Source organism: Chiloscyllium plagiosum, unplaced genomic scaffold (assembly GCF_037043375.1).
Source record: "Chiloscyllium plagiosum isolate Xiang-an unplaced genomic scaffold, Cpla_swu_hap1 HiC_scaffold_51, whole genome shotgun sequence".
Lineage (NCBI taxonomy): Eukaryota > Metazoa > Chordata > Chondrichthyes > Orectolobiformes > Hemiscylliidae > Chiloscyllium > Chiloscyllium plagiosum.
This window is the reverse complement of record NW_028270189.1, coordinates 20,950,825-21,022,913: the sequence shown is the minus strand read 5'-3', so window position 1 is coordinate 21,022,913 and position 72,089 is coordinate 20,950,825.

Genomic DNA, 72,089 nt, shown 5'->3' with positions numbered 1-72,089 from the left:
AGTTTAGTGAGTTGCTGCAGTGCATCGGAAAGTGCACATAGCTCTCCCTGTTTATTGATGAAGGGAGTGAATGTATAGGGGTTGGTGAATGGGGTGTTGGTCAAGCAGGTTGCTACATCCTATCTGGTGTTGTGTTTCTTAGCCATGTACTGGAGAGACAGGAAGTGAGATACTTAGTGAAGAATTTTCAGCCTCTGACCTGTTTTTGTTGAAATGATGTTGTATAGCCGATCCGGTTCAGTTTCAGGTTGAGGTTAACTCTACTGTGTTAATCGTGAGGGAATCGGTGATGATAATACCACTTAATATCAAAAAGATTGCAAGAGATGGTCATTGCTTGGTATGTATGGTTTGCATGCCAACCATGCTGCCATGATACTGTAGTCACATATGCCAGACGAGCTGTGGGCAGAAGATTTGCTTCTGCAAAGACCATCCATGAATTAGTTGAATTTTTATGACTGCTTAACATCTTTGTGGACACTTTTACTGACACCAACTCTTTATTTCCAGATTTTCTTTTAAAGTACCCTTTTTAATTTTGTGAGCATAACCAATATCGAGTTGAAATAATTTTCTCCAAATTGAGTATGACAAGCATATAGGGGCATTAAAGTTATAAAATTTCGTGAAGACTTTGCTGTTTAACAAAATCTTAAACCGTGATCATTCTCTTTCTGGTTTAGTTGCTAATTCAGCTGTGGTGAAAATGTGCGATCTCCTTGGTCAGATTTACCCAAGTTTGTCTGTAAATTAGAGCATCATTATACCATGTGTAGGGAGCCGTGGTTTAATATAGAATTTGAATCTTTTGTCAAGAGGAATCAAAGGCTTATGTTAGGGAGGGATGTGAAGCTCAGTTAGGACTCTTGAGAGTTAGAAGTTAACCAGGAAAGACCTAAAGAGAGAGCTAAGAAGGGCCAGGAGGATACTTGAGAAGTATTTGGCAGATTGGATCAAGGAAAACCCTAAAGCTTTCTATAGATCTATCAGGAATAAAAGAATGATGAGGTAAAGATAAGTGCCAATTAAGGATAGTTTAGGGAAGTTGAGCGTGGAGTCCGAGGAGATGGGAAAGCACTAAATGATTTTTTTTTGTCAGCATTCAGACTGGAAAAAGGCAGTGTTGTCGAGGAGAATACTGCGATGCAGGCTACTAGACTAGACTGGATTGAGGTTCATGGGGATGTGTTAGCAATTCTGGAAAGTGTGATTGGATTAATCCTGGGATTCCCTGGGAAGCCAGGGAGCAGATTGCCCAGCCTTTGGCTTTGATCTTAATATCGTCATTGTCTACAGGAACAGTACCAGAAGAATTGAGGATAGTGAATGTTGATTCCTTGTTCAAGAAGGGAAGTAGAGACAACCCTGCTAATGATAGACCAATGAGCCTTACTTCAGTTGTGGGAAAAGTGTTTGAAAAGGTTATAAGAGATAGGATTTCTAATCATCCAGAAAGGAATAAGTTGTGTAGCAATAGTTAACACAGTTTTGTGAAGGTTAGGTCAAGCCTCACAAACCGTATTGAGTTATTTTGATAAAGTCACCAAACAGGTGGATGAGGTTAAAGAAGTTGATGTGGTGTCTGTGGATTTCAGTAAGGCATTTGATAAGCATACCCTTGGAGTCTATTCCATAAAATACGGAGGCGGGTGATTGTGTGTGATTTAGTGGTTTGGATCGGTAATTGGCTAGCTGAAAGAAGACAGAGGCTAGTGGCTGATGGGGAATGTTCCTGCTGGAGTCCAGTAACGAGTGATGTACCAGAAGGATCTGGTTTGGGTCCACTGCTGTTTGTCATTTTTATAACTGACCTAGATGAGGGCATCGAAGGGTGAGTAAATTTGCAGATGACATTAAGGTTGGTGGAGTCGTGGAGAGTGCTGAAAGATGTTTCAGGTTACATAGGGATATAGATAAGCTGCAGAGCTGGACTGAGAGGTGGCAAACAGAGTTTAATGCAGAAAAGGATGAGGTGATTTACTTAGGGAGGAGCAACATGAATAAAGAGTACTGGGCTAATGGTAAGATTCTTGGCAATTAGATGAGCAGAGAGATCTCGGTGTCCATATACATCGATCTTTTAAAGTTGGCACCTAGGTTGTGAGGATTGTTAAGAAGGCATACAATGTGTTATCTTTTATTGGTAGAGAGATTGAGTTTCAGAGTTATGGGGTCATGTTGCAGCTGTAGAAAATCCTTGTGCGGCCGCATTTGGAGTATTGGGTACAGTCCTAGTCACTGCATTATAGAAAGGATGTGGAAGCTTTAGAAATGGTGCAGAGGAGATTTACTAGGATGTAAACTGGTTTGGAGGGAAGCTCTTATGAGGAAAGGCTGAGGGACTTGAGGCTGTTGTTATTGGCAAGAAGAAGGTTGAGAGTTGACTGAATTGTGACATATAAGAAAGTCGGAGGTTTAAATTGGGTGGACAGAGCTCTCTCTCAAATGGAGATGGCTGGCATGAGGAGACACCGCTTTAGATTGAGGGGTGATAGATATAGGACAGATGTCAGGCGTAGTTTATTTACTCGGAGTTGAAGGGGTATGGAATTCTGCCTGTAACAGTGGTGGACTCACCAACTTTAAGGGCATTTAAATGGTCATTGGATAAACAGATGGTTGATAATGGAATAATGTAGGTTAGATGGGCTTTAGATTGTTTTCACAGGTCAGTGTAACATCGAGGGCCAAAGGGCATGTACTGTGCTATATTGTTCTATGTAAGTAGGGTTAATGTTCAAAGAAGATTGAGCTTACATTGTATATATTAGTTTGATTTCCTTATACTTCATAAGTCTTCTGTTAAAGCTCTGTGAATTTATGCTTGCTGTCAGCAAAGTTTCTAGTCTACATTGTCATTACAATATAATTCTTTTTAGTATTTTACAGAAAGGATATAAGAATGGTTTGTCTGCTAGTGGGAAACATCAACTTGAGACTCATACTGTTATTAAGTTGATAATATGTGCACATGTTTATTTATGTAGAGGTCAACTCTCTGCAACCTAATCCTGTATATGCAGGAATACCTGCTGCTGCTGAGAATACCATCCTTTGTATTCATAGGTATCACGTTTTATTCTGCATTCTGTAGAAATGGCAGCACAAGACATGGAGCTTTCAGCCGGATGAATCTGCGCTCCTGTTCTTTCGCTCCCTCTAATCTGGCACATATCTGGTATCAGAATATCCTACAAAGGGGTCACAACATCTTTGCACTTGATCATGTGCATAGGAATGGGACTAGGTTGTGGAGTCACTCATCTATTTGCATTTAGCAATCATACTTTCTTTTATAGTGATAATAATTATTTTATAATTGATCTACATCTCCCTGCCTTAGTCTGTTTCCCTGAATAATCATTCCCAAGAATCAAAAACAATCAGTCTCACCTTCGAACCTTTCAATTTATTCAAAGCTTAGCATTTATTTTGAATGGCCCAAAGCAGGGAGGTGTAAGAAAGGGTAAATATTGGGATTCGCACAACCCTATGTTTGACAGATCTGTCCTGAATGGTTTAGCATTGGTTTTAAAATTATGATCCCTTGTTCTGGTCTGCCACACCAGAAAAACCTCACTGCGACTGCTCTCCAAGTAGTGCAGAGTTTTTCTTACCATCACCTTTTATATTTGCTCCCATTGCCCTGGAATAACAGCCTCAGAATTGAACTGCAATGTGAAAATGTCCACTCGTGCCAAGCTTGCTTTGCCTTTCAGAAGTTGTGGTGGGAAACTGGAGTTCCATGCAAATTTTGCAGTAATTGTTTTTCCTGGTGGAATTATCAGCTTTACATCATTGTGTAAGCTTTTTTTTAACGCTACGAAGAAGATTGTATAAACGATACAGGATGCAAGCAGGCCTTATTAAGGTGGCACCGTGCTCAATGGTCTCAAAGTACCAAGAACCCAGCACCATGCCTCACAATGCCAGTAACCCAAGTTCGATTCCACCCTCAGGTGACTGTCTGTGTGAAGTTTGTACATTCTCCTTGTGTCTGCGTGGGGCTCCTGCTACAGTCCACAAATATGCAGGTGAGGTGGATTGGCCATGCTAAATTGACCATAGTGCCTAGGGATGCAGGCTATGTGAATTAGCCATGGGAAATGCAGAGTTACAGGGAAAGCGTAGGAGGGTGAGTCTGGGTGGGATGCTTTTCGAAGGGACATTGAAGACTCAATGGGCTAAATGGACTGTTCCAACACTGTAGGGATTCCATGATTTGTTCGAATTATTTCACATCAGTGTTACTGCTCTACTTGAGTCTCCTGTCACCTTTGCTCATCTACTACTCTAGCCCTCTAATCTTGTCTATCTTCCACTTAAACACATGTATGAGATTGGATTCAACCACTCCCTGTGCTTCATTTTTGTAATCCTATTCTGCAGAACTTCCTATATCTACCTGTTGGATTCCTTGGTGATGACTTTGTGACTTCAGGGTATGCTATTCCATTTGAAAAGAAACATTCTGTCTGTATCCAGTCTGTTAAATCCTCTCATCATTTTAAAGACCTCTATCACGTCCCTTGTTGCCCTCCTTTCTGACAAAAAAGACGCAGCCTGTCAACCCTTTGCTGACATGTAAGCCTACACATTTCTGTGATCCACCTTGTCAATCTTTTCTGTGTATCTACTTCGGTTTCTCTTTTTCTATTTATTGTATGGCGGTCAGCCTGCACACAGTATCCAAGTGTGGTTTAAGCAAGGTTTGATTCAGGTTTAGCATATTTAATACATTATTAGATGGGGATGATGTGCTAAACTACTGGTGTTTTCTTCTGATCTCATTAATTTCGATAAATGTGAGGTACTGCATTTTGGTAAGGCAGATCAGGCAGGACTCAATGGTAAGATCCTGGTCAGTGTTGCTGAAGAAAGAGACCTTGGGATTCAGGTTCATACTTCCTTGAATGCAGAGTTTCAGTCAGATAGGGTGGTGAGGAAGCCGTTTGGTATACTTGCCTTTATTGGTCAGTGCATTGAGTGTAGGAGTTGGGATGTCATGTTGTGGCTGTACAGGATATTGGTGAGGCCACTTTTGGAAGAATGCATACAGTGCTGGTGTGTTGTGAAACTTGAAAGGGTTTGGAAAAGTTTTACACGAATGTTGCTCAGGTTGAAGGTTTTGAGCTATCGAGAGAGGCTGAAGGATAATCTTCAAAGTTTATAAAATCAGAAGAGGCATGGATAGGGTTATTGGTCAAGGTCTTTTCCCCAAGATAGGGGAGTCGAAAACTAGACAGCAGAGGTGAGTGCGGAAAGATTTAAAAGAGACCTAAGAGGCAACTTTTTCACGCATGTATGGAATGAGCTGCCAGAGGTGGTGGTGGAGGCAGCTATAATTGCAACATTAAACAAGCATCAGGATGGGTATATCAATGGGAAGGGTTTAAAGGGATATGAGCCAAATCTGGCAAATGAGACTAGATTAATTTAGAGCATCTGGTCAGCATGGATAAATTGGACCAAAGAGCCTGTCTCCAATTTGTACATCTGAGTCTAACTGACTATCTGTTTTTTTGAGAATCATCATTTTCTTTCAGCTTGTTGGTTGATGCTCCAAATCCTTGCTTGGTGAAACCCTTTTTCTCTCCCATGGTGTTGCACATGTGGCAATAAAGGTTGTTTGACTCAGTTGGCTGGATTGGTGATTTGCAATGCTGTGATGCCAACAACGCAGACTCAATTCCTGCATTGGCTGAGGTTACCATGAAGGCTTCACCTTTTCAAACTTGTCCCTCATCCGTTGTGCGGTGACCCTCAGGTTAAACCACCTGTCATGACAGAGCAGCCCTACTGCTTTCCAAGGCTATGGTGACTTTGCTTTTACTCAGTAATAAGTGATTAGAATTTTTATATTCTTTATTTTTTAGTATATTTCCTTTTGGTGACTTTGGTAGGTGCAGGGAAGGAAAATGTCTGATCATTAAAAGTGGGGATAAAGTAGGTTTGCAGGGAGGAGAAAGTAAGGACTGCACATGCTGGAGACCAGAGTCAAGAGTGTAGTGCTGGAAAACACCGCAGGTCAGGCAGCATCCGAGTAGCAGGATAATTGAAGTTTCGGGCATTAGCCCTTCATCAGGAATGAGGCTTGTGGGTCGGGGCTGAGAGATAAATGGGAGGGGGTGAGGTTTGGGGGAAGATAGCTGGGAAAGCAATAGGTCGATGAAAGTAAGCGACAAGGTGATCAGTCAGAGTGGGAAGTGATGGACAGGTCCGGAGGGCGGTGCCCAGCTGCCACGGCAGGAAGTGCAAAAACCTGCGTCCACACCACTCCTCTCACCTCTGTCCAAGGACCCAAGGGAACCTTCAACATCCATCAGAAATTTACCTGCACCTCTATCAATGTCATCTATTGCGTCCGTTGCACGCGGTCTGGTCTCCTCTATATCGGATAGACGGGACGCTTTCTTGTGAATCATTTCAGAGAACGTCTCTGGGACACCTGCACCCACCAACCCCACAGCCCCGTGGTTGAACACTTCAACACCCCCATCTAATCCATCAAGGACATGCAAGTCCTGCGCCTCATTCACCTCCAAACCGTTGCAAACCAACACCTGGAAGAGAAAAGCCTGATATTCTGCCTTGGGACCCTGCCACCACATGTGATAAATGTGGAGTTCAACAGCTTCCTCATTTTCCCTTATCCCTTATTATCCCAGTCCCAATCCACTAACTCAGCACCGCCCTCTGGACCTGTTCATCACTCCCCCTCTGACTGATCACCTTCTCCCCAACTTTCATCCACCTATCACTTTCCAAGGTACCTTACTCCCTCCCATTTATCTCTCAGCCCCACGACCAACAAGCCTCATTCCTGATAAGGTCTTATGCCAAAAACATCAATTCTTCTGCTCCTCAGCTGCTGCCTGAACTTCTGTGATTTTCCAGCATTACACTCTCAACATTTGCCTTCACAGCAAAATGCTACGAGTTAACTGTCAGTTTCTTAGATAATTGTGGAATTGATTTTGTTAATTGAGAAATTTGGGCTACTCGACCATCAATGAAAACAGACCTTAAGGTGAACAGTTCTTACAGGAAAAGTAGCACTTTAGAGTCATGATGCTAAATGGGACAAACCTTTGTGCCAATTTACGAACTTGAGACTGGGCATCCATGAGAAACTGTGGGCCATCATTGGCAGCAGAATTGTACTCCTCAATCTGTAGTCTCATGGTTTGGCATATCACACACTCAACCATTAGCATCAAAGCAGGAAATCAGCCCTGGTTCAATGGAGAGTGCAGGGGGGCATCCCTGAAGCAGCATCAGACGGACCTAAACATGAACGGCCAAACTGGTGAAGCTATCAACGGGACTACCTGTGCACCAAACAACATAAACATCAAGTGATCGGCAGAGCTAAGCAATCCCACAACCAGTGAATTAGATCTACATTCTGTAGTCCTGTCACATCCAGTCGTGAATGATGGTGGAAAATCTTTTTTTTCTCAAAAATAGCTTGCTTGAGAAGACTCTCAAGTATCCCTATAGCCAATAATGGAAAAGCCCAACACATTAGTGCAAACGTTAAGGCTGAACCAATTGCAGAAATCTTCAGTCAGGCGTAGATAATCCATCTTGGCATTCTCCAGTGGTCCCCAACATTGTAAATCCCAGTCTTTAATGAATTTGATTCTTTCCACATGATATCAAGGAACGGTTAGAAGCATTGGATACTGCAAAGACTATGGGCCTGACAACATTCTGGCATCAACCTGATATTACAGAAAGTTGCCCAGATATGTCATGCACACAAGCAGAACAAATCCAACCTGGCCATTTACCGCCCTATTACTGTCGCTCATCAGGAAAGTGATGGAAGGGGTCATCAACAATGCTAACAAGCAGCACCCGCTCAGCAATAACCTGCTCAGCGATGTCGAGTTTGGGCTCTGCCAGAGCCTCTCAGCTCTTGATCACATTACAGCCTTGGTTCAAAAATGTACAAAAGAGCTGAATTCCAGAGGTGAGGTGAGGTGACAGGTCTGGACTTCAGAGCCTCACTCGTGGCATCAAGGAGGCTGAGCAAAATTGGAAACATTGGGTATTGGGGGCAAATTCTCCACTGGTGTCATACCTGGGAAGTAGGAAGATGAGTGTAGTTGTAGGACGTCAGTCACTTCAGCTCCAGGACAAATCTGCAGGAGTTCCTCAGGGTAATGTCCTAGTTCCACTCATCTTCAGCCATTTCGTCAATGACATTCCCTCCATTATAATGTCAAAATGTGCACTCATTGCTGAACATCCGCAATCTTCAGTACTGTCTGTAACTCTTCAGATACTGAAGCAAACTCTGTTTAAATGCAGCAAGGGCTGATCAATATACAGGCTTGTGGCAAGAAATATTTATACAACCCCAGTAAAAGACCACCTGCAATAAGAGACAATCTAACAAACATCCCTTGACTTAAATTTCCATCACTGAATTTCCCTCTATTAAAACCCTGAGGGTTACCTTTGTCTAGAAACTCAACAGGACATAACACACAAACATAGTGTGGCTCCTAGAGCAGGTCAGAGGCTAGGAATACAGTGGCGAGCAACTCACCTCCTGACTCCCAAAAGTATGTTCACCATCTCCAAGACACAAGCCAAAATGGTGATGGTATGCTCGCCGCTTGGCTGGAACGGTGAAGTTCTAACAACACAAGAAGCTTGACACCATCCAGGACATGCTAGCAGTTTGATTGGCACCACATCCACATGCACTCACTCCCTCCACCGCTAAATGCTCAGTAACAGCAGTATATAAGATCTAAAGAAGAATTGCAGAGTTTCACCAAATATCCTACAGCAGCAACTTATAAACTCACAACCACTTAGATCTCGAACGACAAGGCCAGCAGATCCATAGCAATTTATTCTCATGTGGTCATCCCATAACAGGAATTAGTTGCATATAAGACAGTATATTTTTAACTACCAACTTGCAAAATTCAGTGTTACTAATTCAAATAAAGTGCCTTCAGATAACGAGTGGACCATTGTGATATTTCTGCAGTGTTGTGTCCTTGCTGACATAACATCCATATAACTGGAACCTGCCATATCTACCCTAAAACATCTGTTTTCATCTTGTATCTGGCACAATAAATGTTAACCGATGATTTATGTGCAATGGTAGAATAAAATCTGGACTAGAAATTCTAAATATCAATTTCTAAAATATTCAGTGATGGTTTCTGAATTGATTGTTTCACACCGCACTGCAAAAGAGTGCAATAGAGTGTTGAAACCAGACCTATAATTCCTCACCTGATAACTCGTAATTTATGATAGTCAAGTGATATTTGAAGATCTGTACTTCACTTGTAAAGATAAAGAACCAAAGGCCTAAATCCGATTGGTTAAATTAAACTGAAAACACACGAGGTGAATTGCTGTAAAACCTCCTCTTAAATTTGAGATGAATTTATGACGTGAAGGGGCGGGGAAATACATTGTGTCAAGTGGATCAGAAGTTTCAGTTATGATTTTCTGTAGGTGTTTACAAAATGTGGGGCGAGTCCCTGCTTGAGGTCACAATCTGAAATTTTAGTGTCATGAGCTACAAGGTAGCAATGGTCAAACCCTTCCCCACCCAGACATTCTGAGTTTTAATAATTTATAAGCCTTGAAATGGTGTTATGGGGAAAAGGTTTGAGAAACTCTGATCTACTGCATCTTTTAAATCATTGAGTTGTGTTGGGGTTTATATCAAATTCGTCATTGTTTTAATCCTTTTAGACTTGGAAGTGTTGTGGTATCCTTTAATTCCATAAACTCCCATTTGTTTCAGGCCCTGTTTTAGTTTTATAAATTAAGAGTCATGTTTATGCAAACCTTACTATGTGAGCTGAATGCCACTGTTCCAACAACGAAAGAGTGAAAGATGGCAATCCACTTGTTGCTCAGTGAACTTCAGTCTTACATCTGTATTGTCAAGTCTCTGCAGCCAGATCAGCAATGATCAGAATCCCTGGGCCATTTAAGGAAAGTTCAGTAATACAGATGTAAGACTAAACTTTGCCAAACATGCTGGTTGGTTGGCGATGAAGTACTCTGTCCTTACTCACACGACTGGTTCGTGTATTCTTAAGGTTGGGTTTGAAGTAGGATAATACGTCACAGTGGTGTGAATTTGGAATATTGATTTAAATCATACTCTTCTATTTCATTTTCCTCACTCCAAGAAAAGATTTGTCAACAGACAAACAGAGTTTAACTTTGCTTGTGAGTGTACCATCAAGAAACATTTTTCATTCTGTATCTCAATGCTGTTGACATGCTCACCCTTTTTCAGAGGGATGTGTAAGCTGTGGTTGGACCATTAGGAAGGTCGTGCTTGAGATTCTCCTACTATCCAAGTCAGAAAGAGAAATGGAGCTGGTGTTGGCTTTACTGAGCTCTGTTGCTATTTGAAGTTAATGAACCTTAGCAGAAGCAGTTGTGTTGAGCCAGAAGGTGTAGGGAGGTTGGATTTTTTTTAGATTACTTACATTGTGGAAACAAGCCCTTCGGCCCAACAAGTCCACACCGCCCCGCCGAAGCGCAACCAACCCATACCCCCTACATTTACCCTTTACCTAACACTACGGGCAATTTAGCATGGCCAATTCACCTGACCTGCACATCTTTGGACTGTGGGAGGAAACCGGAGCACCCGGAGGAAACCCACACGGGGAGAATATGCAAACTCCACACAGTTAGTCGCCTGAGGCGGGAATTGAACCTGGATCTCTGGAGCTGTGAGGCAGCAGTGCTAACCACTGTGCCACCGTGCCGCCCTTATTGTTGTATGGCATACTTGGAATTTTTGGTTAAAATGTGAGGTTTTCTTGAGTATCTAAAAGATAAAGCAGTTTTGGGGTAATACTCACCTGCTGTTTTGTTTCGTTTGCTCCTTTTGTAGGAGACTCTGGGCTCCTGCCCACTGCTTCTTTTCTGTCTTTACGTCTCATCACTGGGCTTCTCTCAGTGTCTGTTTTCCCAACCAGCATCCTGGATTCCAGCTGTACATCTACAACCAGCTGGGCAGGTACTGTGCAACCTCTGCTTCTCACCGTTCGAGCATGCTCTGTTTCATCAGATGCCTGTGGATGATGTGGGGGTCGGTGGAGGCGTAAGGGAACGGAATTGTGTTGAGAAATGTGCATTCCTTTGTCTTAGTTGATGCTTCACATCGATGCAGCAAGCTGCTGGTTGGCAATATACTGCAGACTTTATAATTAATCCAGAACATGCCTTTGAAGGGGCATTACTGTAAAAGAAAGAAGTTGAATTACACAAACAATCTTGAGTTGCTCCTGTAAACAGGATACTATTAAAGATTGACTTGTTTAACATTGAGTTGGAGTTTCGAAAATAGTCTGTCAGAGTTAGCAGCCCACTAATCCTGAAAAATGTAGCTTTACGAAATCTAAAATTTGATTTACAAGATTGAATTTTCCGTTCGCAATGATCCTTCAAGAGTGCAATGTGATTTTGGTGAACATTTGAGGTATTCTGATGAATATGAAAACTTAATTGATACGTAACTGTCACAGTGAACGTGAGGACCTCCAACAACATGTAGCTACGTTTGTTTCAACCAGTCAGTTAAATAGTGCATAAAAAGGACAATTACTTCTCCTCCTTTTTGCTTTGGGATCAGTCGTTTTGCAAGTTGACCATTGGTATTTCTATCTGGAACTGGGTTGTTAATCTACCATTTTCTTCATGTTCAGAGAAAAGGGCATGGCATTGATGGAAGGATAACTTAACTGGGATTGTAACTGGATGAGCCACATAAATACTCTGGCTGCATGAGCAGCTCAGCGGCTGGATATTCTGCAATGAATAACTGTCCAAATCCTGAGAGGCACTTTTTGGGAGTGTGATGGAACAGTCTCTATGTACTTGGATGAGTACTGCTCCAACAGCAAGGAAAAAGCTTGACATTGTCCTGAGCAAAGCAGCCCACTTGGTTGACACCCCACCCAGTGACTTCCTCCTCAACAACACACATTTCCAGCAGCGTGTACAATACGGAAGATGTACTATAGCAACTAACCAAGGCAGTCTTAAGAGCACCTTCCAACCCCATAATATGTGCCATTTTAAGACAATGGTAGCTATTGCTCCCTTACTAATGCTATCACCACCCAGTTCCCTCCAAGCTACATAACATTTTGAATTTGAATCATATCACTGAACCTGGAACACATCCTGACTGCAGTGTGGGTGTACCTTCAAGAGGGCAGCATACCACCACTTATGGGCAATTGGGAATAAGCAACGAATTCTGGTTTCATTGGCAACCCTCCTATTCCATGAAACCATCTTCAATAAAAGCAAGTAACACGAATACACCCTGTGGTTACAGTGCAGCTGTGTGCACAATCTGCAGACACTGTGCTACGAACTTAACCTGTTTTAGATAGTATTTTTGCTAGAACGCTGCATTTAGCTGAACATTTATTCATTAATTAATCATGAGGGGGAAACAGCTTTGCCAATTTGCAGCAAGGACATGGTATTTCATGATAATCCAGTTGAATTGAAGACCTCTTTGTCTTATTCAATGTGATGTGAATGTTTTGATATAATGGCCTTGATTATATGGTAGGCTGTATTACATTCACACAGAATTACTGGAATAATTGAAATATCATGCAGAATTTTAAGTATGAATTATGTTTGTTGTGTGAATGTTGTAATATTGGAAAACTAATAGAAACTAGCACCCTCTCCCAACTTTGTAATAATTGCGTTTATGTAAATCTTTAAAGAAGATGTTAAAAAAGATTTTCTTTTGTGATACAGATAAGCAATTGATACTTTTTAGAAATATTTGAATTTTTAATTCCTGTTTGAAACATAAAAAGCAAGATTAGTAGTGAGCCACTTGAGCCTGCTCTGTCATTCAATATGTTCATGGCTAATCATCCAAATGCCAACCTTGTTCCCACTTTCTCCGCATATTATTTGAACTATTTAGCCTTAAGAACTATATCTAACTCGTAAAAATATTCAATGTTTTGTCCAGAAGTACATTCTGTGACAGGCAATTTCGTTAGTTCATCACTATCTGGATGAATAAATGTCTCCTCATCTCACTTCTGAATAGTCTAATCTTACATCCTTTACACTATGACCATTGGTTCTGGCCTACCCCACTACGAAGGCCAACATACCATTTGCCTTCCGTGCCTGCTGCACCAGCATGCTTACTCTCAGTGACTGATGGACAAAGACACCTTTAGTTGCACCTCCCCCTTTCACATTCTATTCAGATAATTTCCCTTTCGGGAATCTGACACTTATCCAAATTATATTTCATCTGCCGTGCAATTCCCCAATCACTCAACTTATCCAAATCACATGGAAGCATCTCTGCATTGTCCTTACAGTCCATCCTCCTCACAGTTCACCCTTCCACCCAGCTTTGTGTCACCCACAAACCTAGAACCTTTAATAGATCCCTCATCTAAATCATCCATATATATTGTGAATAATTGAGTTTGGACCATTGATCTCTGGAGTACCTCCCTGGTCACTGGCTGCCACTCAGAAAATTACCTGTTTGTTCCAGCTCTTTGTTTCCTGTCTGGCAACCAGCTCGCTGTCCATGCAAATACACTACCCCCAATCGCACATGTTATATGCTAATTTCTTCTGTGGGACATTATCAAAAGCCTTCTGAAGTCGAAGTAATGCCCACTGGTTTCCCCTTATAAACGCTACTAGTTATATCCTCAAACGTTCAGTAGATTTGCTAATTACGATTCCCCTCTTTTAAATCCATGTGGGCTCTGTCCAATCCTGTCACTGTTCAGTAAGAAACGTGATTGTACTCCAATATAGTTTGTAAATGTATCTTTTTTTAAAAATCGATTACTTGTAAATGCTGGACCCACGTAACATCAATGAATTAGTGACTCTGAATTTGGGTTACAATGTTTTTTTTTACCATTAATTCCTTTTCCTGCTGTGTTAAGCAGACAGCACCAAGTGATCACTCTTAATTGTGAGGAACTTTGAAGATAATATATTTAAAAAATTACATCCCAAAATGCTACCTCATTATTGCACAAGGAGGATTTTGCATTCAATGATTTGAGATAAAATTTAACAGATTTTAGCTGCAATTTGGCCAGACTGAAGATTATGCCAAAGTGGCAAACTCTGCTCTCAAATTCTTACCTTGACACTGCCCAAAGCAATACTGATGGGACTTAATTTTGCCATTCTTTTTCAAGAACTTTATTTCCAGGTTTAATCCTATATCATTCTCGAGCTTGTAATTTTAGACAACTTCTCTTTTAGGTACATGTGTAAACATGTAGATATGTTGCACTGAGTGGTACCAAATCTGAAATTAGTCTCTCATCTGATAGTAACATGCTTTGACCCTTCTACATATGTGTTGGCATAAGTCTATGCCAGTTATTTTTCTGAAGCCTGTGATTCCTGATGAAGGGCTTATGCTCGAAACATTGACTCTACTGCTTCTCGGATACTGCCTGACTTGCTGTGCTTTTCGAGCACCACGCTTTTCGACTCTGATGTCCAGCTTCTGCTGTCCTCACAGTCTCCTTTTGAGTAGATTGAATCAAAAATAATTTTTATTGATCAAAGTGCAATAGGAACCAATTCATGAAATTAAAAATCTCACATTTATCTTAACTACGTGAAGGTTAAGACGTTACCAAATTTCTGTCAGTAATTGAAACCACACTGACAAACTCATGCAGTATCAGTGATTCAGTAACCCTGTATTATGCAGATCGCTGAAATAGACATTTTTGCACCCACATTCCCCATCTCCTCCTGTTGATTTGTTGTTCGTTTCAAACTGCATGTAATGCCATTCAAGTATTGTTAGGTTACATAAAGCTGTGCCATGAGGCAGTGCCAATTGGGTCATTATACACCCTTCCAAATTCAACTTTCCTTCTGCTTTGCCTGTATGTTGTACTTAGCGAATACAAGGTCATTGACCAGAAAGAGTAATACTGCCTGACCTTTAGACTGTTTCCAGATATCGTGCAGCTGCATTATTTTGTTTTGTACTCTCATTTAATGTTCTCACTTGTCTCTTTGTGAAAGATTACAAAGTTAACTTGGATGAATGAATTAATGATTTCCTTTCCCAATGTTGGGAGAAAAAATGTCAGTATTTCAAGTGCTGATAAAACAAAATAAATGGATAACCAGTAGGAAGGTTTTAGAGGGATATAGAACAAATGCTGGCTAATGGGAATAGATTAATTTAGGATATATCGTCAGCATGGGCATGTTGGACTGAAGGGTTTCATTGCATGTTGTGACTTCATAATCTCAATTATTCAAGAAGCTGAATACTTCGGGGAGGATATTTGCAGAGAATATACCTGAAATGATGATCGAGGTATATCAAACTCACATTGAAGAATCCAGAGGAAAAGATAATAAAACAATGACCAAACTTGTTCTGTTACCTGAATAACTATGTATCATGTGATTTGTTTCGCACAAAATATTTCGTTAGGATCCAGTGAGCTATCAAGAAGTGCTCATTTTAAAAATTTAGGCAGCTTGATTGTTAAGCGAGAAAAGGTAAGTGTTTTACTCCCACTGAATCATTGCTCTATAAAAGATAAGCTTTTTCTCTGTTCTGGGCTCTGAATATATGGATGTCAATTCTGAAGGAAAACATCCTCGTCGGTAATGATCCCACATGTGGGGAGTAATTGCTTCTGGTCACTCTTCAGGCTATAAAGGCTCGGAAGGAAATGAGTTGGCCAAAGTTGGCAACATCATTTGGATGGACTGTGCTCATTGGGGAAACTTGCAGGATGTGCAGAAGAAATACGTGTTTCAGAGTGTATGCAATAAACCTGAACATTGTTATTTTTTCATAGAGCTTGGGACATGAGTGGAGCAGAAATGAAGTGAGTATTGTTTTTTAAATTTACGAGCTTGCCAAATTATTGTTACTAAATGCAGGTGACATTATCAAAGCACATTTCAGACTCCCCAGCGAGGAATTTGGTCTCAGTTTTGTCAGTCCACCCATTCCTATGGATAAGAGATATTTTAAATGTGAGCACTCCATTTAAATATTTGAATTAATCACTCAAGTATTCAAATCCTCTTGGATTCTTAATTTCAAATTACTCAATGTGATTTTTTTTGTCCCTCCTGGATTTGCCAAGCACTGGACAGTCCTAGAATATTCCAAATATTTACAATAGATGCATTTATGTTATTGTAGGCAACCTAGCAGACTTGAATACCAGAGCTGAAAATGTGTTGCTGGAAAAGCGCAGCAGGTCAGGCAGCATCCAAGGAGCAGGAGAATCGACGTTTCGGGCATCAGCCCTTCTTCAGGATTTGAATACCATTCAGGTAGTCAAAAACAATACTTAAATACTTAAATAAATTTATGAATTGCTTATTGTACACCAACAATGCAAGCCAAGTACTATTGAAACCATCGTCTCCCACGGATTCCCAAATCTAAACAGTGCATTCCAGATATGCTCACTCTCACCATCTGGGAGCAGTCTCCAAAGTGCTCCCAGAATTTAGAAAGCACACACACTGCCTTCCAAAACTAAATCTGCTGTCACAGGCTTCACTCTCATTGCATACAATGACATTTATTGTCCAGTTCTTTAATGTGACAATTGCTTTTACAAAAAAATTATAAAATTATTTAAATCCTGAAGAAATGTGATGTCAGCCCTTTGTAGAAGTGAATGGAAAGTGTGATGTTTGCTTGACCTTTGGCTCTATGTATCAGGCCGAACTGAACCTTTAGCAAGATGTGGGATGGTTCCCACACACTTTGTTTAAAAAAGCAAAGATTATGCTCTGAGATTTAAGTGTTCAATCAAGTTTGATCAAAAAGCCTTCCAAAAATTGAGAGTTTGACTTCAGCTCCTGTAAAGAGACATGCTCTTGGCCTTCAATTTTGTGACATGTGATCATTCTTTGGTAAAGGTGGCCGTGTGCAACACTGCAGGATGTTGTGCTGAAGTGCCTCATTTGGTGGATGTGCTTTATTACTGGTGTAACTTGGCTGATTTTGAGATGGAATGTTACTTTGAGTTAAATTTTGTTTTTAAACTGAGGCATGCTTGTGTAACGCAAGTGTCGACACTATGCTCATGTTTATAATGAACCTTTCACTTTTGGAGATTAATATTTTTCCGATCTGTTTTGTAAATCAAGTTCAATATAGAAAGCACAGTGCTGGAGAACCGCAGGTCCAGCAGCATCTCTGAGGGGAATAAAACATTGTAAGTTCCATGTCCAGTGACCTTTTGTCCGTTCAGACGAAGAGTCACCGAAATTGAAACGTAACATTATTTTTCTTTTCACCGATGCCCTCAGAACTGCTGAGTTTCTCCAGCACTTTGTTTCTGGTTTCAGATCTCCAGAACTTGCAATTTATTGTTTTGTTATAGATCCTATGATTCGACTTGGGGAGCGAGAGGCAGCAACTGTGATCAACTCGGATAAATCTCCCCAACCACGGATAAAAATGTATAGTTCTTTATATTTCGAAAAACACAACTGTAAATAAGAAATGCAAATAAGCTAAATGCAAGAAGACAAATCACCTGCCTTGTCTCAAACTTGCTACTCATCTTTGAGGACGAATCTGTCAGAATTGTGTTTGCTCGCTTCATTCGACGTCACAGTTCACAAAGGTCCCAGTTCCAATTCGTGGGCCGGGCCCAGTTACCACGTTGCAGTGGGGTGGCGAGCTTTGTGTTAGCCTGAAGTTTTTGTTAAGAGCAACATTGCAGGTTGAAGTTGACTGTTTTGACTAATATTGTGTCATCAAACATGGAGGAAATCCTTCCGAATGTATTGATTAACTGGACTGAGCCTGTTTACATGCAGTCCTGTAAGTCGTGCTATAATATTCTAAGTTAAGCATCACACAACGCCAGGTTATAGTCCAACAGGTTTAATTGGAAGCACACTAGCTTTCAGAGAGCCGCACCTTCATCAGGTGACTGTGGAGGGCACAATTGTAAGGCACAGGATTTATAGGAAAATTTACAGTGTGATGTAACTGAAATTGTACATTGCGAGATACCTTGATTGTCTGTTGATTCTTTCATCTGTTCGAGTACCATGATAGTTTCAGTTCTTTCATGTGTGAATCACAAAAGCTTTTTTTAAAAGTTGCATTCCAGATAGTGGCCCACCGTATCACTCACTGTATTAATCACTGCCAGTCTTAACAAAGGAATGAAACTGGATGGACCACATTACATCTACCAATGCACTGGAAAATACAAACACAAAATCAGCCCTCTTGACGCTGCAACGTCTGCCTCACTGTGGACCAACAACAGCAGCAGAACTATACTCTAGCCCAATCTGAAATCTCATGGCCTGATATACCCCCACTCAACCATAACGTCAAGCCAGGGGATCAACTCTGGTTCAATGGAGAGTGCAGGAGGGAATGCCAGGAGCAACACCTGGCATATCTAAAAATGAGGTGCCAACCTGGTGCATCTACCAAACCTGCATGCCAATCAGTGCAAGCAAAACCAAATAGAACTATGTGATCCAACAACCAATGGATCAGATCTGAGCTCTGCAGTTCTGCCACACCTATTAATGGATGGTGATAGACAATTAAACAACTCACTGGAAGAAGCATGACTGTAATCTCCACCCCTACTGACAGAGGGGTCTGACATATCCATGCAACAGATAAGGCAAGAGCAATTATGTGCAGCAATCTTCAGCCAGCAAGTGGATGAGCCATCCCCATTGGTCCCTGACATCACAGATGTGTATCAAATTGGTTGAAAACTCATTTCAAATCAGATCAAGCAATGGACAAGTAGTGTAAAGGCTATGAGCTCTGCCAACATAATGACAATAAGACTGATGGCTCTCCTCCAGAACTTGCTACACACCAAGACAAGTACTGCTCCAGCAATGGTACCTACCGACATTGTGGAACATTGCCCAGGGATGTTCAACACAAAAACACAGGGCAGAGCCAACTCAGCCAATTTCCCTCCATCCGTCCACACCCGCTCAGCAGTGAAGTGATAGAAGGTTCCACCGACTGTGCTGTCAAGCACCTGCTCAGCAATAACCTGCTCAGCGATGCCCAGTTTGTGTTCTGCCAGGGTCACTCAGTTCCTGATCTTGTTACAGACTTGATTCAAAAACTGACAAACAGCTGAATTGCAGAGGTGAGGTGAGGGTGACAGCCCAGTTCCATTCCAAAACCACGATTTCGACTTCAGTGATATCACCTGACCTCACCACAGTCTCAGCTCATTTGCTGAAACTCTCATTTATTCCTTTTGTTTACTCTAGATTTCATTATCTAAACCCACTCCTGGCCAGTATCCCACATTCAACCTCCCTATAATCTCAAGATTATTGAAAACTCTACTGCCCAAGTGCTCACTTGCAACAAAACTTGCTGATCCATCAAAAGACTCCCATTTATAAACAACAACAATTACCTTCGCAACCTTGATTTAATTCCTGGCTGCAATCATTCTTATCTACCTGCACCACACACCCTTTCATATCTCAATAACTCATTTTAGTTCAAACACCCAACGATGTGTTTATTTATGAGTTCATCTGTGTGACTCTTCCAAGACAAATGGTCTGGAATTCCCACCCTAACCTCTAGGGCCTGCTTTCTTCATTTAAGGCATTCCTGAAAAACTGCTTATTTAGCAATGGTTTTGGTCACCGAACATCATATTCTCCATCTGCGGCCTTATGTCAAAAGGTCTCAATAGTATTTTTGTGAAATTAAAAATATGTTGATTTGTACAGATACCATCTACTCTTCACTATCACTGGGTGAATAATCTGTAATGTCTCTTACCCAACCACGTTGTGGGAGGACCTTCACCATACAAACTGTAGCAGGACAAGGAAGTCAAACATCACCCTCTCAACAGGCAAAGGGGCTTTGGTAATGATCACTGGTATCTGTGGAAGGAGAAATACACGAGATGTTTCAGAGAGTGCAATATGAATTACAGGGAATGAAACTGGTGCAGAATTTGACTGTCAGAAATGGATGGAAAATTCACTCGCTTATTGGAAAAAGTAATTCTGACTGTCAAATATATTGTGTAAAAAACTTACCTGATAATGGAGCAGTATACGGTCAGGAGGCGGGCAGCACTGGACAACTTGTTTACAAAAGGTCTGTGAATGTAATAGTAAATTACTAAACAGAGCAAAAATACACTCGTGAGAGACTGAGGAAGCTAGATAATGAACAAGTGGACATCAAGGAGGGTAGAGGTGAATCAGGGCAGTGTTCACTTTTCTGATGCCATAGTCACAGATGACGAGCACAGAAACAGACTCTTCATTCCAACCAGATATTCTTGCCTAAACTATTTCCATTTGCCAGCACTTGGCTGACATCCCTCTGAATCCTTCCTATTGAGATGCCTTTTAAATGTTGCAATTTAGTTGCCCTTCAGGCCACTTTTGAAGTTTCCCCTCTCACGCTAAACCTATATCTGCTAGTTCTGGGCTATGCCAACCCAGGGTAAACATCTTGTCTATTTATGCTATCCATATCCCTCACGATTTTATAAACCTCGATAACATCAACCTCAGCATTTGACATTCTAGAGAAAATGGCCCCAGCCTTTAATGCTTCTCTTTGCACCTGAAATCTTCCAACCTTGGCAACATCCTTGAAAATCAATTCTCAAACCTTCCAATTTCAGTGCCTCCTTCTGATAGGAGTGAGACCAGAATTGCACACAATATTCCAAAAGTGGCCGAAACAATTTTCTGTCCAGCTCCTTTACTCAATGCTCGGAGCAATAAATGGAAGGATACCAAACACAATCGTCACTATCCGATCTACCTGTGACTCAACTTCCAAGGAACTCTGAACCTGCACTCCAAAGTCTTTTGTTCAGCAAGATTCTCCAATACCTTACCATTCTGTATATGATTGCTGCCCTGATTTGCTTTTCTAAAATGCAGAACCTCACGTTAATCGAAATTCAACCCTCTCTGCCACTCCTCAGCCATTGGCCCATCTGATCAATATCCCATTGTACTCTGAGATAACCTCCAATTTTGGTGTCACCTGCAAACTTACTAACTGAACCGCCTCGATTCACATCCAAATCATTTAAATGAATGATGAAACAAATCCAGAAAAAAAAACCCATCAATTTCTCTGGGTTTGAATGTGCTTTGTGTAAATACTGCCCAATGAATCTCTAGCAGGGAAGGCTGCACATACACCCCTCTGAACCTTGCCCCCTACAAAGCTGGCAGCCACGCACCGTGTCTAGTGAATCGTTGCCCCGAATAAAGATGGTGCCGCTTACTCGGACCGAACGCGAGATGAGGCATTTTCCCGTTTGCTACAAAAGCGGGACTGGAAGTTTCAAATTTGTATTTTCCGATATGTAAAACCTCTCAGCCCATACCAACACCGTTTCCCTCCCATTTCCTGCTATTTATTTATCTCCTTACCGACAGCTCTACGCCCACACGTCCGGAACTTCATCACAGGAAGTCGCGCAGAGCTCAGGGACGATCTTGTGATATAGCCGGTCCCGCCCCTCATTTACTCTGGTTGGAGGACCAACTGCCCCGGCAGGTCGTCCACCTCTGCCCTTGCCTTTCCATTGCTCCGCCGCTGACATCAATCACCCGAGATCTATCGTGGTTGGAACATGCGCACTGCTTCTTGTGGCTTTTCTTGCTGTTCATCAGTTCCAAGAGTGAGGGACAAAGTTAAAAAAATCACACAACCACCTGATGAAGAAGCAGCAAAGTTAGTGCTTCCAAATAAACTTGTTGGACTCTAACATGGTGTTCGATGAACTTTAATCAACACCAGCACCTCCATGTTCAGTGAGGGAGGAATGCATAACATTAGGACAAAAGAACTAGGAACAGGAGAAGGCCGTCCTGCCCTTCGATCCTGCTCTGCCATTCAATAAGATCATTTGATCTTATTTATCATTTTGTGGACGCAGGTCCATTTATCCAAGTTCTCACCATATTACTTAATTAATTATTTCGTTTTAAAAAAGGGGGCCTTAGCTTTAAAAACGTTCATTGAACGAACATCAACTACTTCCCTGGGCAATGAATTCCATAGAGGTTAAGAAGTTCCTTCTCAACTCAGTCCTAAATTTGCTGCCTCTAATCTTGAGGTGATGCCCTCTTGTCCTAGCTTCACCTACCCGTGGAAACATCCTCTCTACTTCTATTTTATCCACTCCATTCATTAATTTATATGTTTCCCATTCTTCTGAATTCAATGAATATAATCCCAATCTACTCGGTATATGATAAGCCAATCCCCACAACTCCGGGATCAATCTAGTTAACCTCATCTGCACCCCCTCTAGTGCCGGTACATCCTTTCTCAAGTAAGGAGATAAAAAGTACACGCAGTACTCCATAGTGGTCTCACCAGCATCCAATACAGCTGGAACATAACCTCTGCTTTTAAACACAATCCCTTCAGCAATGAAGGACAAAATTCCATTTGCCTTCTGAAGTGATTGTTGTACCTGGTGACCAACCTTCATGCAGTAGGATGCTCACCAGATGCCTCTACATAGAAAATGATGCAACATTTTAAGATTCAAGTAATAATCTCTTTTTTAATGTTACTCCAACCAAACAGTATGAGTTTACATTTATGGGCATTCTGTTCCAAATGCCAGACCATTGCCCACTCACTCAATGTGAGTATGTTCCTCTGCAAAGTTTCCCAGTCCTCCGCACACTTTATTCTGCTACTCATATGCAAACTTCGACACTTTACATTTGGTCCCCAATTCCAAATCATCCATATCAATTCTAAGTAATCGCAGTCCCAACACTAATTCCTGAGGCACACTACTAGTCACTGATTGCCAGCCAGAATAATACTCATTTATCCCCACACTTTGCTTCCTGTTAGTCAACCAATCTTCTCTCCATGCTAATAATCTACCCCTAATGCCACACACCCTTATATTATGCAACAGCCTTTTGCACAGCACCTTGTTGATGGCCTTTTGGAAATCCAGGTATACCGCATCCACTGAGACCCCGTTGTCCATCTTGCTGGTATTTTTTTCATAGAATTCCAAAAGATTGGTCATGTATGACCTGTCCTTCATGTACCCATGCTGTGTCTGTCCAATGTGACAATTTCTATCGAGATTCCCTGCTATTTCTTCCTTGATATTAGACCCAAGCATCTTTCCCACTACAGAGAATATGCTAACTGGTGTATAATTCTCCATCTTCTATCCACCTCCTTTTTAAAACAGTGGGGTCAATTTTGCTGCTTTACAATCTGCTGGGACTGCCACAGAGTGCAGTGAATTTTGTAAAATTACTTCCAGTGCATCTGCTATTTCTCCTGGCATCTCTTTTAGTGACATGTGATACATTGCATTTGGGTCAGGAGACTTTTCTATCATTAGATCAATTACCTCCAACAGTCCAACACTAGCTGTTCTATAATAATGATAGTTTCCAAATTCTCACCTTGCATTGTCTCTTTGATAATTACTGGCAAGAGATTAGTATCCTCCACTGTGATATCGCATAACTAAATGCTTCTTCTCTTTTTCAAAAGGACCAATATTTACTTTAGCCACTCTTTTCTCATTATGTATGTTTATATCATTTTTTTGCTATCTGCCTTTATAGTCTGTGCTCGTTTATTTTTCTCATGTTCTATCTTACGTTTCTTTGTACCTCTTCTGTGGATTTCTGTTGACCTTTAAAGTTTTCCCAGTTCTAGTTTCATACTGCTTTTGGCCACTTTGTATGCCTTTCAATTTGACTGCTTTCCTTAGATACCCATCACAGAGAATGCCTTTCCTAACAGTCCTTCCATTGCACTGGAATGTGCCTTTGCTGAGTACTTTGTAAAATGTCTTTGAAAATCTTCCACTGTTCATAAATTGTTCCTTATTAAATCTTTGTTTACAGTCTATGTTATCCAGGTTCTCCCTCATTCTATTGTAGTTGCCTGTGTTTAAGCACAGGACCCAGATAATAGATGTTATCTTCACACTCTCCATATGTATTAAATTCAACCATACAGTGATCACTTCTTCCCAGGGGATCCCTTACTCTGAGGTCATTTATTATTCCTGTCTCATTGCACATGACCAGATCTTGGATAGCTTGCTCACTTCCGTTTCATACTGTTCAAAAAACTTCATGAACTCCTCAAGACTACCCTCAGTGAGCTGGTTCGACCAATCTCCATGTAGATTTAAATCACCCATGTTAAAGCCGTACCATTTTTACAGGCATTAGTTATTTCTTTGTTTATTGCCCATCACAATGTGATGTTATTATTTGGTGGCCTACACACGATGCCTATCAGTGACATTCTTGTTAGAAATTTGAATGCATCATTCCAATTGTGGAGTGATGAAGGTGGGGTGAGTTGGAAAGGGAACGTGCAAAGGGGAAATGGAGGAGCACAGTCAGTGCATAAGGTCTTAAGGACAGAAGAAGTTCCAGACTGAGTCGGTCTGTCATAGAGAGTATGGCTGCATCATGGTGTTTGAAGCGCTGCAATGGGTCCATGCATGTCATGATAGTCAAGGATAGTATAGTCAAGGATAGTCAAGGATAGTAGACGGTGGCTGAGAGAACTTTTGATGAGGACTCGTCCACTGAGGTAGTGTGGGCTGAGGTTAGAAACAGCAGAGGAGAGGTCACACTGCTGGGAGTTATTTTTAGGCCTCCGCAGAGTTCCAGGGAGGTGGAAAAGAGATTAGCAAAATTATTCTGGGTAGGAGTGAAAGTAACAGGCTCGTCATTATGGGGGCTTTAACTTTCTCAACATTGACTGGAAATGCTATAACTCTAGTACATCGGATGGATCAGTTTTTGTCCAATGTGTACAGGAGGGTCTCCTGACACAGTATGTCAAAGGACCGACAAGAGGGGAGGACACATTGGTTCTGGTGCTTGGTAATGAACCAGACTAGATGTTTGATTTAGTTGTGGGTGAGCACTTTGGAGAGAGTGATCCTACTTCAGTTAAGTTTAGTTTAGCGATGGAAAGGGATAGGTACATACTACAGGGCAATAGTTATCGATGGGACCAGGGCAATTATACTGCGTGGTTCTGTTCGCCGAGCTGGAAGTATTGTTGCAAACGTTTCATCCCCTGTCTAGGTGACATCCTCTGTGCTTGGGAGCATCCTGTGAAGCGTTTCTGTGGTGTTTCCGCCGGCATTTATAGTGGCCTGTCCCTGCCGCTTCCGGTTGTCAGTTTCAGCTGTCCGCTGTAGTGGCCGGTATATTGGGTCCAGTTCGATGTGTTTGATGCTTCTAGGAATTCCCTGGCTGTTCTTGTTTCGCTTGCCCTAAAATGGTAGCCACACACGCAGACGACAATCAACATGAATTTGACTGGGACAACACTACCATTATAGGGCAAGCGAAACAAAGAACAGCCAGAGAATTCCTAGAAGCATGGCACTCATCCACAAACTCCATCAACAGACACATCGACCTGGACCCAATATACCGGCCACTACAGCGGACAGCTGAAACTAACAACTGGAAGAGGCAGGGACAGGCCACTATAAATGCCGGAGGAAATGCCACAGAAGCGCTTCACATGGGACTCCCAAGCACTGAGGCTGTCATCTAGACAGGGGACGAAACGTTTGCAACAAAAACTTCCAGCTCGGCGAACAGAACCACAGCAACGAGCACCCGAGCTACAAATCTTCTCACAAACTTTGAACAAGTATAATGCGATTAGGCAGGAATTAGGATGCATAGAATAGGGTAGCAAAATGCAGAGGATGCAGACTATTGAAATGTGAAGCTGGTTTAACGAACAGATATTGCGTGTTCATGATAGGTATGTCTCTGTCAGGCGGCGTGGAAGTGATAACGAAAGGGTTTACTACAGAAATTGCATTTCTTATTAAGAAGAAGTAGGAGGATTATGTGTTGATGAGGCAAGATGGTAAAGATGAGACGATGGAGAGTTACAGATCATCTAGGAAGGATTTAATGAGAGAGTTAAGAAGAACAAAGAGAGGGCACGAGCAGGCTTTAGCGAAGAGAATAAAGGAAAACCCTAAAGCTTTCTATAGGTATGTGAGGAATAAGAGGATAGGGTAGGAATAGGGCCAATCAAAGACAGAAGTGGGAAGTAGTCTGTAGACCCTGTGGATATCGGAGAGGTGCTAAAAGAAAATTTCCCATTAGTTTTAATTCAGGAAAAGGAGAATATTGTAGAGGAGAAGAATGAGGTACGAGATATTAGACTAGAAAGTGTCGAGGTTAGATATTAAACAGGTGTTATCAATTCTATAAGGAGTCAAAGTAGACAAATCACTTTGGCAGGATGGGATATATCCGATGATGTTCTGGGAAGGTAGGGAGAAGATAGCAAAGGCTTTGGCTTTGAAATTTGAGTCGTCATTGTCTACAGGTTTGGTACCAGAGGACTACAGGATTGCAAATGTTGTGCCCTTGATCAAGAAAGGCAGTCGAGATGACCCAGGTAATTATAGATCAGTGAGCCTTCCGTCTCTTATAGGAAAGGTTTTGGAAAGTATTATAAGAGATAAGATTTATAATCATCTGGCAAATACCAATTTGATTTCAGATAGTCAACATGGTTTCCTCACGGGCAGGTTGTGTCTCACAAACATCATTGCGTTTTTTGAGAAGGGGAGCAAGCATGTAGATGAGGGTAGAGCAGTTGACGTGGTATGCATGGACTTCAGTAAAGCCTTTGATAAGGTTTCACATGGTAGGCTGTTAGAGAAAATGCTGAGACATGGAATTGAGGGTGATTTAGCAGTTTGAATTAGAAACTGGCTTTCTGAAAGATAGCGAGTGGTGGTTGATGGAAAATATTCAGCCTGGAGTCCGGTTACTAGTGGTGTGCCACAAGGATCTGTTTTGGGGCCACTGATGTTTGTCATTTTTATAAATGATTTAGACAAGGACATATGTGGATGGAATAGTAAATTTGCAGATTACGCTAAAGTTGGTAGAGTAGTGGACAGTGTGGAAGAATGTTACAGGTTGCAGGGGGTCTTGGATAAACTGCAGAATTGGGCTGAGAGGTGGCAAATGGAGTTCAATGCAGCTAAACGTGAACACCTTGTGAAGAATAACAGGGAGGCTGAGTACTGGGTCAATGGAAAGGCTCTTGGTAGTGTGGATGTGCAGAGGGATGTTGGAGTCCATGTACATTGATGTCTGGAAGTTGCCACCCAGGTGGATAGTACTGGTAAGGCGGCACACGGTGTGTTAGGTTTCATTCGGAGAGAGATTGAGTTCCAGAGCCTCAATATCATGCTGCAACTATACAAAACGCTGGTGCAGCCATATTGGAATATTGTGTGTAGTTCTGGTGCCCATATTTCAGAAAGGATGTGGAAGCATTGGAAAAGTTGCAGAGAAGATTTACCAGGATGTTGCATAGTCTGGAAAGAAGGTCTTATGAGGAAAGGTTGAGAGACTTGAACCTGTCCTCATTGGCAAGAAGGCAGCTAAGAGGGGATTTGATAGACACATTTAAGATGATCAGAGGCTTAGATAGGGTAGACAGGGAAAGTCTTTTTCCTACGATGATGACATCAGTGTGTATGAGGGGGCATAACTACAAATTGAGGGGTGATAGATTTAAGACAGATTCAGTGGCAAGTTCTTTACTCAGAGTGGTTAGGGAGTGGAATGCACTACCTGCTTTTGTAGTTAACTCAGCCACATTAGGGAGATTTAAACAATCCTTTAGATAAGCACATGGGTGATTTTGGGATAGTATAGGGGAACGAGCTGAGAATAGTTCACAGGTCGACGCAACATCAAGGACCGAAGGGCCTGTTTTACGATGTATTATTGTATGACTATAGTGCTACAAGAGACGTCTCCTGTCTTAAACAGAGTGACGGATCTTGTATTGTGGGCTTACGAAATGTCACTGATCTCTACCATACATGTACGAGGAAGAGTCAGGGCAATAATAAGATGCTGCAACAAGAGGGGAACAGGTAACTCCATACAAAACCCTACTCCTTCTCACCTATTTTCACCTCCAAAACCGACCGCCTTCCAGAAAACCACCGTTATATCCCATGACAACACTTTGCCCCACAATCGTGGTATCTGGCTGTGCACTAGGAGGAGAGCAACAGTCTCCTCGGATCCACTGGGGCCCTGAAACACCTGGTAAAGACTAAAGTCATCTGAGCATTGAGAGCCCCACCACATTGCATGCATTTTCTCTTGTTTTAACTCTGTTCCTGACTTCCCTTGTTTTTCCGAATGAACCAGTTCAAAGTCATTATTACACACACCTGCACAAGCTGTGAATTGAAACCAGGTCTCTCGGTCCAAGATTCGGATATTTTCACCGCAGTACAAGGCATCACTCTAACTTCCCTTGTCCCTCAGCCTTCCGATTCACGCCTGAATCAACTCTGCAATTGGGACGAAGGGGCGAAACTGCAGGACCGAGCAGCGGCCGGTCCTCCAACCGGAGTGAGTGAGGAGCGGGGCCAAAGCATTGTCGGGGAGGGAACACTTCAGGATTGGTCAGAGAGCAAACTGTTTTGCATGATTGATCAATCTCACGACAAAGTAGAGCATTACATCTCTCTCATAAATCAATTTAAGAAATATTTGAAATGTAAATCTGATAACATACATATTTCCAAACGATTTACACAACTCGAGTAAGAAAACTATTTTCAAACGGTTGGTAATTTACATACCTGTCTGATATGGTTGAGTTGAAGCGAATAATATATTTACATGGAAGACATCTCGATCACTGTAACTCGCCAGAGCAATTGTAAATGTCTAATATTTCACCCATAATTCTGTGCAGATATGAATATTCTCTGTCAACTCACTAATAATCTCAGACGCACGCGCAGTTTGTTTTCTATGCAGAGTAACATTGATCAGGACAGAGTGAGAGACATGAAGCTGATTTCTCCGGCAGCGGCTGCGATCGGCTTCAGAGAGCGGCGCTCAGAGCCGGTGTGTGGGAGCCTCGCTGGTGTAAAGGAGGGGAGAGACTTCACAAGTCCCGAATAAAGGTTATAAACACCGAAAGAGTCCCTCCAAGCCCGGGTAAGGAGGCGGCGGGCTCTAATCAGGGAAGGGGCCCAGAGTCACGGCCGCCATTTGTTTGAGGGAAGAGGGAACGCGGGCCTGAGGGCCGCCATCTTGAGAAGGTCAAGGTGCAGGAGGGCGGGGCTCTCGGGGTCTGTAGAACAATCAGAGGAAAGGGAAGACTCATTGTTACTGATTAATTCCACGAACACAGTGTCACTGGGCGGTCCCTCAGGAATATCCTTTCTCAGTCCTGCTGGGATGGTTCACCCAGTCAGAAAAAGCAGCTCTCCTCCTCTCTCAGCTCCCCTTCTGTCCTTCCTGCAGCATCTGCCCCTGGAACATTGAGCTGCCTGTCCTGTCCCTCCCTCAGCTGTTGTTTCTGTAATTACCTATGATATCCCAGTCCCATTTTAGATTACTTCACTAAACACATGAATGCACCCGATGGATGTTTCTTAACATGTGTAATTGTTTAATACTCACTAACAGGTTTTTAATTACATATTTTTGAAGCATTTAATTCACATTTAATCATTTGCAATGGTTGGATTTGAACATATTTGACTCACCATCTGAGGTAGTTTGGGCTGAGGTTAGGAATAGGAAAAGTGAGGTCACCCTGTTAGGAGTTTTCTACAGGCCTCCTAATAGTCCGAGAAACGTAGAAGAAAGGATTGCGAGGATGATTCAGGAGAAGAATGAAAGTAATAGGGTGGTTGCTATGGGGGACTTTAACTTTCCAGATATTGACTGGGAAAACTATAGCTCGAGATCATTAGAGGAGTCGCTGTTTGTCCAATGTGTGCAGGAGGGTTTCCTGACACAATTTGTAGACAGGCCAACAAGAGGTGAGGCCACACTGGATTTGGTTCTGGGTAATGAACCAGGCCAGGAGTTAGAATTGAAGGTAGGTGTGCACTTTGGGGACAGTGACCACAATTCGGTGACTTTTACTCGAGAGTGATAGAGAGGGATAAGTGTGCATTGCAGGGCAAGAGTTATAGCTGGGGCAGGGAAATTATGATGCGGTGAGGCACGACTTAGGATGCCTGGTTTGGAAAAGTAGGCTTCAAGGGATGGGCGCAATTGATATGTGGAGCTTGTTCAAGGAGCAACTATTGAGTGTCCTTGATAAGTGTGTACCTGTCAGGCAGGGAGGAAAGGGTCCTGTGAGGGAGCCGTGGTTTAATAAGGAATTGGAATCCCTTGTTAAAGGGAAGAGTGCGGCCTATGAAAAGATGAGGCTTTACGGTCCAATTGGGGCGATTGAGACTTGAAAGGTAGCCAGGAGGGATCTGAAGAGAGAGCTAAGAGCAGCAAGGAGGGGACATGAAAAGGCCTTAGTTGGTAGGATTAGGGAAAACCCAAAGAATTTCTATAGGTATGTCAGGAATAAAAGAATGACTAGGGTAGGACTAGGTTCAGTCAAAGATAGTAGTGGGAAGTTGCGTGTGGAGGCTAAAGAGATTGGGGATACACAGAATGAATACTTTTCGTCAGTATTCACTCAGGAACAGGACAGTGTTGCAGATGTGAATACCGAGTCACAATTAATTAGAATGGACAGCTTTGAGGTATGTAGGGAAGAGGTGTTGGAAATTCTGGAAAGGGTGAAAATAGATAAGTCCACTGGGCCTGATGGCGTTTATCCGAGGGTTCTCTGGGAAGCAAGGGAGGGGATTGCAGAGCCACTGGCCTTGATTTTTATGTGCTCGTTGTCTACAGGAGTAGTGCCAGAAGACTGGAGGCTAGCAAATGTGGTTCCCTTGTTCAAGAAGGGGAGTAGGGATAACCCTAGTAACTATAGGCCGGTGAGTCTCACTTCTGTTGTGGGCAAAGTCCTAGAGAGAATTGTATGAGATAGGATTTATGAACATCTGGATAGGAATAATGTGATCAAGGATAGTCAGCATGGTTTTGTGAAGGGCAGGTCGTGCCTCACAAACCTTATTAAATTCTTTGAGAATGTGACTAAGGAGGTGGACGAGGGTAAAGCGGTAGATGTAGTGTATATGGATTTTAGTAAGGCATTTGATAAGGTTCCCCATGGTAGGCTACTGCAAAAAATACGGAGGTATGGCATTGAGGGTGAGTTGGATGTTTGGGTTAGGTATTGGTTGGCAGGAAGAAGACAGAGGGTAGTAGTTGATGGTAAACGTTCATCTTGAAGTGCAGTTACTAGAGGTGTTCCGCAAGGATCTGTTTTGAGACCATTGCTGTTTGTCATATTTATAAATGACCTGTAGGAGGGGCTAGAAGTTTGGGTGAGCAAGTTAGCGGATGATACAAAAGTCAGTGGAGTTGTTGACAGTGAGGAAGGATGTGTCAGGTGACAGCGGGAAATAGACAAACTGCAGATCTGGGCAGAAAGGTGGCAAATTGAGTTCAATGTAGGTAAGTGTGAGGTGATTCGCTTTGGTAAGAGTAACAAAAAGATGGGGTACTGGGCTAATGGTCGGATACTTGGTAGTGTGGATGAGCAGAGGATCTTGGTGTCCATGTACATAGATCTCTGAAAGTTGCCACTCAGGTAAATAGTGTGGTGGGAAAGGCATATGGCGTACTGGCTTTTCTTGGTAGAGGAATTGAGTTCCGGAGTCCTGAGGTCATGTTGCAGTTGTATAAGACTCTGGTACGGCCGCATCTGGAGTATTGTGTGCAGTTTTGGTCGCCATACTGTAGGAAGGATGTGGAGGCACTGGAGCGGGTGCAGCGGAGGTTTACCAGGATGTTGCCTGGTATGGTAGGAAGATCATATGAGGAAAGGCTGAGGCACTTGGGGCTGTTTTCATTGGAGAAAAGAAGGTTTAGGGGTGACTTGATAGAGATGTACAAGATGATTGGGGGTTTAGATAGGGTTGACCATGGGAACTTTTTTCCATGTATGGAGTCAGCTATTACGAGGGGGCATAGCTTTAAATTAAGGGGTGGGAAGGAATAGGACAGATGTTAGGGGTAGATTCTTTACTCAGCGAGTCGTGAGTTCATGGAATGCCCTGCCAGTAGCAATGGTGGACTCTCCCTCTTCATGGGCATTTAAACGGGCATTGGATAGGCATATGGAGGATAGTGGGCTAGTGTAGGTTAGGTGGGCTTGGATCGGCGCAACATCGAGGGCCAAAGGGCCTGTTCTGCGCTGTAGTTTTCTATGTTCTATGTTCTATATGTCCACAAAACCTTTGCTGAGTTTCTCGATAGATTGCCTCCCAATAATGCCACTGGACCATCACTTCACCTGCTCACATGTTGCTCATCCCAGCGCAACATTAATCAAAACCCCTTCTTCCTGCTCAATTATTTGATCCTGACACATTCCGGCACTATGATGATATCACTCAGTATCTCTCCATGTGGTATCCATCACTGTCTGGGTCTAATTACTGCTTCTGCCAGAACCCCTCGCTTTCGCAGCTACTCCAGTTCCTGAGATATCAGAATTGCCCACGCCAGAGAGATAAGGCAGCTCAGACCAGCGATGGAGACTGGGATGTTCCACATTTCTGTGGGACTCAGTGCCATTCGACGTGTGTAGCACTCAATGCATCAGTCTAATTTCCCATTCTGTCTATCTGTCTATCTGCTGCAGTATTCAGGAAGTTCCTGACTCAATAGACTTCCCAACTATACGGTATCTCGTCCATCACAACATTGAAGATAGTTGGTCAGTCAGAGAGAGACTAAGGGTAGGGAGATCTGGAGCCTTCAATAAATCCTGCAGCGAGGTAAGATCATTCACAGTGCACAGAGCAGAGATCAATGAGAGGGTTCCATGCATCGGCTAACAAGACATGACACGGATACAGTGCTGGGAGGGAGCACAACACAGACACACGCCAGACTCCATCACCACCACTACTTTAAGTTTTGTTGTACTAGGACAGCACAGGGAGTTCACAGTTATCAATCCAGGCCTGTGCTGTCTTAGTGAGCATCAGTACAACAGAGGGGAAAGCAGGCCTCCCCCGTGAGTGTGGGAATGCTGCCTGGGATCTTTCTGTTCTATGTTCCCTCTCCAACGTTATGCATGTCTCGTAGATCAGTGACTTTAATCATTCTAACGCCCAAACAGTTCCTATCTCTGTAATCTCCTCCCCTCTCACTAATCAGTTCACATATTTGAATCCTGCTCCAGTCAAGACTACCATCCATATCTCTCTAACTTGCTTCAGTCTTGACAAAATGCCTGTGCTGATAATCTCATCCTCCAGTAACTGGAGACATAGGGACTGTTTATGTGCTGCATGACTCTTTGGCTGAACTTGTCCATACTGCCAACTTTCCTAAATGGAATGATTCGCATTTGCCTGCGTTTGTCCCATGGCACTTCAAACTTTGTCCTCTCCATGTACCTGCCCAAATGTCTTTTCCATGTTGTAACTGTACTAGTTTTTACTATTTCCTCTGGCAGTCCGTTCCGTCTATGTACTATCCTCTGTGGAAAATGTTACCCCTGAACTCCTTCTATAAATCTTTGCTCTCTCACCCCACGTTTACACCCTCTAGCTTTGGACTCACTTTCCCATGGCTTTTCACCTTATTTACTGCCCGTACAGTTTTACAAACCTTTATAAGGTCACCCCGTGGCCTCATCTGCCCAGGAGGAATATTGATGATAATATTACAAATATCTCCAACTCATGTACTGAATGTTCTGACCCATGAAATGTAACAAATGCTGCTTTTACCACCATGTCCCTCTCTGATGCCACTTCCAAGGAACAATGTCACTGCACTACTTAGTCTTTCTTCATTCGACCACACCAGCCTGGGCCCGAACATCGACTGTGTTAGTCCTCCCTAGTTTGTCTTAACAAAAATCCAACACCTGAATTAAATTTCATCTTTCACTCCTTGGCCCAGTGGCCCGGTTGATTTCGACCCCCTTTGACAACTGTAATCCCTGCCCAGTCTCCCACTAATCCTGGTATCCACAAACATACAAACAGTGACTCCTTCTATTTTCACTCAAATTGTTTATGGAAATGGTGCACAACAGTGGTCCCAGCACCAATCCTTCCATCACACTGCTGGTCAGAGGCCTCCAGTCTGAACAGCAACCCTCTGCCACTGTCATCCCATTTTGTATGCAGATGGCTAGCTCTCCCTGATCCCTTGGGATTCAACCTTACTAATCAATGTATCATTATCAACCGTGTTCATGCACTTGCTGAATCGAGAAACGATGTCTGTTGCTCTGCCTTCATCTCTCTCCTTGCTCACATCTTCAAACAAACTCGGTCAAGTTTGTGAGACATGTTTTCCCATGCACAAAACCATACTGACTGTCCGTGATCAGTCCTTGTGTTTCCAAATACATATGAAAAATACCTCTCAGAAAGACCTCCAACAACTGACCCACCCTGATGTCTGGCTCATCAGTCTGTTGATCCCTGAGTTTCCTTTGCATTCTGTATCAAATAATGACACATTATATTTCGGTTCATATTGCATGGAAACTACTCAGCGTCAACTAAATAAAATCTAAAACTAATCCCGTACTACTTGCCTATTCCTGGATAATGCCCCTTCAAATCTTTCTTATTGCTGTACTAATCCAAATGTCTCTTAAAACTTGTAATTGTCCTGACATTCACCCCTTGCTCGCAAAATTAATTCCACATGAAAACCTCCCACTCTGCAACAATTTGCCCCGCATGTCTTTCTTTTTAATGTCTCTCCTCTAAACTGAAAAATGTAGACCCGTCTTGAACCTCCTCTGTCCACCGTAAAAAGATAACGACTATTAACTTTAACTATCTCCCTCATTATTGTATAAACTTCTATCTGGTCGCCTCGCAACATTCAGGTTTCAAGAAAAATTCCAGTCTATCCAGCCCTTCTTCATTACTGAAACCTTGCACACCAAGCAGCATCCTGGTACATCTCATCTGAACCTGCTCCAGCTTAATAATATCCTTCCTATAACTGGGTGACCAGAACTGGACACAGTATTCCAGAAGAGGCCTCACAAATGGCCTGTATAATCTCAATGCGACTTCCCAACTCCTATATCCAAAGGAATGAGCAATGAAACCAAGTGTGGCAAGTATTTTTTTTCCAACCATCCTGTCTCTCCATGTTGCACTTCAAAGAATTATGCACCCGAACTCCGGGTTGTCTCTATTTTACAACACTACCGAAGGTCCTGCCTTTTATTATATAACATCTACCCTTGCTTGTTCTACCAAATGCGTTACATCGCATTTATTCAGTTTGAACTCCATCCACGGTTTTTCAGCCAATTCACCCATATCCTCAAGATCACTTTGTAATCTTACAAAACCTCCTTCCCTATCCATTATGCCACCCTCCAGTCTTCCAGTACATCACGCACATGGTGTCATTCGTAGAAAATATCTTTGCTCATCTCGCCGCAATTTCTTCCCCAGCTTATCAAAATGTCCTGAGATACTCTGGATCAGTCCTGGGGATTGGTCTACCTTTGTGTTTTAAAGCCTGCAGCACTTCGTCTTCTATAATGTGGGCTCATTTCAAAATATAGAGTCATAGATGTGTACAGCATGGAAACAGACCCTTCGTACTAACTCCTGCTTGATGTTTCTAGTCCTATTTTCCAGAATTTTGCCAAAATCACTGTAAACCCTCCCTGTTCATATACCCATCTAGATGCCTGTTAAATATATTTGTATCAGCCTCCATTACTTACTCTGGCAGTTTATTCCATATATGTGCCATCCTCTGCGGGAACCAGTTGTCCCTTAGGTCCATTTTAACACTTCCTCTCAAACTTTAAAGCCATGCCCTGTAAGTTTGGACTCCCCAAGCTTGGACAAAATATCTTGACTATTGAACTATCAATGCTCATTATGATTTTAAAGACCTTATATAAGATAACTCCTCAGCCTCCCATGTTCAAGTGAAAATCGCCCCAGTTAATTCAGCTTTTCCTGCAGCTCAAACCTCCAACCCTGGCAATATCCTGGTTCTTTCATTTTTTCTGAACCATTTCAAGTTCCACAGCATCCTTCCGTTGGCATTGGACCAGAATTGCACACAGTATTCCAGTAGACGTCAAGCCAATCACTGTTTAGTTCGCAGAGCTCCTCAGTCTTTATCCACAGTAAGCTCCAAAGTGAAATATTTATTTAGGATCTTGTGGTTTCACACACCGTTGGCTTCGTTGACCATTATGGACGCTGTTTTTTTTCCCTCGCTATTCTTTTGCTCTTAATGCATATGTATACTCTCTTTGGATTCTCATTAACCTTAACTGTCAAAGCTATCACATGACCCTTTTTGCATTCCTGCTTTCCATCCAAAGTGTATTCGTACGGCCCCTGTGATCCTCAGGGATTCCCTTGATCCAGCTGGCTATACTTGACATGAGTCCCCTTTTTCTTCAGCAGAGCTGAACAGTCAGCCAGTATTTCCCAATTCTGTTAGGATTGAGCTGGACTTAAACGGGAACATGCTGGCACTGAACATGCATTTTATCTCACATTTAAAATTCCCACTTTCTAGACTTCCCTTTACCTGCAAATAGCTTCTCCAATCTACTTTAAAAAATCATCATGTCTAATACCATCAAGATTGGTCTTGCTCCATTTTCTAACTTGAACTTGTGGACCAGGCCTGTGCTTTACCAAAGCTAGTTTCAAACTCATAGAATTGTGGTCACTGTGCCAAAGTGCATCCCCACTAACATCTCAGTCCCGTTATCTATCTTGTTTCCCAAGGGGTGGGCAGGTTTAGCCCCATTCTCCAGTTGGGCCATTTGTATATTGACTGAGAGTTTCTGGAACACACTTAACAAATTCCTTCCATTCAAATGTTTAACGCTGCAGCAATACCAGTCCAGGTTGAAAAGGTTGGAATCCCCTACGATTACAACTTTCTTATTCTAACAGATATCTGACATCTCCTCACGTATTTGCTGCTCCACCTCCCATTGACTACCGCTGTAGTACAATTGCAGTACAACCATAGCAAAATAATGAACAATTTTTATTTCTCAGTTGCACTAATATAGCTTAACTTGGTGATCCCGCGTGAATATTCTCTCAAAATACTGTTGTGATGATTCCGCCAATCAAACCCATCGTCGCTGCTCCTCTTCTGCCTCCAGTTCAAACCTTCCTATAGCATCTAATCCACGGAACAATGAGCTGCTGCCAGTCCATCTGTTGTGCAGTTTTACAATACCTATTTTGTACCATTCCCAGGACCCCATCCGTGCTCTGGGTTCATCTGCCTTAACGGTCGAGGATCCCACAGCCCTGCCAGACTAGTTTAAATCCTCTCGAGTAGCTCCAGTAACTCACCGCATCAGGACATGGGTCACCCTCCCGCTCTCAGTTCAGATGCCTTCCCCATCCTGTCTATCTGTGCTGACACCTTCAGGGAACTATGGATTGGACACCAAGACCCTTCCACAATACTCCATCAATACTCCACAAGGACTTCTGTTCATTATGTCTCTCCTTCGCTTTTTATACCTTCCACAGGATATGACCTCACAGTGACCAGAAGTAAACTCCGTCTGAGTTTACACTGCTCAGTCTATCATCTGATCTATTTTAGACTGGAGCCTGTGAACATTCCCGTCACTGTGAACAACACACCTTTCATGATACCTTCTGATATCACATCCAAGTCATTAATGTACATAATAAACAGCAATGGTTCCTGCACAGATCCCTGTGGTACACCCGCTGGACAAACGTTTCTAATCATAAAAACAAGCCTCCAACTGATGCAGATCCAATTTGCCAATTTGCCTTGGATCCCATGGGCTCTTTCGTTTTGGACCAGCCTTCCATGTGGGGCCTTGTCAAAGACCTCAATGAACTCCATGTAACCCACAGCATCTGCCCTGCCCTCATCAATATTTTCAATATTCAAAAAAAGTTCAACTGAATTCCTGAGGCGGTATCTTCCTCTACCAATTCCGTGATGACTAAGCCGAGTGGTTCCATGCCTTTCCAAGTGATGATTCATCCAGTCCCTCAGAGTTGTTCCCAATAATTTCCCTCCCCCTGCTGTCAGACTACCTGCTCTGTAATTACCTGGCCTATCCTTGCTGCCCTTCTTGAACAAAGGAGCCACATTAGCGATCCTCCAGTCATTTGGCACTTCACCTGTCGCCAGCAAAGTATTAAATATATCCACCAGAGCCCCAGAAATCTCCTCCCTTACTTCCCATAGCAGCATGGGATACAATTCATTAGGGACTGGTGATCTCTCCACTTTTATGCCTGTGAAAACATTTAATATCTCCTCCTTATTGATCTTACCATATTCTCGAACCTCACCATCCCGACTGAAATCCACGGCTACAGTGTCTTTCCCCTGTGTGAATACAAATGGGAAGTATTCATTGAAGACCTCAGCTACTTCTTCTGGCTCCATGGACAGATTGTCCCTTTGGTTTCCAACAGGCCCCACCCTTTCCCCAGTAATCCTCTGACTCTAACTGTACTGGTAAAATACCTTGTGGCTTTTCCATAACACTATCTGCCAAGGATATTTCATGACCATTGTTTGACCCTCATTTTTAAGGACCCCCTTTCACTCTCTAAACCTGTAAAGGGCTTCACCTGGTTTTATTGCATTGTATTTTCTTTATCAAACTCACGATATCACTTGATCAGTATTCGCTGGATTTGCTGCCTTTGCCATTCACTCTTCAGGGAATTCATTGGTCATGGATTCTCACTGTACCACTTTAAAATGTACCACTTTGCAAATGTAGCCCCAACTGCAGGCAGTTCCTCCCAGTCTCTGTTTGTTAGATCCTGTCTAATGATGGCAGTAATGACAGCAGACTCAGTTTTGAGGGGGACAGACTGCAGAATGTGTGGCTGCAGAAGTGACCTCACGATTGTATGCTGCCTCCTGGGTTCCAGGGTCAAGGATGTCTCTCAGCGGTTACTGAACATTCTGAAGGGGGAGGTGAACAGGCAAATATCATTGTGTACATCGGTCCACATGACAGAGGTACACAAAGGGATGGGATCCTGTGAAATGAATATTGGGCATTAGCTAAGAAGTTAAAAAGCAGGACCTCAAGGGTAGTAATCTCCAGATTACTTCCAGTGCCACTTGCTAGTGAGGATAGACATAGAAAGATAGGCTAGATTGTTGTGTGGCTGAGGAGCTGGTGTAGATGGGTTTTCTGTTCTTGGATTATTGGAATCTCTTCTGGGGTAGAGGTGACCTGTACAAGGGGATGGATTTGACTTGAACCAGAGGGACACCAGTATCACCGCGGGGAGATTTGCTAGTGTTACCCCGAAAGATTTAAACTAGTTTGGCAAGAGGTTGGGACTCTGAATAAAAGAGGGAACATCGATCATTCAGGAGAAAATGCATCAGCCACCGAGAGCAAGGTTCCTATTCAGGATATCCAGGAGTACAGTCAAGGGAGGGAAAAGATGTCTGGTTTAAAGTTTATTTATTTCAACACATGAGGCCTGACTGGTAAGGCAGAGAAGCTCGGAGCACTCGAGGGACTGGGATATTATAGCGATAACAGAAACATGGCTGAAAGAAGGCAGGACTGGCAGCTCAGCGTTCCAGGAGACAGAAGCTACAGGCATGACAGAAAGTCAAGTGAGGAGGGAGAGTTGTCCTTTTGATAAGGGAGGACATAACAAGAGTGCTCAGAGAACCACCTGATGAAGGAGCGACGCTCCAAACGCTAGTGTGCTTCCAATTAAACCTGTTGGACAATAACCTGGCATTATGTGATTTTTAACTTTCTGTTCAGAGAGGGTACTCTTAAGGGGTCATCAAATGAGGCCACGTGGTTAGAACTTAGAAGCACGAAGATGTGGTCATTCTGTTGGGACTGTATTATAGACCCCAGAATAACCAGCGGGTATTAGAGGAACAGATGTGTCGGGAGATTGGCGATTACAGTCGGAATAATAGAGTAGTATTGGTTGGGGACTTTAATTTCTCTTGTATTGACTGGGCCACCAAGAGAGTAAAAGGCACGTACGGAGAGCAGTTTGTCAAATGTGCCCAAGAAAGTTTCCTCAACCAAGAGAGACCTAACAAGGTCTAACTCTACTCAGGCGGGTGCAACACTGGACCTCCCCTCAGAAAACGAGTTCGGGCAAGTGACTGAAGTGTCAGTCAGAGAGCACTTTGGGTCCAGTGACCACAACTGTCTTAGTTTTAACATAGTAATGGAAAAAGATCAGATAGGTCCACAGATTAATGTGAGAAACTGGAGCAGGGCCAGGTTTGGGGCCATTCGGCAGGATCTAGCAGAGGTTGATTGGGTGAATTAAAAATCACATGACACCATGACATAGTGCAACAGATTTATTTCAAAGCACTAGCTTTTAAAGCGCAGGTGATCATCCTAAAAGGTGAAAGGCTTAAATTATTTTTGTATGATATTACATTCAATGACACCCTTATCCCGTTGCTATAACTTCTGTGCCTTATGATTGTGCTCTACAACCACCTGATGAAGCAGTGTTCCGAAACCTAGTTATCCAAAAAAACCTGCTGGACTGTAGGTTAGTGTTGTGTGATTTTTTACATTGTCCATCCCAGTCCAACAGTATGATCTCAAGAATCCAGGGCCAGTATGTCCCTGAGAGTGAAGGGAAAAGCTGGCAGGTTTAGGGATTCGTGGCTAATGAGTGATATTGAGGTTTTGGTCTGGAACATGAAGATGGTATACTTTGGATTTAAGCATTCCATATCTACTTCGCCTACCTCACCAGATTAACCTCTGCAGACCCTACAATCTTCTCAGGTCCCTGCAGCAATCCTGATCTTTAGAACCGACTCCAATGCCTGTAACTCTCCCAATCCAGTTCCTATCAGACTCTCTATCTTTGTGACATCCTCCCATCGCCAGCACACACTGTCAACCAAAGCTCCTCCAGTCTCTCCATCCATCTACCCATCTCTATAACCTTCTCCAGCTCTTACACCCCTATCTGTGTAAACGTCACCCTCCGACAACCCTTCCCACCTTGACTAAACTCGAGGAGGCTACTAATACTCGCTGATCTGTGAACTGTCTCCAACCAAATTTACTCTCCTTATCTCCTGGGAAATCTGTCCGATTCCACTTCCTCTATGTCAAACTATCCAGCAGAACCTAAGCTTTCCTGTATCTATAAACATTTACAGTCACGACTACCCTCCATATGTCTGTTTGTTCTTCCCGTTTGCACAGCCATCATTATCTCTGTCACCTGCTCCGTTCCCTAAACAACCCCTGCCTGTGCAAACCATCCCAACCTAACAACAACCTTATCCCTATGAAGTGCTCCATCTCTCCAAACATCCCCATCTCCATGAAATCCCTGTAGGCCCTCCAGCTCTCCACATTTCTGTAACATTCTGTGGCTTTATGGCCTTCCCTTCCTGTGAAACCACCTTCGGTCCCCTCAATCCTCCCAGCCTGGGTCATCTGCTCCAGATCAGACCATTGCGGTCTCTGTAAGCTCCGACACTCCTGGTAACCCTTTCTATTTTGTCTCTTCATTCAGACCCCGTCCTCTCCAGCTTTCCGAAACCTTTTCCTGCCATTGTAACCCTCTGTATTTAGAACATGGAACAGTACAGGCCCTTCAGCCCTCGATGTTGTGCTGACCGTTTATCCTACTCTAACCTGTGAAGGTTTTCTGCAGAAACCACCAGTCTTAACCCAGCCCTATTTGATAAATTCCTCCAGTCCCGACAACACTCAAACTGTGAAACTTCTTCAAATCCCTACAATCCTCCGTAACACTGTGACCACCTTTATGAGCATCAACCCTCAAATTAACGAAGCCTGTTTTGGTCACTGCAACGTTCCTAATATCTTCAAAACCCTCTAGTCCTGATATCTCTCTCTTTCTCCGTAACAGCCACTTTTTATCTGTGCCTTTCGGGGGAACACTGCAGAGGATGGAAGATTTGTAGAGACCGGGCCATGTTACAGAGGTAGGAAAGGCTGCCCAACCTGGAGAATGCTACTTATGTCGGAACTGCCGGGGATCCTGCAGGAGGTTAGAGGTAACGGGATTCAAAGAACCTGCAGGATGGGACTGAGAAAGGGTTGTGGAACCTGAGGACGTTACAATTTGAATCACAGATCTTTTTTGACTGGACCATTGGACTGATCGTGATGTCCTAATTCTGGAGGTCTTTGCCAGAATGGGTGAGCACAGCTTCAGATGACCAGGCTGGGAGATGTGAACTCAGATGTGAGTCTATTTGCCCATTCTGTCTGTGTGCCTGACACGGACCTGGTGATGCTCTGGTAGAAAGCACTCTCCATGCATCTGGTAACCTCCAGATCTACAGGACTGGCCAGAGCTCACCTCATCAAAGACTTCGTTTGGAATGTTCTGTATTTTAATATTTTTAAGTGGCAGTTACGTCAGATGCAAGAATTGGGGAGTTTCCATTTTGAGAGAATGAAGCTTTTATCATTGACCCTGACCCATGCAATGGAGTTTCGTGGATTCTGTTGTTGTCTGCAGACTGTCACTCAGAGAACTGTATAAGAAGGGAATCTAAGTGCAGGTGGTCTTTGCTTGAGAGAGTTTGAATTTACCAGTTAATGTCGGCTAGGACACAGTGTTCCTGGAGAATGTATAACTGTGTAAATACCTCACCGAATGGTTCAGGGGTGAGTGCACTGGGCCCTGAGCACCAGCAGCTGGGAATGTTGATGCTGTTTGTATGTGGGACTTGGCACCAGACTTGGAGAGAGCAGCTCCCTGAGTAAATGACAGGTATGGAGCTTGGGATCCTCCTGCTGTGTTTGACCTTATGACATATCATTATCTCCCTGTCATGAGTGAGCGTGATATGTTCTCCAGTCCTGACAGTGTCCATTCCCTGGAAAACCTTCCAGCTGTTGAACATCTCCCTTCTCTCTCACTCCCTCCAGCTCTTCCAACCTGGCCTTCATCTCATACCTTCTGGAGTCCCAACTGACCTAGCTCTTTGTTATCGCATTGCATTGCTTTGAGCTGTGTGGGTACAAACATGGAGTAGGTTTGGGCCAGTGAGAGAAAGTTAACTCCCCCTTCTCCATTTTTGTCAAGCAGAGTCTGCTTCTTTGTGTCTCTCCCATAAGAGGAAGGAACCATTCTTTCAGCAAACACCCTGTCCATTCCCCTGAAGAACTGTACATTTTAATGAGGACAACTGTCCTCCTGATGACCCTCAGTGGCATAGCACCATAGTGACATGTCGACGTTCCTCTATTTTCTGCAACCACTTCCTTTTGCTCTGTCTCTCCCTCATTCTGAAACCTCTCCCAGTCTGGACAGTGCTCCAAACGACTAATTACTGAGAATGCTCCACCCTCCCTTTCTCTGTAAACTCCTCACAATCCTACAATCCTCCTTGTCTATGTGACCTTCTCCAGGTTCTAAAGTTCTCCCAAATGAGTGCATCTCCTACAGCCCTCTCCATCTCTGTATCCCCCAGTCACTAAATTTCTCCACGCCTCTGTAAGTCGCTCCATCCCCTTCAAATCTGCCGATCTCTGCAAGGTCCTGCAGTTCCATAAAATATTCCTCTATGTGGAACTTCCACCAGAGACCATTACCCACCATATCTCTGTAATCCCCTGCTGATCTCTCTATCTCTGTTCCCAGCTTCAGTCCCGACAACACACGTACAACTTCATCAAGTCCCTGCAATCCTCCCAATCTGTGGAATCACCAGCAGACCTTGTAACTCTCTCATGATCTCTGACTGCCTGCAGTAATTTTAAACTTCCACAATTCGATAACATCTGCAGTCTCCATGCCTCTGCCGATCACGGTGAGCTGCTCCAAACCTCTCAACCTTTCCTGCCTGTGTCCATCATCAAGTTGATACAACTCTTCTCATGTCTGCAGTGCCCTGCAGACCTAAAATCCTCCCTGTTTTTGTGAATTCTGCCTATCATTAGTACTGTGCCTATTTGTGTGAATGCCTCCAGTTACTACAATCCTATACTCTTTGGCTTTCACCAGATCCTAAAGGCATGCCATCTGTGTAACCTCCTTCAGGTCTATATCCTCCAGCTTGCCGAAACCTGCTCTCAGCATTGCAACCACCATTGTTTCTTAAAGTTGTTTAGTCTCTAAAACTATCAGTGTGATCTCCTCCACTGCCTACAACACCACCAGCCTGTGCAATGGGCGATGCGTGGTTTTATAAAGGGGGTATATTTATAAATCTCTTGGATTCTATATTTTGGTGTGGCCATAAGTGGCAGAATAGATAAGGATGGGGGAGGCTAGTAGTAGTCGAGGCATATTTGAAATTTCGGAAGCATTTTGATAAGTTTCAACAAGGGCTAAAGATTAGCGAGGGACAGAATTGGGCTCCTGAAAGAACAATGAAGCAGTCTGTGTGGAATCATTACTGATGGGGGAGATCCAAAACAAATATTTTGCGTTTGGATTTACTGTGGAGGAAGACATGGAAGCTCAGAAACTTGGGAAAATGCATAGTGATGTCATGATCAGAGTTTTAATTTGAGAACAAGAGGTACTGGATGTCTTAAAATGCAAAATGGTTGAAAAAACCTTGTGACATGATCAGATGAATTCCAAAGCCTTTTGAGAAGCGAGGGAGGAAATTACAAGCCTCCTGGCAGAGATATTTGTATCATCAACAGCACAACAGACCAGTGAGATTGATGGCAGAGGTGGGTATTTTGTTGGAGGAGATTCTGAGAGAAAGGATCATCATGCATTTGGAAAGGCAAGGGCGGATTAGTGATAGTCAGCATGGCTTTGTGCATGGGAAATCATGTCTCAAAAACTGGATTGAGTGGTTGTAGAGGTAGACAAGTGATAGGTCAAGGCAGAGCAGTAGATGATGTCTCCATGGACGTTAGCAAGGCCTTTGACAAGGTTCTGCATGGCAGACTGGTTAGTATGTTTAGTTCATGCATAACCATGGCGCACTCACCAAATGGATACAAAATAGGATTGACGGTAGGAGACAGAACGTGCTCGAAGAGGGTTACTGCTCAAACGGCAGGCCTGTAACCAACGGTTTGCCATGGGGTTCGGTTCTGGCTCACTGTGTGCTTCATGTATATAAATGGTTTGGAAGAAAATACAAGAGTCATGGTTAGCAAGTTTGTGAGTGAGACTGAAATTGGTGGTAAGACGGACAGTGAAGAGGATTATCTGAGAGTCGGCCAGTGTGTTTAGGAATGGCAGGTGGAGAAATGCAGTGTTGCCCACTCACTTCAATAATTTCAGTCCGAGTTAAGATCTGAATCAGTAGTGTCATTTATTTTACCCTTGCAAGAGGGTGTGATGTCCACTGTCTACAAGGCAGGGACACACACACTGAATTCAACTAATACACGATATTTATGTAATTTGGTTCCTTTTTTTATCCCATTGCTCCTCCCCGTTTACATCTTCCACTTCTCTAAGACCGGCACCCATTACTCCTGTTTATCTCTTGCCTTATCTGGCCTTGTCTGTGACAAAATGCTTGTTTCTGGCCTCACAAGGCCGTTTAACCACATCCCGCTGTGGCCCATCGTTAGGTATATCCTTTCTTCACCATTATCTGCTCCCTCCATCTGTGCTTTCCCCAACCATACAGATCCTTATGACCTTTTAATTGGGGTTTTTCCTGTGTTTCTGTAAAAATGGGAAACAGATGCTTATAACTACCGCTTGTGCAAGCATATCTGGCTTAACCTATATCCTCACAGCACCTTATCTATTTGTCTGTAACATCTACCATTGTTTTGTAGTCACGTTTCATTCTTGCATACAATTTTAGCTAATACAAAAACAATTATGTATTTCCTCCACATAGTTTGCATTCTTGTTGACTTAGCTCTTAGTTGAAACAATTACACACTGGTGTGAGTTCATTTACCTTGCACAAGTAATTATAATTGCAGAAGTAACACTACTTTACCTATATCCCACAGTTGGGAAGACGAGCTTGCCAATTACACCAGGGCAGGCAGGAATACAGCAGAGAACGAGGTAGGACTGAGAAATCAAACTGCATTTATTTCAATGCAAGTGGCCCAGCAGGTAAGGCATTAGAACTCAGGGCATGGTTAAGAACATGGGACTAGGATAGCATAGCAATTACAGAGATGTGGCTCAGGGCTGGACAGGACTGGCAGCTTAATGTTCCAGGGTAATTGAAGCTAGGGGAAGGATTGAAAGGGGGCAAGAGAGGAGAGGGAGAGGTGTTTTTGATGAGGGATAATATTACGGCTGTACTTAAGGTGATTATCCCTTTCTTATTTCTCGGTTCCACCCAAATTGCTTCTTTTTTATTCATTTATGGTACGTGGGTGTCTCTGCCTGGCCAGCACTGATAGCCCATCCCTATTTGTCCTTGAGAAGTGGTGGTGAGCTGCCTTCTTGAATCACTGCAGTCTATAAAGTGGCTTGAAGTGTGTATACTTCAATGCAAGAAGTATACGAAATAAGGTAGGTGAACCTGCAGCGTGGGTTGGTACCTGGGACTTCGATGTTGTGGCTATTACGAAGACATGGGTAGAACAGGGACAGGATTGGCTGTTGCAGGTCCCAGGGTTTAAATGTTTTAGTAGGGTCAGAGGTGGGGGTAAAAGAGGGGGAGGTGTGGCATTGCTTGTCAAAGATAGTATTACAGCTGTGGAAAGGACGATGGATGAAGACTCGCCATCTGAGGTAGTTTGGGCTGAGGTTAGGAATAGGAAAGGTGAGCTCACCCTGTTAGGAGTTTTTTTACAGGCCTCCTAATAGTCCTAGAAACGTAGAAGAAAAGATTGCGAGGATGATTCAAGAGAAGAGTCAAAGTAATAGGGTGGTTGTTATGGGGGCTTTAACTTTCCTGATATTGATTGGGAAAGCTATAGCTCAAGTTCGTTAGATGGGTCAGTGTTTGTCCAATGTGTGCAGGAGGGTTACCTGACACAATATGTAGATAGGCCAACAAGAGGTGAGGCCATACTGGATTTGGTTCTGGGTAATCAACCAGGCAGGTGTTAGAATTAGAGGTAGGTGAGCACTTTGGGGACAGTGACCACAATTCTGTGACTTTCACTCTAGCGATGGAGAGGGATAAGTGTGCACTACAGGGCAAGAGTTATAGCTGGGGGCAGGGAAATTATGATGCGGTGAGGCATGACCTAGGATGCGTGGCTTGGAAAAGTAAGCTTCAAGGCAAGGGCGTAATTGATATGTGGAGCTTGTTCAAGGAGCAACCATTGAGTGTCCTTGATAAGTATGTACCCGTCAGGCAGGGAGGAAAGGGTCGTGTGAGGGATCCGTGGTTTAATAAGGAATTGGAATCCCTTGTTAAATGGAAGAGGGTGGCCTATGTAAAGATGAGGCGTGAAGGTTCAATTGGGGCGATTGAGAGTTATAAGGTAGCCAGGAAGGACCTGAAGAGAGAGCTAAGAGCAGCAAGGAGGGGACATGAAAGGCCCTTAGTTGGTAGGATTAGGGAAAACCCTAAGGCTTTCTATAGGTATGTAAGTAATAAAAGAATGACTAGGGTAAAAATAGGTCCTGTCAAGGATAGTAGTGGGAAGCTGCGTGTGGAGGCTGAAGAGATTGGGGAGACACTGAATGAATACTTTTCGTCAGTATTCAATCAGGAACAGGACATTGTTGTCAATGTGAATACTGAGTCACAATTAAGTAGAATGGAGGCTTTGAGAATGTAGAGAAGAGGTGTTGGAAATTCTGGAAAGGGTGAAAATAGATACGTCCCCTGGGCCTGATGGCATTTATCCTAGGATTCTCTGGGAAGCAAGGGAGGAGATTGCAGAGCCATTGGCCTTGATTTTTATGTCCTCGTTGTCTACATGAGTAGTGCCAGAAGATTGGAGGCTAGCAAATGTGGTTCCCTTGTTCAAGAAGGGGAGTAGGGATAACCCTAGTAACTATAGGCCATTGAGTCTCACTTCTGTTGTGGGCAAAATCTTAGAGAGAATTGTAAGGGATAGGATTTATGAACATCTGGATAGGAATAATGTGATCAAGGATAGTCAGCATGGTTTTGTGAAGGGCAGGTCGTGCCTCACAAACCTTATTGAATTCTTTGAGAAGGTAACTAAGGAGGTGGACGAGGGGAAAGCGGTAGATGTGGTGTATATGGATTTTAGTAAGGCGTTTGATAAGGTTCCCCATGGTAGACTACTGCAAAACATACGGAGGTATGGGATTGAGGGTGAGTTGGTGGTTTGGATTAGGAGTTGGCTGGCTGGAAGAAGACAGAGGGTAGTAGTTATGGCAAAGGTTCATCTTGGAGTGCCGTCACTAGCGGTGTTCCGCAAGGATCTGTTTTGGGACCATTGCTGTTTGTCATTTTTATAAATGACTTGGAGGAGGGGTTAGAAGGTTGGGTGAGCAAGTTTGCGGATGATACGAAAGTCGAAGAAGTTGTAGACAGTGAGGAAGGATGTGGCAGGTTACAGCGGGATATAGATAAGCTGCAGAACTGGGCAGAAAGGTGCCAAATGGAGTTCAATGTAGCTACGTGTGAGGTGATTCACTTTGGTAAGAGTAACAAAAAGATGGGGTACTGGGCTAATGGTCGGATACTTGGTAGTGTGGATGAGCAGAGGGATCTTGGTGTCCATGTACACAGATCTTTGAAAGTTGCCACCCAGGTAAATAGTGCGGTGAAGAAGGCATATGGCGTACTTGCTTTTATTGGTAGAGGAATTGAGTTCTGGAGTACTGAGGTCATGTTGCAGTTGTATAAGACTCTGGTATGGCCGCATCTGGAGTATTGTGTGCAGTTTTGGTCGCCATACTATAGGAAGGATGTGGAGGCACTGGAACGGGTGCAGAGGAGGTTTACCAGGATGTTGCCTGGTATGGTAGAAAGATCGTATGAGGAAAGGCTGAGGCACTTGGGGTTGTTTTCATTGGAGAAAAGAAGGTTTAGGGGTGACTTGATAGAGATTTACAAGATGATTAGGTGTTTAGATAGGGTCGACAGTGAGAATCTTTTTCCACGTATGGAGTCAGCTATTAAAAGGGGGCATAGCTTTAAATTAAGCGGGGGGGGGGGGGGGGGGGGAGGTATAGGACAGATGTTAGGGGTAGGTTCTTTACTCAGCGAGTCGTGAGTTCATGGAATGCCCTTCCAGTAGCAGTGGTGGACTCTCCCTCATTATGGGCATTTAAGCGGGCATTGGATAAGCATATGGAGGATAGTGGGCTAGTGTAGGTTAGATGGGCTTGGATCGGCGCAACATCGAGGGCCGAAGGGCCTGTACTGCACTGTATTCTTCTATGTTCTATGTTCTATTTGCTGTGGGTTGACCCACAATGCCGGGAGGCAGGGAATAATTTCCCTGGATGTACTCACAGGAATAATCACCTTATTAGGATTTTACTGTGGACTCACAAAAGTCAGTGGGAAATAGAGAAGCAAACTTGTAAGGAGATCTCAGTTTTCTGTAAGAATAATAGGGTGGTAATGGTAGGGGATTTTAACTTTACAAAGCTTAGACTGGGACTGCCATAATGTTAGGACTTGGTTGGAGAGGAATTTGTTAAGTGTGCACAAGAATTTTTTCTGATTCAGTATGTGGATGCACGTACTGAAAAAAGAGCAAAACTTGACCGACTCTTGGGAAATAAAGCAGGGCAGGTGACTAAGGTATCAGTGGGGGAGCACTTTGGGGCCAGTGACCATAATTCTATTAGTTGTAAAATAAAGTTAAAAATCACGCAACACCAGGTTATAGTCCAACAAGTTTATTTGGAAGCATTAGCTTTCAGAGCAGAATTCCTTCATCAGGTGGTTATACCTAATAAAGGAGTGGTGCTCCGAAAGCTAGTGCTTCCAAATAAACTTGTTGGACTATAATCTGATGTTGTGTGATTTTTAACTTTGTCCACTCCAGTACAATACCAGCTCCTTCAAATCAGTCAGTTTAAAAATATTGATGGAAAAAGACAGACCGGATCTAAAAGTTAAAGTTCTTAATTTAGAAGAAGGCCAATTTTGATGATATTAGGCAAGAACTTTCAAAAGTTGATTGGAGGTGGATATTCACAGGTAAAGGATGGCTGGAAAGTTGGAAGCCTTCAACAATGAGATAATGAGAATCCAAAGGCAGTATGTTCCCATTAGAGTGAAGGACAAGGCTGGTAGGTGTAGGGAATGCTGGATGACCAGAAAAAAATGAGGTTTGTTCAAGAATAAGGTTTTGTTCAAGCGTATGTCAGATATAGACAGCAGGGATCAAGAGAATCTCTAAAAGAATATAAAGGCAGTAGAAATATACGGAAGATGGAAATCAGGAAAATAAAAATGGGACATGAGATAGCTTTAACAAATAGGGTGAAGGAGAATCCCAAGGGATTTTGTTTTTTTTTATCTTTTATCCCCAACACTACCGTCTAACAGCAGTAGTGCGTATTTTTCCCTCGCACCCATGTCACGTGTGTGCAAGTGTCGGACACAGTGAAGAACAACAAGTGCGTAAATCTTTATTTATATTCCACCATCAGAAAGAAAGGAAACACTGAGTGACCAGTGACAAGCAGTGCCCTTCTCATCAAAGTGCAATGCTGCGTGATCCATCAGTGAAGGGGACGGTAAGGATTAAATCAAAACAGAATTGGAGAGGGAAATAATACACTCCATTCCCTGTGATGCCCACCTCTCCCTGGAAATCTCGAGGGTGTTGGTGGACACCACGTGTTCCTTCTCTCGGGACACCCGGGCTCGAACATACCCGAGGAAGAGGGCAGGCAATTGGCCCTAACGCCCCCCTCCACGGCCCACTGCCTGGACCTTTTTATGTCTAGGCCCAGGAGCAGACCCACGAGGAGGTCCTCTGACCTCCCCTCCCCCCTCCACACCAGGTGCCCAAAGATCAGAAGCGTGGGGCTGAAGTGCAACCAGAAACAGAGGAGAAGGTTTTTAATAAAATCAAAATGGGAGTGCAAACGCCCACACCCAATATTTAGATGGTCTCCAGACTTTCCAGCACCACAGAACAAGCAGTTGGGCTGGGAGTCCGTGAGCCACCGTAATGCGCTTGTAGGGGACTGCCGCATGCAGCACCGTCCACGCCAGATCCCCGACAGAAAAGGGGAGGACCCCCATGTAGAGAGCTCTCCACTGAGGATCCACGTCACCGAGTGGCAAAGGGGCACACCAAGACGTGTCCGGGTGGTGGATGAGGGAATAGAGGTGGACGGTGTGCAGCAGCAGTTGGTACAGGGCCCACCGTTTTAAGTCCCTAAAAGAGGCAAAGCTAACACTCCGGAGGTGGCTCAGGTTGTGGGGCACAGGCTCCTGCAGGAAGTACAGGACCTTGGGGACATTGTGAAATTCCGTCCAGGCAGGGGTTTTGTGATCTTTCTGGATAATCCAAAATACGGTAATCGAATACCGATTGTTGAACCGGACAACAATCAACCTACAGGAGTATTCCCTCCCAGTCGGAGAACTCTTCAGCATTCCAGAACTTCGGGTGACCATCCTCCAAGGCGGACTTCGGGACAGGCAACAGCGCAAAGTAGCTGAGCTGAGGTTGATAGCCAAGTTCGGTTCCCACAGGGCTGGCCTCAACCAGGATCTTGGGTTCATGTCACACTACAGGTGACCCCACTGCACTACAAGCACACACACACATACAAAACACACACAGTCACACTCTCGCACACACACAGACACACTCTCACACACAGACACACACACAGACACACACATATATAGACACACACACACAGACACACACAGACCTATACCCCTTTACACTCACACTCACACATATACACACACTCTCTCACATCCCCCCACCGCAGACACACGAACCCACCTCGGCACACACACATATAATTTTGTGGGGAGAATTTGTACTTTCAGAATTACATTTTATTTTGCTCAAACACTGCACGAATCCATGTAAGATTCTGTCAATGTCTTTTTTAGATTAGAATCAGTCTGAACATTGGGGCACAGACAGCGACACACAGGGCACCTCACACCTTCAATGTATTACCTGGGCCAACATGGCACCGATCGTTAAAGCTCACTTGAGAATTAACTTTAAGGAAGTTCTGGTATTTACATATGAAAGAACTGAAACAACATGCCCATTCTAAAAGATGAAAGACTTAACAAACAATCCAGGTTTTTATCAATATATAATTTCAGTTACATCGCACTAAACTTTTGCTACGATCTTATACTCTAGAACCACAGCCACCTGATGAAGGAGCAGTGCTCCGAAAACTGGTGCTTCCAAATAAACCTGTTGGACTATAACCTGGTGTGGTGTGATTTTTAACCTGAAACAGATAAAGGTTGATAAACCTCCGGGACCTGTGCAGGTGTACCCTAGAACTCTGTGAGAAGTGAGGGAAATGATTACTGGGCCCCATGCTGAGATATTTGTATCATCGATAGTCACAGGTAAGGTGCCAGAAGTCTGGAGGTTGGTGAACGTGGTGCCATTGTTCAAGAAATGTGGGAAGGAGAAGCCAGGGAACTCTAGATCAGTGAACGTGGCATCGGTGCTGGGCAACATGTTGAAGGGAGATCCTGAGGACACGCTTTGCATATATTTGGAAAGGTTCAGCATAAATTAAGTCCACAAGGTGGGAAATCACTTTTCACTAACTTAATTGAGTTATTTTAAGATGTAATGAAGAGAATTGATGAAGAAAGAATGGTGAAAATGATCTATATGTACTTCAGTTCAGTGTTCAACAAAGACCTGGATAGTATATTGGTTCGGCACATTAGGTCATGTGGAATATAAGGAGAATTAGCCGTTTGGGTACTGGAAGGTTGCTTTCCAGACTGAAGACCTGTGACCAGCGGTGTGACACATTGATTGGTGCTAGGTCCACCCCTTTTTTCATTTATCTAAACAATTTGAATGTGAACACTGGAGGTATAGTTAGTAATTTTGACACCAAAATTGGAGGTGTAGTGGACAACGGAGAAGATTCCCTCAGAGTACAATGGGACCTTGATCAGATGGATTACTGGGCTGAGAAGTGGTAGATGGAGTTTAATTCAGATAAATGTGAGGTGCTGCATTATGGAAAGGCAAGTCAGGGTGGGACATATGCACTTAATGGTAATGGGCCTGGGGACAGTATCTGAACAAAGAGACCTTGAAGTGCTGGTTCATAGATGTTTAAAAGTGGAGTCAGGGATAGACAAGGGAGTGAAGAAGGTGTTTGGTATTTAGATATAGACTTAAACTTTATTGTCACATGTACACAAGTACAAACATTGTGCATCTCAGGTACAAAGGTACCTCAGCACAAAACGTAGATACACATTGTAACGCAAAATCTAAGATAGAAGGAAGGCATTACTTTGTAGAAAAATAAAGTTAAATGTTAACATTACAGTCTACATCCACACCCCAGATGGCCATCCAACATGTTATTCAATTGGGTGCTGTAGGTTACTCTTGAGAGATTAACACAGACATAGAGTCATAGAGATGTAAAGCATGGAAACAGACCTTTCGGTCCAACCTGTCCACGCCGACCAGATATCCCAACCCAATCTAGTCCCACCAGCCAGCACCCAGCCCATATCCCTCCAATCCCTTCCTATTCATATACCCATCCAAATGCCTCTTAAATGTTGCAATTATACCAGCCTCCACCACATCCTCTGGCAGCTCATTCCATACACGTACCACCCTCCGAGTGAAAATGTTGCCCCTTTGGTCTCTTTTATATCTTTCCCCTCTCACCCTAAAGCTATGCGGTCTAGTTCTGGACTCCCCGACCCCAGGGAAAAGACTTTGTCTATTTATCCTATCCATGCCCCTCATAATTTTGTAAAGGACACCCCTCAGCCTCTGACGCTCCAGGGAAAACAGCCCCAGCCTGTTCAGCCTCTCCTGTAGCCCAAATCCTTCAACCCTGGCAACATCCTTGTAAATCCTTTCTGAACCCTTTCAGGTTTCACAACATCTTTCCGATAGGAAGGAGACCAGAATTGCACGCAATATTCCAACAGTGGCCTAACCAATGTTCTCTACAGCCGCAACATGACCTCCCAACTCCTGTACTCAATACTCTGACCAATAAAGGAAAGCATACCAAACGCCTTCTTCACTATCCTATCTACCTGCGACTCCACTTTCAAGGAGCAATGAACCTGCACTCCAAGGTATCTTTGTTCAGCAACACTCCCTAGGACCTTACCATTAAGTGTATAAATCCTGCTAAGATTTGCTTTCCCAAAGTGCAGCACCTCGCATTTATCTAAATTAAACTCCATCTGCCACTTCTCAGCCCATTGGCCCATCTGGTCCAGATCCTGTTGTAATCTGAGGTAACCCTCTTCGCTGTCCACTACACCTCCAATTTTGGTGTCATCTGCAAACTTAATAACTGTACCTCTTATGCTCGCATCCAAATCATTTATGTAAATGACAAAAAGTAGAGGGCCCAGCACCGATCCTTGTGGCATTCCACTGGTCACAGGCCTCCTTTTCAATTTTATCGTCAATGTGATTTGGAGACTGAGATTTGTTTCCAGACCTGTTTGGAGAGAAATATAAATCATTTTTTTTAATATCTCTTGCTCTGTTTGAGTGTTAGAATAAAAACATATCACTGGAAGATGTGATCAGAGTGGGACTGAACACTGTCTCTGTCTGAGCCTGTGGGAGTGATGACCCTTCTGTGTCTCTGTATCTCTGTCAGTGATAATGTGAGTGTGTGTGAGAGGGAACTACCTGCATTGTTACTTGTGTCTCAGCTGGAAGGTGGGGAGAAGAGCAGAAGGGAAAGGCTATGGTGGGCTGGATGGCAGGAGAGGCTGAAATGACAGAGTAACAATATTAACCAAAATGGTGCAAGGAACTGGATGGGGGCGAGGCAGGAGAATGGGAGAAGAGAAGAAACAAAAGATTGGGGTGTAAGTGATCCACACTGACTGTCATCTAAAAACAAACAAAACAAAAGAAAATGGTGACAGAGATAAGAAAGTGAGGTACTCTGTCATGTCCCCCTTCACTGTTTACAGGATGCACATTTAGTCTCAGATTCTGAATGAATTATGTGTGTTTTCTCATCATTAACTCTCGCATTGCCAGTTACTCACAGTTTTAAAGGATCTTGTTTCAGCAAACAGGCCTGAAGTTTGCTGAATTTCAGTATATTGGATATACTGAAATTCTGTTCCAGCCCAGTTTCAGTGGGAAGACACAGGGAAATGTCCTTTGGCTGTTGGTGTGATGGACCCTTCCTCTCAGATCCTGAGAACTTCACATGAAACAAAGAGTCTGTCACTGACGAGCAATCTTTGTGCACGTGACGTGTCTCCTACATATGCACTGGACATGATAGAGATAGTTTGTGATGAAGAGGCTGGAGGATACAGAGAGAGAGAGGGTTGGAGGTGTTGGAGGAGATTACAGAGATAAAGAAGGGTGTCAAGGTCTGGATTTGGTAACAATGATAGGGTGGTGTTTCGGGGCAGGGTGCTGTCACAGAAACGTGGAGGAGTGCAGATACTGGAGAAGGTAATATAGATAGGGAAGCATGTTATTATTCCTGATCATCCAGCACTCCCTACGCTTCCAATCCTTGCCCTTCACCCTAACAGGAACATACTGTCCCTGAACTCTCACGATCTCATTTTCAAAGGCTTCCCATTTTCCAGCCCTTCTTTTACCTGTGAACATCTGCAGCAATCAACTTTTGAAAAGTCTTGTCTAATACTATCAAAATTGGCCTTACACCAATTTAGAACCTCAACCTGAGCAACAAGTCTTCTCAAAATTTGATATATCCCTGGCGGTGGGGTCTGTTTGTCCGTGGCAGAAATGGCAGAGGATAAGGATGTTGTATCCGAGGATGGTGGAGTACAAGGTGAGGACCGGGGGGGTCTCTCCTTGTTGCGTTTGGAGACATGGAGTTCAAGGGCTGGGGTGTGGGAAGTGCAGGAGATTCACTGGAGGGCATCACCGACCATGTGGGAGGGGAAACTGTGGTTCTTAAAGAAGGAGGCCATCTGGGATGTTCAATGGTGGAATTGGTCCTCCTGGGAGCCAATGCGGCTGAGGCGGAGGAATTGGGAATCAGAGAAGGTGTTTTTTATAGAAGTGGGGGTGGGAGGAGGTGTAATCCAGGTAGCTGTGGGAGTCACTGGGTTTGAAGTAGATATCCGTGTTGAGTCTGTCGCCGGAAATGGAGATTGAGAGGCCCAGGAAGGAGAAAGGGGAAAGATCCCTTCCTAACATGGTGCCATTATTTACGAAAGGTGTTAGGAAAAAGCCAGGGAACTATGGACTGGTGAGCCTGTTGTCAGTGGTGGGTGAGTTTTGTGGAAAAAAATTCAGTTAGAAAAGTAGATGAAGAAGGACCGATTGTTTATACATGGAGCTTGTGGAAAGGCTGGAATAGGGACGGCTCGGGAGAGGTTTTTGCATCCGAACAGTGAAAGCTGAATTTTGGATTATTTGAGGAGGAATTGTTTTTTTCATTTGTTCAGTTGTTTTCGATTTCTTTTTAATTTTTTTTTGCATGCTTCATATTAAATAAGGAAGGAAGAATAGTTTCATTTAATATATAAGGTGCTGTTGAGAGCTTCTTCTTTGTAGGATTAATGTTACTGATGGCCTGTAAGAGATATTGAGTGTGATGACTCTTACATATAGTGAAGTGATTACACATCAGGATCATTCAGATCGATAACTGTCCGTTAGGAAGGGTATGAAGGTGGTTTAGAAGTCCCCTGTGACTATTCCTCTCTCAGACAGATATTCCATTTTGGGGATTGTTGAATGAGAAAAATAGAAGTGGTCAACAGATCTTGGGCATTAACAATGAATTTTATGTTAAATGGGCTTGTCAAGATTGAAAAGAACAATTGTTTTCGGGAACTCTCCTGCCAGGGGCACAGACAGGAGATTCTGCGGTAGTGAGTGTGAATCTAGGAGAGTACGTTGCTTTTCTGGTGCCAGGGTAAAAGATTCTCAAAATGTTTGAAGCAGATTGTCAAAGGGGAGAGTGAGAAGCTGGAAATTATTGTGCACATCGATAGGAATGACATAGTCAGGGAAAGGGTTAAGGCTTTATAGAGTGAGTATAACTGGGTAGGTAGAAGGTTCATAAACATAATATGAAAAGTAATCTCTGGTTTACTTCTGGTGCGAAGTTCTAATGAGGGAAGGAATAAAAGGACAGGGCAGATAAATCAATGGTTGACGAGGTGCTGCACTGTGCAGGGAGTCACTTTCTTGGAACATTTGGATCTCTTCTGGGACAGAAAAGACCTGTTTAAAAGGATGGGTTTCACCTGGACTAGACCAATATCCTGGTGGGGATATTTGCTCGTTCTATTTCAGGAGATTGTAAGATTTGAGAGAGGTGGGGCGGGGGCTTTCTAAACAACAGTGAAAAGAGAAAGAAAAATGACAATGATTCTGAATCAGAAAACAGCAAGTTATTGAGAAAAGACAAACAAGAACAACTCAGAGAACAAAGGAACACTGAACACTTAAACTGCATTTATTGCAATGCTAGAGGTCTCATGGATGAGGCTGATGAACTCAGGGCATATAAGGGAACATGGGCCTGGGATGTCATTGCTATTACAGAAACATGGCTGAGGACTGTAAAAGACTGGCAGCTCAATGTTAGGGCTTTTAGATGGTACAGGAAGGACAGAAAGAGGCATGGCGGAAGAAGGACTGGCATTTTTGATTAATGAAATTATTATGACTGTAATTAGGGAAGATATTTCTGAGGGATCATTTAGTGAAAATATATGGGTTCAAATTAGAAATAAGAAAGGGATGATCACCTTAATGGGATTGTACTATTGGCTCCCCAATAGTCAGAGGGCAATTGAGAAGCAAAAATATCGCAAGATCTCAAATATATGGAAGAATAATAAGTTTGTAATAGTATGGGATTTTAATTTTCCAAATGCTGTCTCAGACTGCCATGGTGTTAAAGGTTTTTATGGTGAATAATTTGTTCAATTGCAAGAAAATGTTCTTTTATCAATATATAAATTTTCCAACGGGAGACAGATCAAAACTTGTCCTTCTCTTGGGAAATAAGGCAGGGCAAGTGACTGAAGTGTGAGTCAGGGAACACTGTTGGACCAGTGATCATTATCCTAGTAAAAAATAGTTATGTAAAAGGATAAAAGGTAAAGCTCTTAATTGGGGTAAGGCAAATGGTTATGAAAGGTTATGAAACAAGACCTTTCAACAGTTGATTGGAATAGACTAATCACAGGTAAAAGGATGATTGACAAGTGGGAGGCCTTCCAAAGGCTGATAACAAGAGTTCAGAGACATTCGGTTCCTGTTAGAGTGAAAGGCAAGGCTGGTAAGATTAGGGAACAATGGATGAATAAAGATGCTGAAGTTCAAGTCAGGAATAAAAAAATAACCATCTATTAGAGAGACAATTGGGATCAACGGAACAGTAGAAGACAGCAGGTAATGGTGGATCATTGTTTTTCAGATGTAGGCCTGTGACCGGCAGTGTTTCACAATGATCGGTACTGGCTCCACTTCTGTCTGTCATGGAAATGAAGGATTTAGATGACAATATAGGAGACATGGTTAGTAAGATTGCGGATGACACCAAAATGGTAAAATGGCCAGTGAAGAAGGTTACCCAAGATTGCAAAGAGATATTGATCAATTGGGTTAAAGGGTTGAGGATTGGCAGATGGATTTTAACTTGGATAAAGTTGAGGTATTGCAATGTGGTAATACAAATAAGGACAGGACTTCATGGTAGGGCCCTGAGTAGTGTTGTAGAGCAGAGAGAGACCTCAGGGTCAAGTACATAGACCTTTGAAATTTGCATCATAGGTAGACAGGGTGGCTAAGAAGGTAATTAGCATGCTTGCCTTCATTGCTCAGAACTTTGATTATCGGAGTTCTGACATTATATTGAATTTGTACAGGACAGTGATGAGGCCTCGAGGAGAAATTGAGGACTGCAGATGCTGGAGATCAGAGCTGAAAATGTGTTGCTGGAAAAGCGCAGCAGGTCAGGCAGCATCCAAGGAGCAGGAGAATCGACGTTTCGGGCATGAACCCTTCTTCATTGATGAGGCCTCTTCTGGATTAGTGTGTGCAATTCTCATTGCTCTGTTATCGGAAGAATATTATTAAAGTGGAGAGGGTTCACTAAAGATTTACCAAGATGTTGCCAGGAATGAAAGGTTGAGATATAAAAATGGGCAGTTGCGTTGGAGGGTGAGGGATGATCTTATTGATGTTTAAAAAATTATAAGGGGCATAGATAAGGTGAATGACAAGTGTCATTTCGCTCGGGTGGGGGAGTTCAAACCGGGGAGGGGGTTATTTTTAAGGTGAGAGGAGAAAGATTTCAAAAGGCATGAGGGGCAACGTTTTTAGTAGTTCATGTGTGGAAAGCACTATCAGAGGAAGTGATGGATGCAAGTACAGTTACAACGTTTAAAATACATTTGGATAAGTTCACGAGTAGGAACGGTTTAGAGGGATATGGGCCAAGCGCAGGCAGTTGGGAATAGTTTAGTTTTGGAACATGGGCGGTGTGGCCTGGTTGGTCCGAAGGGTCTGTCTCCGTGCTGGATGACTCTATGACTCCATGTCATTACGGTATGCAGTCAAAAGACACGTCAATCTCTGCCCTTTGCCCTCCAGCCCAAGGGCTGGGTCGCAGCAGGGGGGAAGGGTATTGTTGATGGATGGAGATACCGAGGGGCTTTTATATGCAGTGGGTGTATAGTGGAGGAACTACAGAGGGACAGTTTGGAGTCGATGAAACTGCACAGCGGAGGGCAATTAGACAGGAGCCATGGAGGGGGACAGGGGCAATGGAGGGTGACAGGGGCTAAATTTGTGATGGGGGTAGGTTGTCCAAAATTGAAGGGGGTGCAGATTCAGGATTGAAGGACAGAAATATTGAAGGAAAGGAAGAGAAAGAAAGAGAGAAAAAAATGAGAGAAGAAGAGCAAGAGAGTGAGAAAGAACACAGAAAAAGGTAGAAAGAAGAGGGAGGAGAGAAAAATACAAAAGAAGAGGCTATCAGTAAGATAGATAGATAGAGAGAGAGATAGTGTGAGAGAGAAGGTTGAGAGGGAAAGAGTGATGTAGAGTGATACAGACAGAGGCAAAGAGAGAGACAGAGGCAAAGAGAGAGATCGAGAGAGAAAAAAAGAGGAAAAATCAGATTGATGCAAACAGGTGATAAGGAAAGAGGTGATATTCACCATTCCGATTGGTCTCTGGATGGTCACTCTCACACTCACTCTCTCCCACTGAGGACTGAATCTGCTCCAGGGGCTTGCTTTCGAGATTCAACCATTCCCCATACTCTCTCACACAGAGACAGACAGAAACCCACAGATACTCACCCACTGCTCAGTGCACACTGTGAAAAGGACAATGGCTGCCAGAACCCATTCGACATATCCCCAAGTCTCTCACACAAAGCCCCTCTCTGCCCAAGTCCTAGCCCAACAAGTCAGCTCCTATCTCCTTCTACCTGGGACATACCTCCCCCAGGGATGGAGCACAGCCAGAGTTACCTCAGTGGGATTAGAGGGGCGAGGGAGGGAGGGAGGTAGGGAGGAGGTGTGAGAGAATGCAGCAGGTAAACACTTTCATCCAATCTGCCTTTGAACAAGGAGACATAATCCAATGAATAACCAACATTAAAGAAATATAAAATATGCAACTACTAGAGAAGTATGAAGCTGGCAGATATGGCAAAGAGTACAATCACAGCATTCTTCCTGCTCTCTTCCTTTGGATCATTCTGTGTTTTTCTCTGACCTCTCAGTTCCTTCTGCACCTTAATGGCCTTGAAGATGTGTCTGACAGTCAGAATGTTGATAAAAACAATAAAAGAGAATGGGGACATTGGTATTAAAAAAGTCTGAAAGTATTTAAAACTTATCCAATGAGAGTCATAAAGATAACTGTACGTCACACAACAGTACCACCTAACATTGTTGATCATCTTTCCAGCTTTATGCATGAAGAAGTTGGGAATGTTCTTTAAATAAAAGAAGATGCAGATTGTTGCGAGAACCCTCATTGCAGTTTTCCCTGTGCAATACTTAGTTTTCATCTCATGTCAACAAATGGCAACAAAACGATCAAAGGAAATAGCAATGGTGAATCACGCAGAACAATCAACGGTCAAATGGATGAGGACATAGAGAACACCACGAACAGGAGTGATTTGCAGGAAACACAGTGGATAATAATAACGTTGAAATTGGCGAAGGATGCGATAAATAAAAACGATGAACAGTAGATCTGACACTGTCATGGCCACCAGATGGCGAGTGCTGCATGTCGAAAGGCCACATTTGCCCCGAGCTAAGATTGTAATCACTGCTAGACTTACTGTAAGAGAAAGGAAAAAAAAGAGTCTTGAAGTTATTACTCAAACATTCTCTGTGCCTGAGCCCAGACTGTAGGTAATGACACACAGATAATTGTTGTTCCATGTTATATGAAGTTTAAAGAATCTGAACCACATCAGCAAACTCTCTCTAAATGTATCATTTGCACATTTAAAGGACATAAGGAAGAACATGAGCAGCAGATTACTCACAGAAACACGGTCATATACTCAAGGTGGTTTTGGTTCAGCAGCAGTTGATTTCACCTGCTTTCCAGATTACTCTGACTGGCTGGCATTACCCATAAGCCCACAACACCCACATAAAGACACCTGGGATCAGGAAAACCAAGAATAGGACACACCTAATATGGATATTGATCGCAGAATTTCAGTTTTTGGTTTTGGAGTCTCCATAGTTCAATTTGCCACCAGACTTCTTTTCCCACACTATATGAACTACAGTACAGAACATTGAATCACCCCACAGTATCCAGGAAGGGATGGTCGCTACGATATGGATGAGCAAATGATAGGACATTGAGTCCCTTTCTCATGAAGGTATTCAGCAGTGGATGTATCATCATGTGCCAGATTGGATATCCACCTCAATCAGAAAAACTTCAACATTTGATACGACTCCTTCTACCTGTCCAAGATGGAACAGCACAGCCCTCACACAAATAAAATCTGAATCCCCACAACACTGGTCATGGTAACGCTCTGGTTTAGAAAGCAGACGTTTTATCTGGGTTGAAGCAAAGCTTGCTGCTTGATATCCAGGCTCACGCTCCCAAGCTCCTCTTCTCATCTCTCTCCTTGTGAATGGAGATTCCCTCTCCCAGATTGGGAGTGCACGCTGGGGCGAGACAACCCCACAGTTTACCCAGCATTCTCCATGGAGATCACTCGAATTGTACCACAGCTTGGCATTGCAGCCTAATGAAGATTGATCGAAATTGAGAGCCAAAGACAAAATAATAATCTCAAATGAAAGCACTTTCATGCAGACCATTATTGTTTGGGGAACATCAAGGGTTAACAGCAACTAAGGGCAACTTGTGAAACATCCTGTTGGACAAAATGTTTTATCCTTTTTTGACGAGCTGCTGCCACGATACTCCAGATATCAGTGTTTGTCCGATGAGACACGGCTCCACGGCACACTGCATCATTTTAAAAATGACACATTGCACACGTCTTTCTGACAATTAAATAATTCAACAATACACATCATAGTTGGACCCCTGTGCTCAACATCCCTCCCAGTGATCTGTCCTTACAAATCCTATGCCCTCAAGCATCCACAGACTGACGAAAACACACAAGATGGTTAACGTCATCCATGCTGACCATTACTTATCCATACTAATGACCTGACATGAATGAGTATGGCGCTGGAAAAGGTACAGCAGGTCAGGCAGCATCCAACGAGCAAGAGAGTCGATGTTTCGGGCAGGAGTCCCCCAGCCCCAGCAAAGCCCTCAGACAAATAAAATCTGAATCCATCTATTGGTCACTGTAACTGCCCTGAAGAAGAGTCCTGCCTGAAACCTTGACTCTCTTCCTCCTGAGATGCTGCCTGACCTGCTGTGCCTTTTCCAGCACCACGCTCTATCTGCGGCTCCCATTGTCTCCTCATTCCTAATGACCTGCTGAACCCACCCATTACCCTGCTGTATTTGGGCTCCCATTTGAAGCGAACTGCCTGAGCAAGATCCCCCAACACAATCCCTTTCTATCAAGGAATGGGAAACACCAGGTGTCACTGCGAGGTGGATTGTTACAAAACCCATCTGATCGATAGCAGGCTGTGAACTACCACAGAGAGAGGGTGGCCTTCCAAAACCCTTTCTAAACCAGCCAGGGCCATCAATATGACCTCAGTTTAAACCCATTCTTGAAAGACAAATCAGAGCAGGACTTAGACACTCATGGTGATGTATTGGGGTTTTGTTGCTGAATAAAGAGATCTTGGAGTACAGGTTCATAGTTCCTTGAAAGTCGAGTCACAGGCAGGTTGGATAGTGAAGAAGGCATTTGGTATACTTTCCTTTATTGGTCAGTGCATTGACTTATAATAGTTGATAGGTCATGTTACATCTGTACAGGGCATTGAGTAGGCATTGGGTAGGCCACTTTTGGAATACTGTGTGCAAATCTGTTCTCCCTCCTATCGGAAGGATGTTGTGAAACTTGAAAGGGTTCAGAAAAGATTTACAAGCATGTTGCCATGGTTCGAAGATTTGAGCTGTAGGCAGAGGCTGAACAGGCTGGGGCTGTTTTCCCTTAGTGTTGGAGGCTGAGGGGAGACCTTATCGAGGTTTATTAAATCATGAGGGGCATGGATAGGACAAATACACAAGGACTTTACTTGGCTCGGGGGAGAAATTTAAAAGAGACCTAAGGGGCAACTTGTTCATGCAGGGAGTGGTGCAAGTATGGAATGAGCTAACAGAGGAAGTGGTGGAGGCTGGTAAAATTGCAACATTCAAAAGGCATCCAGAAGGGTATACAAACAATAAGGGTTTAGTGCTGGCAAATGGGATCTGATTAACAGAGGATACCTGGATCAGTTGGACCAAAGGGACTGTTTCTGTATTGTACGTCTCTATGATACTAGATCTCTCTCTCTGACTCTCCCTCTCTCTCTCCCTCTCTCTCTCTCTCTCCCTCTCACACACGCTCTCACACACGCTCTCACACACAGACAAGATATACATCACACACATGTAAATAATGTTTCTGCCTTTCTATGTGATACTTTCCTTTGCGTGAGAAAACAATTTACTCTGCTCATCTATATTTCCTTTAAACAATGTATTAAGCGAAGTCACGAACCTATCTCAATCAGGATCAGATTGGGTGATCTCACAATCGTTCATGTAGGATTCAAGTTCATGGAGTTGACAGCCCTCACTTAGTCTGTCTGTGTTCCCATTTTCAAGGGACCAAATAGAGACAAATTAATATGACACTCCATGATAAATAATAAAGCTTAAACCTTTATTTCATAATTGGGACAGAAATGTCAAGTTGGATTCTAAATCAGCCAGGAGGCCAGCCATCGAACTGGCTCATATTCAGATACTTCCCAACTCTTATCGTGGACCCGGGTCAAATCCTATCAATGACAGATGGCAGAACTTCAATTTAATAAACATGTGGAATTACGATTCTAATGGTGACCACAAAACCCTTGTCAATTGTTGTTAAAACCCATCTGGTTCTCTAATGCCCTTTAGGGATTCGGGCTGTCCTTGTCTTGTCTGGGCTACATGTGACTCCAGACCCACAGCAATTGGTGCGGTTGGTGGAGGTCAGCCATCTAAGCTCCAGGACCTCACAGCAGGAGGTCCTCAAGATTGTGTCCTAGCCCTAACTATCTTTAGTGACTGTATAACTGACCTTCCCTTAGGCAGAATGTCATGAGTCCGAGGGTCCACTAATACTCACACAATGTTCAGCAGCATTCTTCCCTCGTCAGATACTGAAGCACTCCATGTGGCTCTGCAGCAAGATTCTGGCAACTTCAGATCCTCAGAAACGGCGTTAGGGAACTGGGGCCAGAGCTGGATGAACTTCGGATCATTCGGGAGGCTGAGGGATTAATTGAGAGGAGTTACAGGGAGGGAGTCACACCTCAGGTACAGGGGAAAGGTAGATAGCTTACAGTCAGGGGGCGGAGAGGGAACCGGCAGACAGTGCAGGGACCCCCTGTGATCGTTTTCCTCATTAATAACATGCTGATTAAGATACTGTTGGGAGGGATGACTTACCAGGGGTAAGCCAAGGGGTACAGTTCTCTGACACAGAGTCTGTCCCTGTTGCTCTGAAAGGAAGGGGAAAGAGAAGCAGATAAATAGTCATTGGGAACTCAACAGTTTGGGGGAACAGATAGGAGGTTCTATGGAAACGAGAGAGAATCACGTTTGATTTAGTTGCCTCCTAAGTTCCAGGCTCCGTGATGCCTCGGATCGTGTTTTTGGGATCCTTGAGGGGAAGGGGGAGCAGCCCCAAGTTATGGTCTGTATAGGCACCAACGACATAGGTAGGAAAAGGGATGGGGATTTAAGGCTGAAATTCAGGGAGTTAGATTGAAGCTTAGTGCTAGAACAAACAGAGATGTCATCTCCAGTTTGTTACCCATGCCATATGCTAGCAAAGAATAGAGAAGAGTTGAACATGTGGATACAGGGATGGTGCAGGAGGGAGGTATTTAGATACCTGGATAATTGGGACTTATTCTGGGGTAGGTATGTCCTGTACAAACAGGATGGTCTACACCTAAACCACAGGGGTACACTGTCCTGGGGAGGAGGTTTGCTAATGCTTTTCGGGAGGCTCTAACCTAATTCAGCAGGGAGATCGGAACCTGAATTGTAGATCCAGTGTCCAGGAAGGCAAGAATAGTGAGGTCAGAAATAAAGTTTCAAGGTGGCAGGAATGCATCGGCAGGCAGGAAGGTGGTTTCAAGTGTGTCCACTTCAACGGCAGGAGCATCCGGAATAAGGTGGCAGCATGGGTTGGTATCTGGGACTTCGATGTTTTGGCAATTTCAGAGACATGGATGGAGCAGGGACAGGAATTGTTGTTGCAGGTTCCGGGGTTTAGATGTTTCAGTAAGAACAGTGAAGGTGGTAAAAGAGGGGAGGTGTGGCGATGTTAGTCAAGGACAGTATCATGGTGGCAGAAAAGACATTTGATGAGGACTTGTGTACTGAGGTAGAATGGGCTGAGGTTAAAAACAGGAAAGGAGAGATCACCCTGTTGGGAGTTTTCCATAAGCTTCCAAAAAGTTCCAGAGATATAGAGGAATGGATTGCAAAGATGATTCTGGATAGGAAAGAAAGTAACAGGGTCGTTGCTATGGGGGCCTTTGACTTTCCAAATATTGACTGGAAACATTGTAGTTCGAGTACTTTAGATGGGTCAGTTTTTGTCCAATGTGTGCAGGAGCGTTTCCTGACACAGTATATAGACATACCAACAAGGGGCGAGGCCACATTGGATTTGGTACTGGATAATGAACCCGTCCAGGTTTTGATTTGGAGGTAGGTGAGCACTTTGGTGATAGTGACCACAATTAGGTTACGTTTACTTTAGTGATGGAAAGGGACAGGGATAACTTGCAGGGAAAGTGATATAGTTGGGGGAAAGGTAATTACGATGTGGTTTGGCAAAATTTAGGATGCATAGTATGGGAAGGAAACTGCAAAGGATGGGCACAATTGAAATTAGATTAGATTAGTCAAGGACCGGGGCGGCACGGTGGCACAGTGGTTAGCACTGTTGCCTCACAGCGCCAGAGACCCGGTTTCAATTCCCGCCTCAGGCGACTGACTGTGTGGAGTTTGCACATTCTCCCCGTGTCTGCGTGGGTTTCCTCCGGGTGATCCGGTTTCCTCCCACAGTCCAAAGTTGTGCAGGTATGGTGAATTGGCCATGTTAAATTGTCCATAGTGTTAGGTAAGGGGTAAAAGTAGGGGTATGGGTGGTTTGCGCTTCGGCGTGGACTAGTTGGGCAGAAGGGCCTGTTCTACACTGTAAGTTATCTAATCTAATCTACTTTACAGTGTGGAAACAGGCCCTTCGGCCCAACTAGTCCCCGCCGAAGCGCAAACCACCCATACCCCTACATTTACCCCTTACCTAACACTATGGACAATTTAGCATGGCCAATTCACCTGACCAATTCATCTTTGGACTGTAGGAGGAAACCGGAGCACACCAAACCGCAGACACGGGGAGAATGTGCAAACTCCAAACAGTCAGTCGCCTGAGGCGGGAATTGAACCCGGGTCTCTGGCGCTGTGAGGCAGCAGTGCTAACCACTGTGCCACCGTGCCGCTCCATGTGGAGCTTTTTCAAGGAACAGCTACTGCATGCCCTTGATAAGTATGTACCTGTCAGGCAGGGAGGAAGAGGTTGCTCGAGGAACCGTGATCTACTAAAGAAGTTGTATCTGTTGTCAAGAGGAAGAGGGAGGCTTATGCAAAGATGAGACGTGAAGGGTCAGTTAAGGTGCCTGAGAGTTACAAGGTAGCCAGGAAGGACCAGAAGAAAGAGCCAGGAGGGGACATGAGTAATCTTTGGCAGGTAGGATCAAGCAAAACCTTAAAGCTTTCTATCGGTATATCAGCAAAAGAAGAATGACTGCAGTAAGATTAGGACCAGTCAAGCACATTAATGGGAAGATATATGTGAAGTCTGAGGAGATAGGAGATGCACTGAATGAATATTTTTCATCAGTATTCATACTGGAAAAAGGCAAGTTGAGGAGAATACTGAGGTACAAACTATTAGACTTGATGGGATTGAGATTCATAAGGAAGAAGTGATAGCAATTCCGGTAAGTGTGAAAATAGATAAGTCCCCTGGGTCAGACTGGATTTATCCTAGGACTCTCTGGAAAGTCAGTGAGGAGATCGCAATGCCTTTGGTTTTGACTTGTATGTTGTAATTGTCTTCAGGATAGTGCCAGAAGACTGAGGGATAGTAAATGTCCCCTTGTTCAAGAAGGGGAGTAGAGACAACCCTGATAATTATAGACCAGTGAGCCTTACTTTGATTGTGGATAAAGTGTTGGAAAAGGTGATAGGAGTTAGGATTTATAATCATCCAGAAAGGACAAAGTTGATTAGGGATAGTCAACATGGTTTTGTGAAGGGTAGGTCGTGCCTCACAAATCTTATTGAGTTCTTTGAGAAGATGAAAAAAACGGGTGGATGAGGATAAGGTGGTTGATGTGGTGTATGTGGATTTCAGTCAGGTATTTGATAAGGTTCTCCACGTTATGTTATTGCATAAAATACAGAGACATGGGATTGAGGGTGATTTAGCTTTCTTCATCAGAAATTGGTGAGCTATCAGAAGACAGAAGGTGGTGGTTGATGTGAAATGGTTATCGGGGAGTTACTAGTGGTGTACCGCAAGGACTAGTTTTGGGTCTACTGCTGTTTGTCATTTTTATAAATGACATGGATGAGGATATAGAAGGATGTGTTTGTTCAATTTGCGGATGAGACGAAGGTCAGTGGAGTTGTGGGTAATGTGGAAAGATGCTGAATGTTACAGAGGGACATAGGTGAGCTGCAGAGCTGGGCTGAGAGGTGGAAAATAGAGTTTAATGCGGAAAAGTGTAAGGTGATTCACTTTGGAAGGAGGAACAGGAATAGAGTGCGCTGGGTTAATGGCAAGATTCTTGGTAGTGTGGTGAGCAGAGAGATCTCAGTGTATTAGAGTACTTACAGTGTGGAAACAGGCCCTTCAGCCCAACAAGTCCACACCGACCCACCGAAGCTCAACCCACCCAGACCCATTCTCCTGTATTCACCCAACACTACAGGTAAATTAGCGAGGCCAATTCACCTAACCTGCACATTTTTGGACTGTGGGAGGAAACCCACGCAGATACGGGGAGAATTTGCAAACTCCACACAGTCAATCGCCTGAGGTGGGAATTGAACCCAGGTCACTGGCGCTGTGAGACAGCAGTGCTAACCATTGTGCCACCATGCTACCGTGTCTATGCACATAGATCCCAAAAAGTTGCAACCCAGGCTGATAGGGTTGTTAAGAAGGTGTACAGTGTGTTAGCTTCTATTAGTAGAGGGATTGAGCTTTGGAGCTATGAGGTCATGTTGTAGCTGTACAAAACACTGGTGCGGCCGCACTTGGCGTATTGTGTACAGTTCTGGTCGCCATATTATTGGAAGGATGTGGAATCATTGGAAAGGGTGCAGAGGAGATTTCCCAGGATGTTGCTTGGTTTGGAGGGAAGGTCTTATGAGGGAAGGCTGAGGGACCTGAGGCTGTTTTTGTTAGAGAGAAGAAAGTTGAGAGGTGACTTCACAGAAACATACAAGATGATTAGAGGGTTAGATAGGGTGGACAGTGAGAACCCTTTTCCTCAGATGGAGATGGCTAGCATGAGGGGACTTAGCTTTAAATTGAAGGGTGATATATATAGGACAGATGTCAGGGGTAGTTTCATTACTCAGACAGTAGTAAGGGCATGGAACGCTCTGCCTGCAACATTAGTAGACTCGCCAACTTTAAGAGCATTAAATGGTCATTTGATAAACATGTGGATAAAAATGGAATAGTGCAGGATAGATAGGCTTCAGATTGTTCCACAGGTCAGCGTAACATCAGCGGCCGAAGGGCATGTACTGCGCTGTAATGTTCTATGTTCTATGTTCTAAATATCCCTAATGTATCTGACTCTACTCCCACTGCTGGCAGTGCATTCCACACACTCACCACTGTCTAAGAGTCTGCCTCTGACATTTCACCTAAACCTCCCTCTAATCACCATAAAATTATGGTCCCCCCATGATGACCATTTCCGCCCAAGGAAAAAGTCTCTGTCTATTCCCTCTATCTGTGCCTCTCATCATCCTGTACACCTCTACCAAGTCAGCTCTCATCGTTCTTAACTCCAGTGGGAAAAGCCTTACCTCCCTCAACCTTTCTTCATTGACATGCCCTCCTGTCCAGGCAGCATCCTGGTAAATTTCATCTGCACCCTCTTGAAAGCTCCCCCATCCTTCTTATAATGAGGCAACCAGAACTGAACACAATATTACAAGTATGGTCTAACCAGGGCTCTGTAAAGCTGCAGCATAACCTCATGGCTCTTAAACTCCATCCCTCTGCTTATGAAAACAAACACACCATACGTCGTCTTAACAATGTGGGGAGGGGTGGGGGGTGACTTTTTTTTTTAGATTAGATTAGATTACAGTGTGGAAACAGGCCCTTCAGCCCAACAAGTCCACACCGACCCGCCGAAGCGAAACCCACCCAAACCCCTACATTTACCCCTTACCTAACACTACGGGCAATTTAGCATGGCCAATTCACCTGACCCTGCACATCTTTTGGACTGTGGGAGGAAACCGGAGCACCCGGAGGAAACCCACACAGACACGGGGAGAACGTGCAAACTCCACACAGTCAGTCGCCTGAGGCGGGAATTGAACCCGGGTCTCAGGCGCTGTGAGGCAGCAGTGCTAACCACTGTGCCACCGTGCCGCCCACTTTGAGGGATCTATAGACATGGAAACCCAAGCTCCCTCTGTCCCTCCACACTGCCAAGAATCCTGCCTTTAACCCTGCATTCTGCATTCCAATTTGACCTTCCAAAATGAATCACTTCACACTTTTCCAGCTTCAACTCCATTTGACATTTATCAGCCCAGTTCTGCATCCTGAAAAATGTGTTGCTGGAAAAGCGCAGCAGGTCAGGCAGCATCCAAGGAGTAGGACAATCGATGTTTCGGGCATAAGCCCTTCTTCAGGAATTGGCTTATGCCTGAAACGTCAATTCTCCTGCTCCTTGGATGCTGCATCTGTAGTCCTCACTTTCTCCCAGTTCTGCATTCTGTCAATGTCGCGTTACAACCTACAGCAGTCCTCCACACTATCCACCACTCCACCAAACTTCATGTGATCGACAAACTTACTAAACAACCTTCCACTTCCTCATCCAGGTCATTTATAAAAATCACAAAGAACAGAGGTCCCAGAACCGATCTCTGTGCAACATGAGTGATCACCAAGCTCCAGGCTGAATACTTTTCATCTATACCAGCCTCTGTCTTCTATGGACCAGCCTTTTCTGTATCCAGACAGCCACATTTCCCTGTATCCCATGCCTCCTTACTTTCTAAATGAGCCTACCATGGGGAACCTTATCAAATGCCTTGCTAAAATCCATGTGCACCACATCCACTGCTCTACCTTCATCAATGTGTTTTGTCACATCCTCAAAGGATTCAATAAGGTTTGTGAGGCATGATCTACCCCTCACAAATCCATGCTGACTATCTCTAACCAAGCTATGGTTTTCCAATTAATCATAAATCCTGTCTCTCAGAATCCTCTCCAATAATTTGCCCAACACAGACATAAAACTGACTGGTCTGTAATTCCCAAGATTTCATGCTGTCCTCACAAACGTAAAGTTCCCTCTCAGTAGTGGATATTGAAGGAAATTATTCGTTGAGGACCGACATCACCTCCTCCGACACCAGGCACAAATTCCCTGCACTCTCCCTGATCGGCCTACCCTCACTCTGGTCATCCTCTTGTAACTCAAATAAGTGTGTAACACCTTGGGGTTTTCCTTCATCCTGCCTCCTTAAACCTTTTCATGCCCCCTCCTGGCTCTCATAAGTCCATTCTTCATCAAGGCCCACATCCTGCCTGCAACAGTAGTAGACTTGCCAACTTTAAGGGCATTTGAATGGTGATTGGATAAACATATGGATGAAAATGGAATAGTGTCGGATCGATGGGCTTCAGATTAGTTCCACAGGTCAGTGCAACATCTAGGGCCGAATGGCCTGTACTGTACTGTAATGTGCTATGTTCTATTTTAGTGACCAGTTGATCACGAAAAGGCTGAAGGGAGAGAGCAAAGGAGAGACCTGCAGAGACCCAGAGATGGGGAGCAGAAGGAAGGCTGTGATTCTGCTCTTCACCATCACTGGGAGCTTCACCCTCCAGTGGTTCATCAATGTTGTAGATTTCTGATATTATGCTGGAAAAGCGCAGCAGGTCAGGCAGCATCCAAGGAACAGGAGAATCGACGTTTCGGTCATAAGCCCTTCTTGAGCCCTGCCCCTCCAACCGCCACCAGGACAGATACCCACTGGTCCTCACCTACCACCCCACCAACCTCCATGTACAGTGTATCATCCGCCGTCATTTCCGCCACCT